A 63014-nucleotide genomic window follows, 5' to 3' on the forward strand; every position below is an offset into this window, starting at 1 on the left:
ACGTATTTAACAAGTGTTCCGAAAATGCTAGATAGCAAGGAAACTTACTTCAAAATGAAAGTCTTAGGGATAGTTGTCCGAAAAAATCCTAAGCTTATTGCACATCACCCAATTCAGCTCTAAAACTTTAATCGTGCTAATATAGTCCTAAACACTTAGTCGATTTGCCAATTTACCCATAATTTTTTTGTGTTAATTTAGTCATATATATATTTAAAATTTGGTAGTTTAATCCTTCTTAACCTATTATTCGGATATTTGAATGAAATGACTACATCGACAAATCGTTTAAAGGTTCATGATTAAATTAGAAATTTATTTCGACAAAAAAAAATCAGAAATTTATTAAAACATTTAAAATTAAATTAACACTATAAAAATGTTTCAGATTTAGAATTTTTGGACAATTTTGCCCGAGGTCCTATATTCTGAAAACCTATGTGATGATGTCATGTTTGATCGCATCTCCCGTGACAGAACAAGAGAGGGAGAGAAAGAGAGAGAGAGAGAGAGAGGGACGGGACAAAAATTGTAGAGGAGGGTCCCACTTGACCGCCCGAACCTGCGAGAGGAAAAAAAAAAAAAGAAGAAAAATCTACGCGTGGTCCAAAATAGACCGAGGACCGAAAAGAGACGAGAACCTACCTCTCTCTCGGCTCGCGAGAGAAGCACGCCGGCTCGCGATAAATTAGCGAGAAATCGACCCCCCAAAATTGTCAGTTCTTTTTTTTTCTTTTCCTTTAGGAAAGCGACAGTACGAAATGAATGGAAAGGACTGGACTTGTGCCCGCGGATATTCACTGGATTTGAATTCCCGGTTTCGCATCCGTCTTCACGTCCCACCCCCGGCCTTTCCCAATCCAATCACCGCACGAAACGATAACCGACTGGACTTATCACCTGCGCCTATCTGATAAGCCCATGCGGCTATCGAGCCATGATCGATAGGCTCGCCGGCTTATCACTGATAGGTCAGTATTGGGGGTGGGGAAGAAAGAGAGGAAAGTCCCCCCCACTGTACAACGCATCGAAGATAGCGAAACCAAGTCTCTCTCTCTCCTCTCTCTCTACCCTTTATCTCCTCTCTCTCTCTCTCTCCTCGCCTTCGCAGCCTTTCAAACCCTAGATGTCCTCGAATTCCGCGCGCTATTGATGCTCGCGAGGTCCGGAACGCCGAGATTCATGAGGTTTCCGAGGAGCTCCGCGGGGCATTTCGAGGTTCGATTCGGGGACGGGGCGTGAGATTCGTTCGGCTCGTCGGTGGGTCGGCCGTTCTCGTTCGAGTTTGAGGAGAGTTTTTTGTTTTTTTCCTTTTTGGGGGGGCGTGGGGTGTGTCTGGAGGTGGAGAAATGTCGTCGCTGAGCAGGGAATTGGTGTTCCTCATACTTCAATTCCTGGAGGAAGAGAAGTTTAAGGAGTCCGTGCACAAGTAAGTTCGGTTCGGTGCCTCGTGTTTTTATTTTTTATTTTTATGACTCTCTTTGCTCTTTTCTCGGTACGTGAACTGGTTAGATATATCAGACGTGCGCGCGTTTCTTCGTTGTTGTGCGGCTGTGTGCGTTGTGGATTGAAGAGGTTATGCTTATTTGAGCTCGTTCGTGGTGTGTGCAAGCGGCTGAAGCAGGGTCGGGGCGTTAGCTTCAGTTAATCATCGGTTTCCGTTGTTTTCTTTCGGCGATGAAAAGTATTGAGGGTGAAACGTAAGGCTCGTCTGTTGTCGTCGAGAAAGTTGAGAAGATTTAGAAGACGGAGGAAATGTTTATTTTCAAATCTTGTTCTCAGCTGGGAGTTAATTTTCTGTGCGAGTCAAGCAGTTGACTTAGATTCTGTAGTAGCGTCTGCCTTTTGGGCCTATTGTCTTAAACTTATATCAGTAAATTTAGGTTGGTAGTTTTGTCCGCAATATAAAGCGTGGTTTAATCTTTATTTGATTTTTAGAAGAAAGTGGGACATGAAATTTAGAAAGGATTTTCTTTTTTATCGTGGTTTCTTCCTTAGATTCGGAGCTGAGGGAATTTGACTAAGAGAATTCCTTAGGTCCAGTGGTTATAAACTTTGTTTGAATCAGGGTTTCCTGGCAGAGTTTACATTGGAAAGATCAAAACGATATATATATATATATATATATATATATATATATATATATATATATATTGGGTATTGTGTTTCCTTTCTTATGTTCTCTGGCTCATTGTACAATATATTTTTCTCGATAAATGAACATGTTTAATGCAGGCTTGAGAAAGAATCAGGGTTTTTTTTCAATATGAAGTACTTTGAGGAAAAAGTTCAAGCTGGAGAGTGGGAAGCGGTTGAGAAGTACTTGTCTGGATTTACCAAAGTTGATGACAACAGATACTCGATGAAGATCTTTTTTGAGATTCGGAAGCAGAAGTATCTCGAAGCTCTTGATCGGTAGGTCGTTGCAAGGATTGGTTGGTCATACTCTACTCTGCTTCTGTTCAAGAAATTATCTCACCTTTTATATTTGTTTGCTGCTCATCTGGTATTGTAGGCAGGAGAAGGCTAAGGCGGTAGAGATATTAGTAAATGACCTGAAAGTATTTTCTACATTCAATGAGGAACTCTACAAAGAGATCACCCAGCTTCTAACACTTGGCAATTTCCGGTAATTGTTCGTCTTAAATGCATAGTATATCCCATTTGATCCAAATTTTGAGTTTGAAGGAATTTGCATGAAGTGGAAGTATTAACTTAGTCTATGCTTCTCGAAAATGATTTTAGGAACTAAGGCAGCCGAAATTTAATTTTGGTTTCGTTATAGGGAGATTTACAAAGCTTTAAATCTGAATGCTGGAACCTTCACTTCTATCATTGCTTTAAGGTTTAGTGGACCTTTTCTCACTTGAATTAGATGTCATATTCAACATCAGTGCTTCTTATGGCGATGGATCTGTAGCTTATGCTGATTGAAATATGTCAACAGTGTCATTAAATTGGTATCTGAACTTCTGGGACATCATCCCTGGTTATCTTATTTGTTCATTTCTTTATATTGCACATAACAGGGAAAACGAGCAGCTGTCTAAGTATGGTGACACAAAAACAGCTCGGAACATTATGCTGATAGAGCTCAAAAAGCTTATAGAAGCAAATCCTTTGTTTCGTGATAAGCTTTCATTTCCTACTTTGAAGTCTTCAAGACTGCGGACTCTGATTAACCAAAGGTATTTTAGTGAATGCTCTGCAGGTTGTTGTATCATGTTCTCATGTTTACGTTGGACTTCTCATCATTTTACTTTTGCTCTATGGGAGAAAGTCTACTGCTCAAATTGCCCATCAAAGTGGCATTTCTCTTGAGGAGGTTTATGGGGATTCTTTTGGAAATGTATACTTGATAAACTACTTCGGTTTTGCAAACCTCTTAGGACTTGATGCTTCCACTGGTGGATGCCCTGTGCTATGAGATACTGCTCACATGGCTATTCCACTGTCTATGTGCCATGTCTTTTAACAATTTTACCATCGTTAACAGAATATAAAGATTTTCCTCCTTTCGACTCTAATCAGATGGTATAGTGTCCTGCCACAATTGCATGGATTTGTGTTATGATTCCTACTTCGAGAATGTCGTAGCTAGTGCCAGTGTTCTCCTTTCTGTCATCTGATACATAAGAGTCCTATCTACAGTTTGAACTGGCAGCACCAGCTATGCAAGAACCCAAGGCCTAACCCAGACATCAAGACTTTGTTTACTGACCACACATGTACACCTCCAAATGGTCCTCTTGCACCTGGAGGTGTAAATCTTCCAGTTTCTGCTGTTGTGAAACCTGCTGCATATCCTGCCCTTGGACCTCATGGGGTATGATGGTGATGTCTTAAATATCCATGAATTTTCCTCCCCCCTGAAGACTGTATCTGAGTGTTATGACTTTAAAACTATAACTTACGAATGTTCTTTCTTCAAATTGTGTTATAGCCTTTTCCGCCCGCAGCTGCTGTTGCTAATGCCAATGCGCTACCAGGGAGTGCCCTAGCAGGTTGGATGGCCAACGCCTCTGCTTCTTCATCTGTTCAAGCAGCCGTTGTTACTGCGTCTTCCATACCTATTCCGCCTACTCAAGGTTGGAATTTTAATGAAAGCTGGCATGAATGATAAGATTTTGCTGTTGAGATGTAGAGACCTGGCATAGGACTTGTGGTTTTAGAGACCAGAAAGTTCAATTCCTAATTGAAATTTTAGATGGGCCGATCTGTCAATATCAAGCTCGTAATGACACCATTTTTCTCCTTTTGCTAAGAAAGATTCATCTGAACCTTGGGTTGAAATGCACAATCTAAGCTTTTACTTCCCCCCCTCTTTTTGTTGTTTGTATGTGGAGATCATACTAAAAAAAGAAACTTTTTAAGATGGTTTTCTTCATAGTATCTACATGTGTTGACTCTTCATAATCATCTCAGCCGTTTCTATCATGAAACGAGCCAGAACACCTCCTACCGCCTCAGCTATGCTTGATTATCAGAATCCAGATCACGAGCAACTAATGAAAAGACTTAGACCTGCTCAGTCAGTTGAGGAGGTAAACACCAAAATCTTGGTTTGTAATATGCAACTTGCTCATTGCAGTGCTTCCTGAATTGTAATAGTGAAGTTTAAATTTGGAACTTTGACTCACAAGCCTTTTCTCATGTTGATCTTGCATGATTTAGGTTACATATCCACTACCTCGACCACAGGCTTCTTGGTCTCTGGATGACTTGCCAAAAACAGTGGCTTTCACCATGCATCAAGGATCCGCAGTTACTAGCATGGACTTTCACCCATCTCATCTTACAGTGCTTCTTGGTATAAAGGCTTCGTACACGTAACTGCTCTTTTCCGTCGTTTACCCCATAGAACCTTATGAAACTCCTTCACCCCCAACCCCAAACACATACAAACAACTGAAAAGAGAAATACCCATGAATTGGAATCTGCTACATGATGAATAGATTTCTTACTCGCAGTTGTTTTGCAGTTGGTTGTAGCAATGGTGAAATTACACTGTGGGAACTCGTATCAAGGGACAAATTGGTCTCAAAGCCCTTCAAAGTGTGGGACATGCCATCACGTTCTTTGCCATTTCAGGTTGTGTGTTATATCTGGATAGGTCCTTCAGCATTTATATGGTGAAACTATTGAGCTCTAAAGTAATTGTACTATATAGAAGCTGCAATTTCAGTTATATGAATTCTGTGCCAAGTTGGTGATGTATCCACTCAAGAATTTTTTTTCTGATGTTTTCAGTTATGAAGCAAAAAGTAGTTGAGTTGAATTATAATATTGGAGGCTTATTTCAGGCTGCTGCTGGCAAGGATTCAGTAATATCTGTTAGCAGGGTGGCATGGAGTCCAGATGGAAACTTTGTAGGTGCGTTTGCTTGGGTTGAGCGCCAAAAGTGGCATTGCAATTTACGGGGATTTGGAAAAATAACTAATTCTTTAAAATGCAGGTGCTGCATTTACCAAACAGTTGATTCATTTGTATGCTTCTCATGGAGGAAATGATCTGCGCCAGCATGCAGAGGTATAACTGATTTATTCTGCTGCTTTAATAGACGAGTCCTGCATATGAGGAGCTCATCTCTTTCTAATTGCAGATTGATGCCCATGCTGGTGCTGTTAATGATCTGGCCTTTGCTTATCCAAACAAACAATTGTGTGTAGTGACCTGTGGAGACGATAGGCTTATAAAGGTAGTGCAGTAATTTTCTCATCATTTGCTTTGATGAGATTGGACACTTTGAACACCACTAATTTATTTAAAATGAGCAGGTATGGGATTTGAATGGAAGAAGGCTATTCTACTTTGAGGGCCATGAGGCACCTGTTTATTCTGTTTGTCCTCATCACAAGGAAAGCATTCAGGTACTTAGCGTTTTCAGGGGAAAGATCCAACATTATCGATGTGACATTTAGTGGTTAACCAATAAGTATGTCCTACTTATTATATTAGAGTTACTTTTTTTTTCCTGAAAATGATAAAGTTACTAGTGAGTCTGACAAGAGAGAATAATTTTGTATGTATTACTTTTTTTTGGCATAATTTTCCCTTAAGTGCTAAATTGTTGCAAGAGAATGTGGTATCCTGTAAACAGTTAAGTCTTGATAAACCTATTCACGGTTTTACTTTGAGGTTTATTCAGTTTCGTTAGAATGATGCTGGACTATTTGCAGTCTATACAGTACTTGGATAGTTTCAATTAAACAGAAATAATAAGTGTGGCTATTTTTTTTTTTTTATAATTATATCTCACTTGAAAAGCTCCATAACAACACTTGCCTAAGAAGGAAACTAAAGTTGGTATTTCTTTTCGGTTTAAACAAGGTCAAATGTAATGGCCAGTGTGCTATCTGTCTTCTCCTTCTCCAAATTTGAGAAAGACTTATTGTGGCATTGGCATTAATTTTTAGTTTTTTCTTGAAAGTCGCAGAAGACATGGTTGAGACAGTAGACTTTAGTTGTTACATGACAGAAGCTGGTTTAGTTACCAACTTTTCTCTTTTTTGGAAAAAGAATAAGAAGAGGAAGCATCTCCATAAGGAAGGAGTAATATTCTAATTAGACTTTAGTTGTTACATGACAGAAGTTGGTTTAGTTGACAGCTTTTCTCTTTTTCGAAAAAAGAAGAAGAAGATGGAGCATCTCTATATGGAAGGAGTAATAATATATGTAATACATATAGTAGTGCATTGAACGCAAAATGAAATCTTTGATGAAATAAGTCTTTTTACAATACGTAATTCTGACTTTCCCGCCCCTGTTAGTGGTATAAGGCTTAGTATTAGTTGCTGCTGCTGCATTTGTTGTTATTACTGCTACCTTTATTGAAGAAAATGGTAAATCTAACAGAGTTGATTTTTGCGCCACCTATTGATTTTCAGTTCATATTCTCAACTGCATTTGATGGCAAAATAAAGGCCTGGCTCTATGACAATATGGGTTCTAGAGTTGATTATAATGCTCCTGGCCATTGGGGCACTACAATGCTTTACAGTGCTGATGGGACTAGGTAAGGAGGATGGAAGCTCAAACATTGGTTGCTGTTTTCTTTTGCTCCCTTCTTCTTTGTCAGTGGTCATCTTCACGATGTTTGCTGCAAATATTCTCTTAAGATATGGCATGATGACTGATGTTTGCTGCCAATCTGCTCATCACTTATTCCTTATTTTGCAATCAGATTATTTTCCTGTGGAACAAGTAAAGATGGGGAGACTTTCCTTGTGGAATGGAATGAGAGCGAGGGTGCTATAAAGAGGTCATATGCAGGATTAAGAAAGAAATCGGGGGGAGTTGCACAATTTGATACCACTCGAAACCATTTTTTGGCTGTGGGAGAAGACAGCCAAATAAAGTTTTGGGACATGGATAATGATAATATTCTGACAAGTACAGATGCAGAAGGTGGACTCCCGGTGAGTGTTACATGCTATATGGTTGGTCTTTCACGGCAAACTTTGCTTTTGATGCCAGCACTTACATGTTTTCCATGATGGAGCAGAGTTTTCCTCGGTTGAAGTTTAACAAAGAAGGAAGTCTTCTCGCTGTAAATACAGCAGATAATGGCTTGAAGATACTTGCGAACACAGTAGGTCTTAGACATTTGAAAGTTCATGAAGCCCCATCCTTTGAAGCACTAAGAAATCCAATTGAGTCTGCAGCCATCAAGGTTCTGATTGTTTTACTTTGTGCTTTTGTTGTTTGATGTACTTGGTTTAGAGATCACCTCTAATGATATTTACACGATCCTTTTTTATTTACGTCGTGCAGGTCTCTGGCTCTTCTGCTGTTGCAAATGCCAGTGCAGTAAATTGCAAAGTGGAGAGGAGCTCTCCTGTCAGACCTTCTCCGATTCTTGTATGCTGTTTACTTTAGCATGACATATTTCTTATTTGTTTCAAAAAATGGCATGACACTGAGAATCTTCAGGTGTGAGATTATTTTCTTATTTCTGATGAGCCGCACTTAGTAGAACATTAGAAAATGCGGTGGCAGACTGTCTTTCAGATCATATGAAATTGGGCTAACTTTATGTCAACAGAAACTAGTCAAACCGTTCAAGTTTCTATACCCCATGAAATCTTTGCTTACATTATGGTATACTTTGTTTGTTCGATCAGCGGAATAAGAAAGGATGAGGTGATTTTGCATATTATTGGTCCTTTGAGAAATTAACGCATTTAAATCTGTTTCTTTGTTCAAGAATGGAGTTGATCCTATGGGTAGAAGCATAGAGAAATCAAGGACAGTCGAGGAAGTGGTTGATAAGGCTAAACCTTGGCAGCTAGCGGAGATTTTGGATGCTGGTCAGTGCCGTTTAGTTACGATGCCTGAGAGCACAGATATTTCCAGCAAGGTATGTTACCTCATTGAGCAGAAATAGTTCTCTAGCGATTTGTATCCACTTCATGTCTGCCTTATTTAATGTCTAGGTTGTACGACTTATATATACAAATTCTGGAGTTGGGCTTTTAGCCTTGGGGGCAAATGGTGTCCAGAAATTATGGAAGTGGGCCCGGAATGAGCAAAACCCAAGTGGGAAGGTAATGCCTGATTCTTTTTGGATTAAAGCTTTTGATTTAATTTTTAAGAGGAACTACTAAAGTGAACAAGCACAAAAGGCCACCGCCAATGTTGTTCCCCAGCACTGGCAACCAAGCAGTGGTCTTCTTATGAATAATGATGTGTCAGGTGTCAATATTGAAGAAGCAGTACCTTGCATAGCTTTATCAAAAAACGACTCCTATGTAATGTCGGCTTGTGGTGGCAAGATCTCATTGTTTAACATGATGACTTTCAAGGTAATTTTTGTCATTTTTGGCTTTAAAACTTCCTTACTGTTTGCATCCTGAATTTTTTATACATTCTATTTTCTGCAGATGATGACCACATTCATGCCGCCCCCACCTGCATCAACTTTTCTCGCGTTCCATCCGCAGGATAACAACATCATTGCTATTGGAATGGAAGATTCTACTATCCATATTTATAATGTTAGAGTAGATGAGGTAGCTGCTGTATGGATTGGCTTTTCTTTTCTGCTGATACCATCTACTTGCCACAAGTGACATGATTTTTCTGGCTTTTATAGGTGAAGTCAAAGTTGAAGGGTCACCATAAGAGAATAACTGGTTTAGCCTTCTCCACCGATCTTAACTTCTTGGTTTCATCAGGTGCTGATGCTCAAGTAAGTGAATCAAAGAAGATTCTGTTATCCAGCTTGAGAACTAGTCTCTGGTTTCTGGTGTACTTTCTGAATTTGTTTCATCTTCTGCTTTATCCAAGTCTCCGTATTGAGATGACTAACTGCTATCTTTAGTGTCTTATTATTACTATGAGAAACATTTGCTTTTAGTAGAGACGATTGGCATGAAACCTGTGATCATTTCGAAAGTAGTGGAACTCCAATGTCTCTAGGTCTATTCTTTCTGCCATACTTCCGAGATGATATAACCCGTCCTTTTTTTCTCGAATTCACCTTTCATGTTAAAGCTGGGCAGATTTACTACTAAATTGCCTCTTCAATCCTTCCTCTGCACACTTTCCCCTATTTTCTGATCTGGGGTTGTTTTATCTTCTTCTCATGTATGAAATAGAAATAATTTCTCTCTCCTTAAAAATGAACAGCTGTTCCTGTGGAGTATTGATACTTGGGAGAAGAGGAAGTCTGTTCCAATTCAAATACCAAATGGCAAGGCACCTACTGGCGACACAAGAGTGCATTTCCACGCTGATCAAATCCGCTTGCTGGTGGTTCACGAGACCCAGTTGGCGATATATGATGCATCTAAGATGGATCGGATTCGGCAGGTGGGTATACCGTATATCAGAATTTCCTTGTCCACTTTCTATTAACATGCAGCTGCTGAGAAAGTTGAACATTTTGTAAAGCTCAAATCAAGCCTGACATTCTTGTGCATTATTTGTACAACAGTGGATCCCGCAAGACGTGCTTTCTGCGCCTATATCGTATGCAGGATACTCATGCAACAGCCAATTGATTTATGCCAGCTTTTGTGATGGTAATATTGGTGTTTTCGATGCTGATACTCTTAGATTAAGATGCCGCATCGCTCCATCAACTTACTTGCCCCAGGCAGTCTTGAACGGGTAAGGATGACCTCAAACCTCTAACATTAGTGGCATTTATTTCTTGAACAAATTCATGAGGATGGCGCGGAAAGATTTTTCCTGCGGTATCGATGTGCTTTAGTCACATGTTGTAGTCCCCGTCGCTACAAACTTTCTTAAATTACTTATTTTAACAAAGGTTTTGTTAACGGGCTTCCGAGCACTTGCCAACCATTAGCCCTTGGTGTTCTCGAGACATTGGAGTCGACTATAGTACAGTAATTATACGCACTTCATTGAAATCCCAACATGCAAGTTTTTGTCTGTATGTAAGTCAAAACACATTAAATATAGCTTAACTAGTGCTTCGGCCCGTTAAATTTTTCCTCTTAAACCAATTTGAACCGTCCATAGTTTTCTTAAGGGAACCTTAAGAGTCCATAAAACATTGGATAAAGCTCTATACTCAGTCGGGTTTTTGTCTCCGTGATTAAAAACTTCTCTACAGAAGCCAAGCTGTCTATCCTCTTGTCATTGCAACTCATCCCCAAGAGCCAAACCAATTAGCTATCGGCTTAACGGACGGATCTGTGAAAGTCCTGGAGCCGGCGGAATCGGATGGGAAGTGGGGAGCAACTCCACCGGTAGATAACGGTCTGTTGAGCAGTAGAACGGCATCTTCATCTACCACGAGCAACCACACGCCGGAGCAGATGCAAAGATGACAGGACCCTTGTAGACCCGACAGTTACCGCTTCTTGAGACTCTGTTTTTATGTGTGTAGATTACTAGGGTTTTTCGTCGTTGCCCCAACATTAGCGGGGGAATGTTACTCTCATTGACCTGACACATTGTTATCTGTATAGACACTACACATGCTTTTCTTTCTTCTTCTTTCCTAGTATTGGAGATGATATGTTCTGGGGAACAAATTTTGGATTTTGATTCTGCTTCTGTGAAAGACGTTATTGTACAAAGGTAAGATTGTATTTGATGGCATTGAAGAAAGAGGAAACCAGGAGGGAATGAACCATGTCCTGTTATTCTTTTACTAAATTCCTGTTTTTTCCGTTTCTTTTTTTATTTTTATTTTTGTGGATGCAATCTGCCAAATTAGTTAAGGGGCAGTTTGATTTTCATCTGTCAATTGATTTTTTTTATTAGCAATGACTGTTTATTTTGCGAAAATAAATAATTTAAAGAAAAATTATCTATAAATGATCGTTTATTGCTTAACATAATTAGTTAATAAAAAATGATTTCGTTATCAATAATAACTTATATTTGATTATTTTCGCAGAAAATAAAAAATATTGAAAATAATTAAATATTGTTCACCCTTTCATTTTTGTGGGTAATGATAAAAGCGATTATTTTTAAGAATAATACTTATTTCTTGCGAAATAAATGGCGTCTGAAAGAGATCAAATAGTCCTCTCTAATTGAAGTATGAATGGTGGGTAATTTCTTGTTTGGCGAATAAATTAACATCTCTAATTCATTTGGCAAATGGATTAATTTTGACATATGAACAAAACTCTAATCATGATGAAAAGAACATTGAATCACACAATATATCTTGTGATGGATTCGGAGGTTGTTTTTTCAGATTTGGTCTAGAATCGAGGTCATGACACCCATATGAATAACTTGCAGGGGTTGCGAAGAGTGCGAAAGTTGCGCGACCTTAAGTGGCGGCTGCGATCTTCGCCGAAAGGCCAACCCAAAACATAGGGAGATCGAGTCAAGCACAGTCACATTATGACAAAGGTAACAGTGGACAGAGGAGACGGCGACGACAGCTGATGGCGGTGGTCGGAGGCGTATTAAAAAAGGAGGAGGAGGAGAAAAAAAAAACCAAAAAGGAAAAATAAAGCTGTACGCAGCGGTTCGACCGGGCCGGATTGGGTCGGTTCCGCCGGGAAGATCCAAATTTTTTTTTTTTTTTTGGGACAGGGGGAAGATCGATTCATATTACATCATTTTGCTTTTCAGCTTAGGGTTTCTCTTCCCTCCCTCCCTCCCTCCCTCTCTCTCTCTATCTGTGAACTTCATCTTCTCGACAATGGCGAACCGCACGGACCCGTTGGCGAAGAGCATAAGGGGGACGAACCCCCAGAACCTGGTCGAGAAGATCGTGCGTTCGAAGATATACCAGAACACTTACTGGAAGGAACAGTGCTTCGGCCTGACGGCGGAGACGCTCGTCGACAAGGCCATGGAGCTCGACCACATCGGCGGCACGTTCGGAGGCAACCGCAAGCCCACGCCTTTCCTGTGCTTGGTCCTCAAGATGCTGCAGATCCAGCCCGAGAAGGACATCGTCGTGGAGTTCATTAAGAACGAGGATTACAAGTAGGCTCGTTAATTAATCGATGTCTTCTCATTTAGTCATCTTTTCAAGCTGATTTGTGATGAAATCGATAACTTGAGAAGAATTTGCTGAATTCGGCCTAAGTGATATTGCTTTTTAGCCGACTTTTTAGCTGGAAGGGCGTGCGTTTGATTCGGGTTTCGTCTGTAACAGTTTAGGCAGTTGCCGCCACAGTGGGTGCATGCTTAGTAAATATTACCTAAATCTGAGCAACAGAAATTTGGGAGTTCAGGTTTTACTGGAGCATTTTGGGGGGGTGAGATTTAAGCTGGGACAAAGTTAGGGGACGATCGTGGTGATGTAGCTTAACATTGTATTGGAACTTGGATTAGGATGAGAGTCTTAGATGCGCCTTTGTAGTTCTGGAGGAATTATGTTGATATGCTCATTCTTAGGGTCAGATATGAGGAAATAATGTGGTTGTAGACAAAGACTGACGCCATAAATTTGTTTTGGTATAGGTTGATCTTGTGAATTTTGTGTAGATTAGTGTGCTGGTATTGTAGGGAGAAGACTAAATGATAGGGGACAGTCCTGTGGATATTCTTTGCAAAACCAACTCGACATATATTGGAGACACGAATCCATTACAGGCGTGTAGTTCAGTCCTAGATTTGAGCGTAGTGGAGTTTCTACAAGGATTCTCTATGCATGTTCTGCTCATAGAAAACGGATGGTGTACTGTGGTGATGATTGAGAGGTGAAACCTAATTATGGCTATAAACCTGTCAGTGAAGGTTCATAATATACATTATTTGCCCACTTAAATATTCTCTGTTTTACCTTTACGGAATTCAGATTATCCCACTCTGTCTTTGCAACTTATTCTGATTATTCTTGATGCTTATTATGTTGTAGGTATGTTCGTGTACTCGGTGCCTTTTACTTGCGTCTCACAGGAACAGATATGGATGTTTATCGATACTTGGAGCCTTTGTACAATGACTATCGCAAAGTGAGGCAAAAGTTAACTGGTGGAAGTAAGAAAGTTTCCTTTATTTCAAAGCTCAAATTTTTAACTTACTCGTTTAGATGTTCAGGCTTAACAACTAGCGTGTCTTCTATAATCATCAAAACGTTGTGCTCTGTAATGCTAATGGACACGGTTTTGTGTTTTGCCCTCTTTATAATCAGACTTTTCCTTGACACATGTGGATGAGGTCATTGATGAACTCTTGACGACGGACTATTCATGTGATGTTGCATTGCCGCGCATCAAGAGAAGGTGAATTTTTTATTACTCTTGCTGGCATTGTTTGAACACTTAGTCTTCTTTGTCCTTGCCAGTTACATTTGCAGTTGCTAGTTTTTGATACTGGATGTGACAGTAGATAACCAAACAACAGTTTTATTACTTGAGTAGTAGCTTGGCCGTAGCTAGCTATTGTCTTTTGGGGCTTATTTTCTTGTCCAAAAGCATGATTAAAGCTTTTGCTTTGTGCCGTCTTAATTTTCTACTGCATTTGAACGCAGTAGTTAATTGGATTTGTGATATTTTGGTTTGTTTTATCCCTTTGGCATAAGTTTTTGAGTAGGTGGATTATTCGGTTGTGACCTCGTGAGAGTGTGCATCTCATGTTTCTACCATATAATAACTGCCATTTTGGTGTATTGAGGGTCTGCCTTAACTAATTATCCCTTCCCCTTTCTCCTTTGTTAGATGGACTCTCGAATCAGCTGGTGCTCTAGATCCCAGAAAAAGTGCTCTTGAAGATGATTTTGAGGAAGAGGAGGAGAAGGAAGAGAACGAACAACTTGTTGATGGTCTAGAAGCTGGTGCTCCCGAAAAGGTTTGCTACACTCTTGCTTCTTCAAATTTGTTCCAATCCTCCCTCATTGTTGTTGTTTTTTTTTTTTTTTTTTAATTATAATTTCGGTTTGCATGAGTGATATCCTCAGAGATCAATGTTATTGTCACTTTAACAGGACTATTATCGCGGACGAAGCCCAACAAGGGAAAGAGATAGAGATAGAAGGCGTGATAGTCACCGACACAGGTAACTGGACTGCTACTTTCCTGTTTCAAAATTTAGTTCTTCGTGATCGTCGCAGTGCTGAATATCTTGCTGATGCAATTCTGGTTCTTAAATGTTTCCTCTCCGTTTTTTCTGCTTTCAATATAGGTTGTGCGTTTGTTCATTCTTTTTCGTTTTTTGGGTGCCAAAATTGTTTTGTGCTAGTCAAAAGATGTTATTTGTGTTCCATAAAAAACTTGGGATGTTTGCAGAGGCACACCTATATTGTACCAATGATAAGGGGACATCAGATGAAGTTGGCGATGTTTAGATGCCTTTTGGCAATGATTAATTCCTAGCAGAAAAATCAGTTTAGGATTGTGATTATGCTCATTGAAGTTATAATCAATAGAATATTGACATAGTAACACGGCTTCAGAATAATTGAAGTTGCCAGGCTTCTCATTGCGAATAGCGTCAGTTGGTAAAAATTGAGCAGATTGGGAATTTCATTTTGATATCTTTAATTGCTGGAAATCGGGTGGTTTTCTCTTTGGTGCTGCAAGGACCTGGATTTTAAATATGATTGTAAGGTTGATTTTCATGGTTAATCTACAATTTCACTCATTAACTTCTCGGACTTACCATCTCTCAGGAGTGCAACTAGTGATACATTACCTTGCTTAGGTCATTGTGACGCATCATGGAAGCTGTTATGCATTAAACACTTGCACACACGTTCACTTCAGTCCAAGCATTATGCCAATATTGTGAGTCATGACAGTGTCACTCAGTGCTGTCCATCGTTCAATACAGCTTCCTACAGTAATATTCATGATCCTGCCAGGTTTCTCTGCACTGACAGTGTGCAGCTGAGAAGTATGATGGATCGGACATTTCCATTTTGAGTAATTAAATTGAAAATGTTCCATTTTTCCAGCAGCCAATGAGATAGTCTCATTTCTTATTGTTATTTAGACCATGTTGGGTGGTGGAATATTTAAGATATATTGAGTGCTTAAAACTTGTAGAACCCTTAAGTCATTTTTGATTCTCTTGAGAGGCTAAAAGTAAGGGTACACTGATGATGATTGCCCATCTGTCACAGAGATCGAGATTATGACAGGGATTACGACAGAGACTATGAGAGAGAACGAGGACGTGGAAGGGAGAGAGATAGGGACAGAGACAGGGATAGGGACAGAGACAGGGATAGAGACAGAGATAGAGAGAGAGACAGGGACCGGTATCGTGTAAGAGATGAAAGAGACTATGGTCGCGAGAGGGATCATGAAAGAGAAGGTAGAGAACGAGATAGGCGAGACAGAGACCGTGGGCGGAGAAGGAGCCAGTCAAGAAGTCGAAGTAGGAGCAGGGACCGCAAGGACCGTGATGGTGGGGAACACCGTAAGAGACATGCGCGTGGCAGCACAAGTCCTAGAAGACGTGGGCATGAAGATGGCGGTGCTCGAGAAGAGCCAAAGAGGAAGAAAGAGAAGAAGGAAAAGAAGGATGATGGGACAGACCATCCCGACCCAGAGATTGCAGAAGCAAACAGGTTGCGTGCTTCTCTGGGGTTGAAACCGTTGAAGCTGTAGGCGTGATGGTTGCAAAGGCATGTTGCTTGAGTGATTACTGACGTTGGTGCTTAGTCTGATGGAATGCACATCTCGCTATGGTGTCTTCACTGTATAGATTGAGTGGTGAGCTATCAAATGTGGCTGTGTCTTTAACCTGCATTTACTTTTGACCTTGTGCCTGTAGTCTTTACTCTTTGTCACCACACACTTAAATCTCCAGAACATTTGTTATTTTTGTAGGTTTTATGCTGGCGTCTTGAGATGTATGATACATTATCATCTTATCCTTTTCGATTGCTTGATTGGGCGCTATTGATGTGAGTTACATGACTCGAGTTTTTAGATCATTTGAGAACTGATGTAATCGATCCAGTATACTTGAGTCCGCATTCGGAGTTCAGGATCTCACAACAGTGCTGTTTGGGTCCCTTAGGATCTCACAAGACAGTGCTGTTTGTGTCCGTTGTTGGAACACGAGCGAGGTGCGATCAATGCGTTGTAAACCATTTACAACTACATCCAAAGGCGAGATTCAGCATCCATTTGTATGCACACATTTCGGTCGACATATAGTTAAGACCCTCTGGCAAAAAGCAGAATTTGGACATGATTTAAGGTTTTCTACTTACTTTAAAAGGCATTTGATGGAAGCATGCTTTCCGGCCATAAATTTACAAGCAACTGAAGATGGCAAGTCGGCGAAAAAGAGGGTGAATTTTTCTCTTTGATCATGGAACTACTCTGGTAACAAAATGCCATTGTTGTCATACTGGAGAGTACCAGAACAGTTCAGTGGCTTGCACCTCCTTCCCATCAGAATTCTCTTCTTGCACAGCTCCACTTCCCCACCTTCCTCCTCTTCATCTGTGAGGCCGACGTCGGCTTCTTCGTGTCGCTCTTCTTCTTTGATAGGGTTGCTCACTTTGTAGCACACGGTCTTCACCTTCATCTTCTGTTGTGCGCCCTGCAATTTCATCAACACCCAAGCTGCAGCTCTAGCCCTTACGGTGGATCGAGGAATAGCGCCGGTACACCTCTTTTCAGCACCGATGTTGACACTGTTACCGTTGCTCTTCCCGACCTCGATGTCGAGAAGTTTCACGCTAGGATTCTTCTTGAAGATGGCGGACAGACGAAGCATCACCCTCCGATGCCGCTTACTCAGCACTATCTGTCCATATGGACCAGCTCTCTCTCCACGTCTCTCGCTGCTTTCCCTGCATTCGGAATCTGTGACATCTTTCAAGGATAGTGGCAATGACCGAGCCGATCCTTCCAAGCACCCGGCGCCGCCTCTGCCGGCGCCGTAGATCAACTCCCCCAAGTCCGGCCCAGTCCTTTCCAAACCGTCTTCCTTCTCATCTTCCGCAACGGCTTCGATGCAACCGCGAGCATCAACGTGCGCGCTCTTGCTTCCGCGGGCGCTAGAATAACACGTCAGTCGCAGTATCGACCCGCTGAACACACCGGAGATCACGGAACAGGCTTTCCTCAGCCAGTTCTCGCCTCGATCAGCACCGTCTTCCACTCCGGGACGAGCTAGTCCCCGCATGGCCTTCGCCACCATTTCGGGGAAAGCTAATACTGTAGTGTCACTACACTAACTAGGATTTCTCACTCTTCGCACTGAACTGAGCCCATCAGGTTTCATTCCAAGTGTCGACAGTTTGAGGGAAAAATGGATTTGCAGTTACAGAGAGAAATTAGTAACTGTTGCAAACGTGATTTGAGGAAGGCACTACCTTGGTGGGATCGTGCATTCTGCTTCTTTTTCTTCGCGCCTTGCACACGAATTCTAAGATTTTTTTTTGAACTGACTCAAATGCAAAATAGGGAAAGTAAAAGGACTAGATGTGAAAAGGAAAGGAGAGTGAGAGAAAACAAAAGGGATTAATTGCGGATTTAGTCCTCTAAGTTTTAGCGTTTGTGCGATTTAGGTTTTTAACTTTAGGTTTTTAACTTTTTCGTTTCGTTCGGTCGAATCCTCTAAAGATTCTTATGGATTCGCGCAATTTGGCCCTCTGAATTTTATTCCTCGGATCAATTTCTTCAGCAAAGGAAAATAATTCTTGAGTTGACAGAACCAGTTACGGTGGGGAAACAAAGCACTTGATCGCATAAATCAAGAGAGCTAGACGATTTGGTTGCACGTAAGGTAAACTAAAGCACTGAATTGTAATATCTCAAAAAGTTATAAGACCCGATCGCCGATGATTAAATTGCACAAATGCTAACACTTGAAGGACTAAATCAGGGGTACGTTGCCGACAAGCCGGTAAGCCCCTAAAAGAAGATGGCATTTCTAAACTTGCAAGTGCAGTGGCTGGATATTTTTTTTTTTTATTTAGTTGTAACCAACTCTTTTTTGTCTCTGCCTCTTGTTAAATTGCCCGCGGACATCCTTATATATATTCATGAAACTTCCTTGGCAGTCGATTGCAGCATCAAAAACCACGCTGGTTCGGTGCCCCTCGTTATTGACATATGAAGAAAGATAATAAGGGAAGATTATCCAAAAAGTTTTAAACTACTTTTAAATTTTGTCAACTGAGTCTTGAACCTTTTTCACGTTTTACAAATTAAAATTTTTTGGCCAATTTTGGCAGAAAATCGTTGACGTAGATGCTGACCGTCCTACGTGGCACGATTGGCGTTGAGGTGGATAATTTTTAATAATTCTAATAATTCTAAATTTTATTTTATTTCTTTCTTTTTTTTCACATCTCTGGCCGGCAAAGGCGAGGGTGCTAGCCCTCGCCCGCCACAATTGGTAACAAAAAAAAGAAAAGAAAAGGAAAGAATACAGAATAATCTTTTTACAAATTATTAAAACATTATTAAAAATAATTTACGTGAGTGTCCACCGTGCCTCATAGGGTGGTCGTCGTTCATGTGAACGATTTTCAATTAAAATTGATCGGATGAGCTTAATTGATAAAAAGTGAAAATGTTTAAAATTGAATTGATAAAAATGCAACGTGTTTAAGATCTTTTTGGATAATTTTTCCTTTTGAAGGCTCAGAATAAAAGCATCCCTTTTTTTTTTTTGGGTCTTGTGGGTTGGTTGGTGGGGGCTCGTGGGATGGCGGAACCAATTGCGCCGCAGCTTAAAAGTACTTGAAATTAACTACTTTTTATTAAAAAAAAAATCCAGATTTACACGTTGCAAAGTAGTTTCTCAGAAAGAGATACTTTTTTTTATTTGTCCAAAAAAATGCGAGGAGGTGATAAATGCAGGGAAAATTATAAAAAAAATCACAAATCTTTACATTTTTATTAATTCAATCATAAAGATTTTAATTGTGTCAAGTGAGTTTTAAACATTTTCACGTTACGTCGGTTGAGTCCACCCGATAGATTTTGGTTTGAAAATTGTTGACGTGGATATTAACGGTTCTACGTGGCACTGTTGATGCTAACATGAATAATTTTTTAAATATGTTTAAAATCTATTTAGTTATCTTTCGTTTTTCCTTCTTTTCTTTGCCAAAAAAAAAAAAACAAGGAAAAGAGAAGAAGAAGAAGGAAAATAGAAAAAAAAAATTAACAAAAAGTTCGAAAACTATTAAAATATTATTAAAAAGGATTTATGTCAAGACCGGTCATGCTACGTATGACAATTGGCGTTCACGTTAGCAATTTTCAATCAAAATTGGCCGGATGAATTCAGTTGACAAAACGTAAAAAAGACTTGTAAGACTCAATTGACACAATTAAAAGGTTTGTGATTAAATTTATAAAAAAATAATAGGTTTATAACTTTTGACTAATTTTATAATAAAAGCATCCTGTGGTGATACTTCATGTGTTTGTCTTATGAAGAACGAATGTTTTCAAAAATCGTTTTCTTCTAAAAACGATTACTCATGTCGCTTATAAAAACAAATGAACGAAAAATATTTTCATTATTCAAGAAAATATTCAAACATGAATTATGTTTGATAATAAAAAATATTTTTATTAACTAATTATTTCAAGCGATACAATCGATCGTTTCAGAAATATATTTTCAAAATCATATATTTTTGACAAAATAAACGAGTATTTCCTCGACAGCTTGTCATTGCTCATGCAAACCTTAATTTTTGTCTTTCAAATCCTAACAATGGTAAAACTGTCGAAAATACTTAAAACAAAAAAAAAAACTCAAATTCTCCTACTATAAGCGGGCGTCGAGCGATTGGTTCTAGTTTACGTGATTTGAAAGTCGAATGTCAAACGCATAAGAGCAGGAAAATAGTAAAAAAAAGCTATTTACCGTGATGAATTTCTAACGGCCCCCTTCACCAAGTTACCTTAATTATTACATAATCGAAATTACCTTTTTGACCCTTTCATAGAACTACAAAGGTCAGTAATGTAATTTCGAAAATCCTAAAACGACTCCTCCTCCTACAAGTCGCTCACTTTCGTTTTTTTTATCTTGCCATCTTTCGGTTCTAAACCCTAACTTCGCTATATCCCACCTCATCTCTATTTGAGACTCTTTCCCTCACTCATCACGCAGCCGCTCGGCCCCCCGACTCTCCTTCCCGGCGCGGCGGCTTTGTCGGTGGACGGCGACTGGGGCAAATCGACGACCTCGACCGACTGTAAGACAAGCGCCCGCTAGCTCGATCCTCTATGAGTTCGCCGCATGTATTTTCCGGAGTTTAATTTGTCTCTTTTTGATGACGAGTTTTGGTGTAGATTGACTTGGGTTCTTGGCGTTCGAGGAAGGGTTTGTCGTAGTAGATTTGGTGATTGTTGGATCTTAGGCGAGAGTTGAGAATCCTTTAGTTTCAGATTCGCGATACGCAGTTTTAGAACTCGGCAATCATCACTATAGCTGGTAAATCTTCGTCTTATGGTTGATGGAGATGCATTCGTTCGCGTAAAACATCGCCTAGAAACAGCACTTTCGAATACTTTGGAGTTTCACCGGCTTATAGCACCAAAATAAGTTCTTAAACAAGTCAATTTTGCAATTCCATGCACATGTCGACTACCTGTTACCATTCGGTTTTACTCTGCTACGCTTGTTGTTGCTTTAGAGGGAAAGAAGTGATACAATGATTGTGTTCTGGTTCAGATTTTGTGTTGGGTCATTCGTGCATGGATATTGTTAGTCGATGTTGCTGAACATATCACTATACTTTGGTACGTGCATTTAAGGTTCTAGTTGGTGGGCAGTTTTGTTTGTGGGATGGATATGGGAGTCTGAACTTTTGCTTGTGCTTTATTTAGTTGCGGCAGTGTACTGGTTATTGGTTGATGGGCTGATGAAATTGCTTACTAGGGAATATGGAGTCTTAGGTGTTTGATTTTATGAAAAGGCAGGTTTTTCTTAAATTTCTTATCTCTATCTTCTATATTTTTTCCTGGTTATTATGGTTTTTTTCTTGTTCCTTGCAAACCGAAAACAAGTTTATTGAATCAATTGTGTGTAATATGGGTGGTACCCAGCTTAAGCTGCTGCCAATTATGTGACTCCGTATGTTATGCTTGTGGCATCAACATTTTATGTTACCTCTTCTCTTAACAGGCTGAAAGAAGAGCTGGAACATGTCGACTTTTGTGAAACCGGAGAATGCGTTGAAACGAGCTGAAGGTAATTTTGAGTTTCCTCTCTGCCAAACATATGTCCTAGTTTGCTTGGAAAAACTTCATGAATCTCATGCCTAGTATACTTTTTTTGCCCTTTGAAGCTCATTTGAGAGAATAGTTAGTTATCATATTCGTTACAGTCCTTTTATGCAACATGGCGTTTTGCTGACAAAGTTTGTTATTGTGTGGATGCAGAGCTGATAAATGTTGGGCAGAAGCAAGATGCTCTGCAAGCACTTCACGATCTTATTACCTCGAAGAGATCCCGAGCATGGCAAAAGACACTCGAGAGGATTATGTTCAAGTACATTGAGCTATGTGTCGATATGCGGAGGGGGAGGTTTGCCAAGGATGGCCTGATTCAGTATCGCATCGTGTGTCAACAAGTGAATGTCACCTCTTTGGAGGAGGTGATCAAGCACTTCATGCATCTCTCAACAGAGAAAGCAGAGCAGGCGCGGAGCCAGGCACAAGCCTTGGAAGAAGCGTTGGATGTTGATGATCTTGAGGCAGATAAGAGACCAGAGGATTTAATGTTGAGTTATGTCAGTGGAGAGAAGGGAAAGGATAGGTCTGACAGGGAGCTAGTTACCCCTTGGTTCAAGTTTCTATGGGAAACATATAGGACGGTGCTTGAAATATTGCGAAATAACTCAAAGTTGGAGGCTCTTTATGCGGTAATTTTTTTGGGGCACTTGTCAAAGCATGTTGTTAACTATGTGTATTCTTAGAAAGGCAGTTTGAAGTTGTCAATCCATGTAGCTCTCTCTAGCAATTTATGGTTGTGATAGATAGTGTTCTCTATTTACGCTGAAGTTCTAATACTGTAGGCCTCATTGACTTGTTTTAGAATTTTTAATTTGAATGTCCTCATAGTTGCATTTTATAGGACACCAGGTGGATGATGCATGAATATTGCCAGCTCATGTCTCTCCAGTCAGATTATGCATTAAAATGTAGACCATGAGACAACTTCTTGATGATCCTCATAGATGAATTTGGTTTTTTTCTTGTTTGTACATTGGTAATGTCAGCTATTATAGGAGCAGGATGATAAAAGAGAACTGTCTATGGTAATATAGAGGGGAATTTTGTGGCTGAATTCAAGTATGATGTACCTGCATTATCATGACAGTCAGCTTTCTAGCAGAATTCTGCATTTTATAACGTGGATCTTGTGTCATGGACAGATGACTGCCCACCGAGCATTTCAATTTTGCAAGCAGTATAAACGTACAACAGAGTTTCGGAGATTGTGCGAGATAATCCGAAATCATCTTGCAAATCTCAACAAGTACAGAGATCAAAGGGACCGACCTGATCTGTCAGCTCCAGAGAGCCTGCAACTTTACTTGGATACCAGATTTGAGCAATTAAAGATTGCCACTGAACTTGAACTGTGGCAGGTCTCTGTATAGTTTTGTCAACTTGGTATGGTTTCTGTTCTTTTTAGTAGTGCAATTGTTGTCCTCATAGAGTTTCATTCTTTCCTGCAGGAAGCTTTCCGCTCAGTTGAGGATATTCATGGATTGATGTGCATGGTTAAGAAAACACCCAAGGCATCCTTGATGGTTGTTTACTATGCAAAATTAACCGAAATCTTCTGGATTTCATCTAGCCATCTCTATCATGCTTATGCATGGTTGAAGCTTTTTAATCTTCAGAAAAGCTTTAACAAAAACCTAAGTCAGAAGGACTTGCAACTGATTGCATCATCGGTTGTCTTGGCTGCACTTTCTGTTGCCCCATATGAGCGTACTCGTCATGCATCGCATATGGAGCTTGAAAATGAGAAGGAACGCAATTTGAGGATGGCTGATCTTATTGGATTCAATGTTGATCCTAAACTTGAGAATAGAGAGATGGTAACTATACTGTAGTACCCCTCAATAGTGATTAATCTTTGTTTTGGGCTCTTTTAATATTCTTCTTGTTTTTTCAGCTTTCACGGTCATCTCTTCTGTCTGAACTGGTAAGACCGGTAGTATCTTTTCGTATCTACTTCTTAATAGTTTGAGTGGATATGCACTCTTGCTGTTATTTCACACCAAAATTCACAACTTTGCACTCATGGGAGCCACAACTTTTTAATCCATATAAATCTAAGCGGTGCAGAAGTTCTCTTATCCCATGCTTCCATTATTCTGTCTAAGTCCCATTGCTTTTGGTGCCTTTATTTTACCGAACTGCAGGTTGCGAAGGGTGTGCTCAACTTTGCTACTCCTGAAGTGAAAGATCTTTACCATCTTTTGGAGCATGAGTTTTTTCCTCTGGATCTTGCAATGAAGGTGCAGCCCTTGTTAGTTAAAATTTCCAAACTCGGGGGTAAGCTTGCTTCAGCATCTTCTGTGCCAGAAGTGCAGTTGGCCCAATATGTTCCTGCCCTTGAAAGAATTGCCACCCTGAGGTTGCTTAAGCAGGTGCTTTAAAGTGCCCAAGATTATTTATTTACTCTCATCATGTGTACTATAAACAAATATATTTATGTCACTCATGTGGAAAATGTAGAAGAATTCAATTTGTTCTTTCTTTCTTATTTCAGATGTCCCAGGTGTATCAAACTATGAAAATTGAGAAGCTATCGCATATGATTCCTTTTTTTGATTTCTTGGTTGTGGAGAAGATTTCAGTGGACGCGGTCAAGCATAGCTTTATTTCTTTGAAAGTTGATCATGCCAAAGGTGTCATTTTGTTTGGCAGTCAGGTTAGTTATTGCCTCCCTCCTTGTTCTGGTGCGATTATTTACATGGTCTGCCAGGATGTAGACTTAGTTTTTCAGATAATGTCTGTCAGTCTGCATTTGGTATAGAAGAGTTTGATGTGGTGGAGGTTCTTATGTTGGAAAGCAAATCATGTTGCTTGGTAGTTCAGTTGACTTTTGTGTTGCCTACTAAAAAAAAGTAAAAAGTTCCAGTGTCATCTTATCTTGAAGTTGATTGTTTTAATGGGTCTGCCACCCATCCTGATGTAGGAAAGTGGATCTTAAGGAACAATTTGGTAAATGTGGGAGACTCGTCTTGTTATGTGATATTAGCCAATCTTGAGACCTTTGTTGTGAGTTTTATGGTTTCCTTCTTAATGTCATGGCATATAGGTGGCTGTGAGGATGGATGAAAACCGTCAAGCCTCTAGAAAGTTCATTTTTCCTTTACTTTTCTAGAGGAGCTTGAGCCACCGATCTTCTGATAGGGAGGTTAACAAAACTAATTTGCATGTGCTATCTGTAGTTGTATTCTGAATTTCACGGAAGAGTGGCATAAAATATTTGTCAATGATAGTGCACGGCTTGTTCACCTTTGTGATTTTTGTAGTATAAGTTTATAGTAATCTTTGCGTCCCTTCTGATAGCACTGTTGTCAAATTTGTACTTAATTTACCTGCATCATTCTTTATCTTTAAGTTTACTCGAGCTTTCGGATCATTTGAACTGTAAGTGGTGTACAGTTGTATTTTGCTTGTGGCTGTGGTGATGGAATGTGTTAGCCTACATCTATATTTGAGACATTTGTCTTGTTGATTGTGGGGTTGCTACCTTACTATTCTTGCATCATTTCTTTCAGGGTCTTGAATCAGATGCCTTGCAAAATCACTTGGCATTGCTTGCTGAGAACTTGAATAAAGCAATGGCTATGATACATGCTCCTGTCAAGAAAGGGTCAAAGTTAGGTGAAATGTTGCCAGGTTTAGCGGAGACTATAGACAAGGAACACAAGAGACTTCTCGCTCGTAAATCAATTATTGAGAAACGTAAAGAAGAACATGAACGGCAGTTGCTGGAAATGGTAACCTGCTTATTCTGGGACTTGATTCTGTTGCTTCAATGCCTGAATGCTTGCATACTCTACTCCATTGCTGTGATTCATTCTCTTTTGATTTTCTTTTTTCTCAAGGAACGTGAGGAGGAGTCAAGGAGGCTAAAGCTGCAGAAGATAACTGAGGAGGCAGAGCAGAAGAGGCTCGCATCTGAGTTTGAGCAGAGAAAGAACCAAAGGATCCTCAAGGAAATAGAAGAAAGGGAACTTGAAGAAGCGCAGGCCTTGCTTCAGGAAGCTGAAAAACGCAGTAAAAAGAAGGGAAAGAAACCGATTCTGGAAGGAGTACGTTCAAGATGCCTTTCATGTCTTGTTTCTATGAGTGGGGAAATATCTTCTGATGCTTTTCGTGCAATTTTTCAGGAAAAAGTGACGAAAGAAACGTTGATGGAGCTTGCGAGGAGTGAGCAACTTAGGGAGAGGCAGGAAATGGAGAAGAAATTACAAAAACTAGCAAAGACAATGGATTACTTAGAAAGAGCAAAGAGAGAGGAGGCAGCTCCATTGATTGAAGCTGCATTTCAGCAGCGGTTGATTGAAGAGAAGGACCTTCATGAACACGAGCAGCAGGTTTGTTTTTGACTTGTGCAAAAGCTAACTTTACATGTACACAAGGTGGTATTATGTTAACAGAGAAATGCACACTGTGAACTTTACATGTACATAAGGTGGTATTATGTTAACAGAGAAATGGACACTGTGAGGCTTCTTCTGATTAAGTAGGTTGGCCTAGTATGGAATATAAGAATTTGACATAATATAGTAGCATCCATTCTGAAACTGTTAGCCAGAAGCGACGAAGGGGGGGCTGGGGAAGGCGGACGACTACAGATGGGTTCTGTGGTCTGATTATCGTTTTTTTATGGTAATTTTCAGCAAGAAATTGAGCTAAGCAGGCAGCGGCATGATGGGGATCTCAGAGAGAAGAATAGGCTTGCCCGTATGGTGGACAACCAGGTCAGAACCCCTCTTTGATTTTGGAGCTGTATGTGAAGTGTTTGTGTGGGGTATTCTTTTTTCTTCTTTATTGTGAGCATTATGAAGGCAGTGTTAGGTTTTAGTTATTTATGGAAGGATTGACATTTAGCGAACCTTCTCTTGTGTTAGCTTTGACCTGTTTTTTGTTTATGGTGGGTTTTGTTGATCTGTAACTTTATCGGATTGATCTTGATGCTTGCGCAATCCCTTATTTAGGTGATATTCCAAGAAAGAGTCATGAGCCGCCGTCAGGCAGAATTTGACCGGCTAAGGGCTCAGAGTGAGGAGCAAGTAAGGCTGGAACTCCAGGCCCGGAAACAGCAGAGAGAAGCAAAGAGGAAGAAGCTTTTCTTTTTGAGAGAAGAGGAGAAACAGCGTCAAAGGTTACTTGAAGAGGAAGAAGCTCGCAGGCGTGAAGGTACTTTAATCTAAATAATTAATGTCTCTGAGTCCCATTCCCCCTTCTCTCTTCCCAAAGCTCCTCTAGTGGAGAGTTATAGTATAGTGCTTAGGGAGGCAACATTTGTGGCCTTGTTCACAATGGATCTTTGAATTTTCATTACTATTACATGTTAGATTTATGGATTCGTTATGATTGTGCTGTTGACATCCTCATGACTGAGCATCTAAACTTGCAGAGGCCGAGAGGCACCGCAGAGAGGAAGCTGAAAGAAAAGCTAAATTGGATGAGATTGTTGAGAAACAGAGGCAAAGAGAGAGGGAACTGGAAGAGAAAGAAAAGCAATGGAAAGAAACTATCTTGGGCCCCTCCAGGCCAATGGAGCCTCCCCCTGCTTCTATTCCTGTTGAGCCTGTTGCGGCTGCCGCCACCGCCCCTGCTGCTGCCGCTGCTGCGAACCCTGGAAGGTATGTGCCCAAGTTCCTCAGAGGGAGGACTGAAGGCTCTGGAGCCGCACCTCCACCAGAACCCGAGCGCTGGGGTAGTAGAGGTAGACAGGACGACCGCTACTCCCAGCCTAGTGACAGATGGCGCAATGATGACCGTAGGTCCACCTGGTCGTCATCCAGGCCATCGCGCGGTGGAGAACGCTGAAAGTAGCAGTTGCTGTTCAATCCAGTTCTCTCGTACCGTTCATCTTCTCAGGAGTGAAGCTTTCAACCCCCCATGTGGCTGGCTAGGAGATGGTTTTGCCATAATTTTGAGCAATGATTGTTAAGTTATTGTTTCTCCTGTTTACTATATTAGTAAAAATAATTTTGTCTTCTATTTAGAACGCGGCCTGTTGCTCGTACATTCATCCGCTAGGGCATTGGTGCCAATGAATTTAACTTGTGGATATTTTTCATGTGTGAGTTTTGTGTTAAGAAGACTTTTTGGCGGAATGTTGAAGATCTATTCTGTTCCCTCACATGTGCGCCTTCTTTATCCTGATTATCTTTTACATTATGCATATCCGTGGGTCGCGGCGGAGGTTTTCTTGGCTGAGAAGTTAGCTCGTGAGTTGCCTGATGAGTCGGCAACCCCGGTAGCGGAATCACAACATTTTTATTTAGCGAGCATCCAGCCCTTAGGGCGACAAACTTTGCTTTAGAGATCCTTCATGACAATAATCGGTCACATTTCTGGATTCTTATCTTAAAGGCTTAAATGTTTCTCCGAGAAGTTAGTTGTATCGACGCTATATAAAGTAGTGGACAATGTTAAGCATCGGAACGAGGCTCAGCCTATGCGACCGACCATGGCGGTTCTAATGTCTACACAAGAAAATCAACGAGGGAGATTATTGCATAATTCTCAAGCTTCAATTGCAACCTAGCTACATACTTGCATCCTTTCAAAGTACTGAGGGCCATGATTTTGCTCACATTGAAACAACATGCCTATCCTGTTAGATGAATGATTTGGGTTTAATCTTGCATACAATAATTCCATATTTGAGCATTCTATACTGATTTTAGCTTTTTCTTTTTTTCTTTTTTGGTGTAAAGACTGATTTTAGCCTACGTTTGTCTTGTTTCATAAAATCAACCCGGCATAGAAACTCACATTCGATTTGATCAACAAAATGAAGGAGAAAAAAAAAAAAGAGTGACCGTCTGGGTGGCTGACTAAACAGTGCTTTAAAATTCCAAAATTACCTTTTGCTTTTAGCATTTAAATATTTTCCCTTTATTTGCTATTAAGCATTTTCAATACTTAAAAATGTTGATACATTCAAAGGCATGCAACATCCTTTTGAATAAGGAAAAACGACATAAATTATCTCTAAACTTTTGCCCAACGTGCAATATCGTTCTTGAACTTTTAATTTGTGTAATGTAGAAGGCCCCGAACTGCAGCCCAATGTGCGTTGTCGTCCCTGAACTTTTCGTTTATTTAATTAGGCCCTTCAACTTTTGTTAAGTGTTAAAGCAAGTCCCTAAACTATAGGAAAATACCCGATGTCTTCTTTTCGTTAATTTAAGTTAAGAGATAATACTGAACATACTTATATAGTTCGAAGACTAAATTGAACATGTACTAAAAGTTCAGAAACCGCATTGAATAAATTGAAATTTCATGGATGACATTATACGTTAGGCTAAAGTTCAGGGATGAAATTGAACAAATAAAAAATTTGAGGGATGATATTGCATGTCGAGTCAAAATTTAAGATCCAATAGCATAATTTTGACCTTCCGGTGGATATGGGCCAGCTCCGCACACTGATTGGCGGGTCATATATCCGAACCCATGTTGAACGGGCTGCTCCGATTCAACCGGCCATTTCTTAAACCCTGCTTGAACCCTTCTATCTGCTTCTCTACTCTTCGCTGGTGAAGAGCCTCTGCTCGGGAAAGTGCGAAATGAATTCACTCGCTGCGAGATTCGCCAAGATTCTCAGAGTCTCCACGTCTCAAGGTTTGGTTTTTTTTATGTGATTAAGTAACAAGACCTCCATTGATTGTTCCTTTTCTCGAGTAATTTGATGTCTTGATACATGCGAATGTGAGTTTGAGGTTTGCGGGTGAGATTTCGGGAATATTAACTGAAATGTTGTTGTTCGACAGTTGGATCATAGCACTTCGTGTGTTTTTGTTTTCGGTTCTGGTTTTGGTTTTTGTGTGTTTTCAGTGACAGAGGAAATCAGTCGATGCGGTTGATTATTTAGAGTAGCTGTGAGCTGTAGAAAATGATGGGTTTCTTCTCAGCGGTGTTCCGTGGAGCATCTTATGTGCGGGAGAGCTTACGGTCAATGTAGCTTCGTTCATGCATTGCCGTGTGAAATATTGATAATTATGGCTTGCGTGGAGTAGTAAGCCGACGGGCGTCAATTTTCTCAGTGTTTGCAGAGTTGGGTGTGCACAGAGCGTCGAGGTGGTGGTACTCGACCGGGGTTTTGGATAGTGAGAAGGATGAGGAGAAGAAGGACGATGATCTGGAGATTGAGGATGATGACATTCTAGTTGAAAAGAATGAGTTACAGCCGCATGGCGTGGATCCAAGAAGAGGTTGGGGTTTTCGCGGGGTGCATAAGGTAAGTAAATGTCTCTTCCGTGAGGAAATATATGAACAGAGCAATATTTGTAATATGATTGAGCAGGGAAGCCATAAATTCTGCATTGGCTTACATTTGCATATGGAACTTATTGAAGTGTTCTAGCCGGAGTTTTATATTGTTCAACAGTCATAGTTGGTTCTCTGAGGAGGTAAATTTCTCAGTAACAGTTAGATTTATATCATTGAACCTTTATGATTTATGTTCTATTGTACACCTCAAGAAGTCAAACCATAATATGTGGTCGACAACTGTGTTTTGATGTTCCCCAAAGATGTTATTCAGATGTCTGGTTTACAATGACTGCTGGAGGCTTGATGAGTCTTACGGGATGTGACTTAATTTTAAGTTGGTGGGGTACATTGCAGGCAATTATATGTGGAAAAGTAGGGCAAGCCCCCATCCAGAAGATTTTGAGGAATGGTCGTAATGTAACTATATTTACAGTCGGAACAGGGGGCATGTTTGACCAAAGGACTGTAGGAGAGAGAGACTTGCCAAAACCTGTTCAGTGGCATCGGATTGCTGTGCATAATGGATCTCTTGGAGCCTATGCAGTACAACAACTTGCTAAAAAGTATGTCCACATCTGCTGAAACACACACACACCCCCCTCTCTCTCGCCTCCTCTCTCTCTCTCTGTCTCTCTCTGTCTCTCTGACATTAAAGTACATTTCATGTAGCTCGGCAGTTTATGTTGAGGGTGACATCGAGACTAGGTTATACAATGACAGTATCAATGGCGAAGTTAAGAGTATTCCAGAGATATGTGTCCGGTTTGATGGTATGCTATCTCCTGCGATCTCCTATCTTGCTGGAACTTGTGCTTTGCACCATGGTTTAGTAGGTATTTTTAGTGAGTGCATTGGGAGATTTATATAATGGTAGAAGATGATTTGAGTGAGTAGCTGTTAATTGTACCGCAGAGTTAGGATCACCTTGAAATTCTGCATTATTCTTCCACCATGTGGATGCTTACAATGGACGACTACTTTGATTCTATATGCCATAATTCGCTTTATAGTTGCAGTTGTGGAAGATCTTAAATCATTTTCATGGTGCATGTAGATGGCATCTCATAAATGTGCCTGGAATGAATGTTTTGGGTTAGATGAGGACTGTGGAAGTCCCTGTTTCTAGTTCGTTATAGCAGTATTTGCATATCTATTTGGATAGCATCAAACCATGTCTAGGATGCAATATTTATCCGGAAATTCTAACTAGCAGCTCAGAATGGTAAAACCGGTAATAGTCTGTTCGGCATGTCTCTTAATTTTAAAATTAGCTGACACCATAAGTTTCCAAAATAATCATATATTAACAACAAATCCCAGTCATGATATATATTTTTATTGAAATGTAAGATTGAACAGTTCAAACATCAGTTTTAGGCGAAGGCTGATCACTCATGATATTTCTTTTTATTGAAATTTAATTGAACAACTCGAACATTTATTTTAGGCGGAGGCTGATCTGATCTTATATCTCAGTTCATCTCATTTCTCCAGTACCACTCATTTCTCAACCTGAAAAAGATGTTCATGCATAGGTTTCATTGTTGTTGTATTTAAATCTGTTTATGCATTGCTCGCAATGATGTAAAGTGGACAAGATTCTGTTATTACAGTCAGCATCAAAGCAACATTCTTTATGTTGGTGCTACTGCATGATTGTAAGTTGTGAATTTCTGTGGTTGAGATTTCACAGATGATGCGTGGCTTTTTATTTTGCTGCTTATGTCTTTTCCAAACTTCTGTAGGTAAGATTCGCCTGATAAAAGCAGGAGAAAGTACCAGCAAAATTTCTTTGGACGATTTTAGTGAGTTCTTTTCAAATCGTGGTTTTGATGACCGTACTTGATTTTGTATTCTATTTCCTTTTGTTATTAAATTTGAATCTGGGTGCAAGGAGAGAAGAACCTTCCTCCAATTTCGCAGTTGTAGGTTGCTTTTTGTTTCTTTCTTAATATTTCCTTCATTTTATTGCAAAAGAATAATTACTAATATGCCATCACTGTGCTATTTTTCCTGGCAGGGGAATTATTTTGACACAATTGGCGCTGCTGTCAAAACCTCATTCTCTGAGACACAAGGCAGCCGAATCTTTATGACCCTTGTAAGAAGGATGTCTTGCTGTTAACTGGCTGGATAAATTATTCACTGTTTTAATGTTCTATCACAGATCTCTCTCTCTCTCTCTCTCTCTCTCTCTCTCTCAATCAATATTAGGTGGGATTACATTCAAGTGCACTGGTGATATTACCAATTTATTTCTATGTAATTATTGAGTACATGTGACATCAGAAGCTCCATCAATTTTTTGGTTTGCGAAATATTTGTCGCACTGTTTTTCTTGTTAATCATGCTTGCAGGTCATCAGCTTTACTACCCAAGTCAAAACCTGGATAATTTTAGTTTCGAAACTACAGAAAGTAGCGTAGTTATCTGAAAAAAACCATAACTTTGGATTTCTATGCAAAGTCTTGTTGTCAGTGAACGGTATATTTGAGTTTGCTTCTCTTTCTCCATAAGTTTTTGCTGAAAAATGATAGGGTCTGTTATGTGGCTAGTTATCTTTTCTCTTTTGACATTGGTGAGCTTCTTTTTTATCTGCTTTGTTTGGAGTTGATCTTTGAGAGGACTTCTACAATGTTTCCTACAGCTTCATACTTCGATAGGACTCTTGGACATAGCACAGTCACAAGTAGGTTTTACAATAACTCGACAGATAGCATCTAGCTTCCTGATTCTATGTGCTTTAAGCGCATTAAGAAAGATTAATCTAGGAATCATGGCAACATCTTAACCTTAATGGCCACCTAAAAGATTTATTTAAAGCTTCTCACCATCTTTTTTAAATCTTTGTTCTTGCCAGAAATTGTCATAACCTGTTTAGTTTATTGAATGGAAACTGCTCTAGGAAATGGGAGCCCTCAAAAGGCAAATGACCCCATTAAAAAACTTCCAAACAAGGAAAGTGGGACTGGTGGCCCTCCTATTTTATGATTTAGTGCTCTGACATCTGTCATCTTTGGGATATTGATTAACCTGATAAAGAGCACTAATTCTTGAAAATTGAAAAACCCATGCATTATTGTAAAGAGCTTGCCTCGTCTACTTCCTTGGAGCACTTGATTACGTTAACGTTGGACATGTCATAACCCCTGTCCTTCGATAAACCAAACCCCCATTTTCATAGCATTCTCAGATTTTTAGATACATACACATATTGTCTGGACTACAGGAATAACTTATGCCCTAAGGTGAATAATCTGGAAGTTGATGGTTACTGGATGGTGAGTACAGTCCAACTGAAGTTGCGTTGACCGTGATATTCAATCTGAGAGCAAAATAGTGCGGACGTGAAAAGTTACTTCCATTAAGATGAATTTCTGTATTCGATGTCCTCCCTCTGTATTCTAGTTCTTTTTCTCTTCATTCATGTTAATTACAGTGGGATTTTTGTTTCTTAATTAGTGCCGACCAACCGATTGATTTTGTCATTGGTGTTCTCAGATTACATAATGGCAATTATAACAGGACAACTAGAAGGATTTAGTATTCAGCTGGAGTTTCTATTTGTTAACTGTTAGTACCTATAAATGACTGGTTACCCTGCATTATTCGGGGAAGTAGCCAACACCCGACAGGTGTCGTATCATAGTTCTAGTGATAATTGTACCAGCTAAAACTGCACTATGGGGTGGGATTTTTGTGGCCTACCAAAATGTTTTTGGTCATGCTCCACAATCCCTTGCACTCTCTTACTAGAGAGATGCTATATATAGAGTGCCTTGGCTCTGAGCTTTCCATGTTCTAAACACTTGTCTTTCACTCCCTCCAGCTTTTGATTGAAGATGGAGCTTGTAATATTTCTCATGCTCATTTCAGTGACCCAAGTGTCATCACTTGGTGCTTGTCCTAAATGTGGGAGCATGGAGGTTCCATACCCACTTAGCACAGACGACAGATGTGGGGACCCTAGGTACAAGGTGTACTGTAAGAATGGAGGTCTAGAGTTTCTGTCAGCTGGAGGAGTTTACTATGAGGTCCTCAGCATTGACTCTAGTGCTTATAAGCTTGTCATAAGTCCACCCATGATACAGAAGAATACTTGTTATTCGTCTGACCTTAGTGTAGGGGGCTTGAGTCTGGATGAGAACTTGCCATTTAACATATCCACTCACAACACAGTGTTGCTGCTGAATTGCTCGAGCGACATTCTACTTTCGCCATTGAATTGTTCTTCAAACAGCTTTTGTAGGGCTTACGAGAACAATGTGGTGGAAGGAAGCACGTGTAAAAACACTCTTTGCTGTCATTACTTGAAAGATTCGGCCATGACCTCACATAGAATTAGGATTAGGGTTGGAGGGTGCACTGCTTACACTTCCGTAGTGAATATTAAGCCCGACGATCCAGCCGGTTCATGGAATTATGGTATTGAGCTGCAATGGGTCTGTCCAAGTTGAGGTTTTCTATCGAGGTGCAGACCAATTAGAAGTCTGTGTAGCTGTTGCTTCTTTGCCATTAATAATGCGGTGTCGTATCTCCTCCACAGCATGTCAAATTGGACATTGAAAGATGGTCGCATGTTCTGTCGTGTCTTGTTATCAGTCGTGTGCCGTATCTTCTATAAATGTCCATGCTTAGTTAGGTCCTGAGTATGACCTTCTAATTGAGTAAGTGAAGCTGGAGATGGTTGACGATGCTCAGAATAATGATGTTTTCTTGGTCTTCTCTGCATAAATGTCAATTTGGCTTTGTTTGCTGTAGCCATGGATGCTTCATGGTTACTTCTCAAGTCAATAAACTTGAATCTTCTTATGCCTCTCTCTCTCTCTCTCTCTCTCTCTCTCTCTCTCTCTCATGGTTTTGATACATGCCACTCTGCACATTGGAGCTGTATTTAGGGTTGCTCGGTAACTCGAGTGTGCAGAAATACGTTTCTTTACGACCAAAGCCGATATGCGTGTGCGAGAGAGGGAAACTTTTAGATGGTAAATTAGCCACGGAAATGCAGTCACGGTGTCCCTTAGATAGTGTTCGGCTAATGATGGTTCTCTTGCGCCCCAAGTCAATATTAACTAATAAATCAGCTCAGGAAATTTGCAATGATTTTGATGGACGTTTATATAGAGAACGCAAAGAGTTGATAAGTTCCAACTTTTTACTCATCACTTGTAAAGTTTGAAACTCAGTTTTAAAAACTAACATTAACCTACACGTCGTATTGCAATTCACATTGGACAGTGTGTTATTGTTGAAAATCCTAAACTGGTGCCGTCATCATACATTTTATTATCGCATTAATTTCCGTTTCTCAAAATAATCTGCCAAATGTTGGCATTTCATCTAATCAAATTGCATATGTATAAATACACGTGGAAGAATGGCACACGTTTTAATGTGATTTTGGATAAAATGCTCACTAAGGGGTGATTTGAATTATGAATACCGATTTGAGATTTTTTTACGAAATAAAAATTATTTAAAAAATTATGTGTCATGGAATAACGGTTTGAGATTGTTGACGGTATTATCCGCAAAAACTAACGTAAACCCAGCTGACACTGAACAGCATGATTTGACGGCCGTATCATCCGATCTCATTTAAACTCTGTACTAGATCAATTTTAACGCGTGAGAAACAGGATACGCAATGTATTTTGTTCAACCATTATGGTTTAAGGTTCAATTCGACCTGACAGAGAAGAATCTTACGCCCAAATAATCATTTAGCTGGATTCTTTGTGTACTTGAAAGCGAAACGTCGCTCGAGTAACTTCGTTTTTACTAGCTTTTTGTTTCATTCTCTTCGGACTTTTCTTCCCAGTGGAAAGGCAACAATTATATGCCCGCATAAGGTAACCACATTAAAAGGCACAGATCTACAAAATGATGCAGATCTTATCGATTTTGTTATTTCGAAGTCTGAACATTTAGTAAGGCCGTAGAACTGAGTCAAAAAGAGACATTTTCACCATCTTTACATAAATTCCAGAAAGGAAGTGAAAACAAGAAGAGAAAAGGCGAAGTGTAGGAACATATCGGCAGGACTCGATACAGCTGAAATAAATGGGTGCCACATTATGAACAACAGTCAGTCACTATGCTAAAAAACACCAAACTGCAAAATGGGCAAGTTCAAGTGACAACAATATCGTAGAAAAGGCGCACAATTTAACCTTCATGGCTCCAATTAAGTAACATTAACATAAAGACCTGGATTGCCAGAAACCATAAAGAGAAACGAGGGGCAGAATGACGGCAAACTAATGACAGCGAGACTTTGTACTATAACAAGAAAACCCAATCAAAAGTCTTACTATTCAAGCTTCACTTCTTTACACACGAACTCGAGATGTTAGCAAGCAAACTATCACGACCATACTTAACAAATTCGACGCGTCATCTTAGTTAGTCAGTCCAACAGCTGAGCACAAACTGAAAATCAAACATGGACACTTGCAATCTCAGAAAACACCTGCTCTTCGATCTCAACTCTCACACGTTTACAATAATCACCACCGAAACGGGAAAACCAGGCGCTGCTCACACTGCCAGGGAAAAAAATCATGACTATTTACTATACCAGACAATTTGCTATGAGGCCACCAAAGATCTGCTTGGCTTTTTTCCTTCCATGGCATCTTTCTTTTTCCGACAAATTGTGCAGAGGAATGGCCCTTCAGATGACTTTGATGCGGTGGAGAAAAAGGGTCCAGAATTTGCCATCAAGTTGTCAGCAGAAGGCTGATCAGCTTGGCAAACTGCACATTTAAAGGTCCCGGGGTTTTGGTTTGAAGGAAAATCCTTACCTAGCCTGCAAGTAAAAATTACAGAACGTTTACAGAAGAATTGAGACTACCCATCCTTCAACTTGTCCCCGCAAGGCACCTATCTAACTTTGCCATACATATTATTTTTCAGGACCTATTATGCGCACAGGAAACCTCTTATTGGCATGAACATCTATGCAATCTATGACATTGAACAGGCTCATGGAAGTAGTCAAAATGACATCCTTTCACTGCTCCTCATGCTCATGTAGAAATCACCAATATGTGCAACATTATCTTTACATGACACGGACACTAGCAAAAATCATTAGAAAGTCCAATGAAATAATCTAAAATAGCTATTGACGGTTCTTTCAATATTTTGCCTACTAATTTGCCAATTAGTGATTTGATAGACGAGGAACTAACCCTGATAACAAGACATTGCTAAAGCAACCTTTCTCGTTGAATGTTTGAAAGATTTCATTTAGTTTCAGGGCAAGGGTAGCTTCATGAGTTGACATACTTCCCATATTCATCTCCAAAACAGCACATTTCTTTTCCCGAGGAAAACTTCCCCTTTGCAAGGAAGATTAAGTACATCAAATATATGTTAAAAGGATTACCTCTCCGCCAGCATTGCAGAACCCTCTTCAAACAACTCCTCCACAGCCCCAACAGCAGAAAGCTTACTGGTAGCTTTATTCGCACTCCGGGACTTCTTACCTGACAAAAATGAACTCAGAAAAGTTTGCTTCTTTTTAGGTATAGGAGGTATCACGGGGATGTCGGATGGGATAATATCAACAACCAGGCAGGTTGTATCATCTTTCAGGCCTCTTGACCGAAGTGCCTCCTGAACGATAACACAAGCAATTAGATAACAAACATGGAGAAAAGTCATAAACATTCCACATATTTTAGAGATCACATACAGAATACCTTAACAACTAACTTTGCAGCTAGTTCTGCTGGTAAACCTCGACAGGACTTGGCAGCAACATCAGAAGATAAAGCATCCCAGATACCATCAGAAGCAATTATGAGTCTTCCTCCAGCATTTGAAAGCTACATAACCAGAAATGCGGTTTTTCAACTTCATCATGCTTAAAATTCCAAAAAGGACAAGGCAATTCGACCAGATCAACTCACCTTTACTTGCTTAACATGAGGTATTGGCACAATAAATTCGCCTACATCTGTGTCACCTATCGACCTTGAAAGGCATAGTCCACCAGGCCAACAACGCAGCGGGCCAACCTGCAAATCATGATATAGCAGTTAAGGACAAGGATTCCCTTTTGTTTGGGTTTGATGGATCAAAGCGCAAACAGTCTTGTACCTCATTTCCACCAAACACATTCAGTCTTCCCACTTCACCTCCACTTGCAGTGACTCGTTCCCTCTCTTCAGCATTCTCTTCAAGCCGATGATCAACAGTCAAGAGAGAAACCACACCTCCCTGTGTGTCCAATATGCATCTAGAATCTCCCACCGATGCAACAGTAATTGTCCATCCATCAATCACCACAAATGTTACTGTTGTCCCAGAAGTTTCACCTGTCACGCAATGGAAGTATTAAGGTAAGAACAAATGGATAGCCTTTCAATAAAAAGGACAAGATGGTAGTAACATGCCTCTCTGCTGAAATTCGATGTCAGTCTTGACAAAACCTGCAACAAGGGCCCGTGGAAGTGCTTGAAGCCAGTCATCTCGACTAACTCCTTGAGGGATAGCACTCAAAACATTAGTCAATAGGTTCTCCTTTGCAAAGATTGCAGCCGATATGCCATTATGTCCGTCAAGTATCTGCGCCGAAAAATAATACAAATTTGCTGCAGATGCCATGAAATAGAAAAATGCAGAATGGAGGTATGCTATTCTTGAGAATTTTACACAAAGATAAGGAATAAACTAATCACAGAGAAAAGAAGAATTTCATTCCTGGAAACTATTTAATGTGACGTGTACACTTCACTGAGCCATATAAACAAACCAGAGCTTAGTCATATAACTATTTGGCATTTTCAATTCATGAGCTTCCTGCACTGTGCAAAAGACAACTTCCTGATTTTCCTTAAGATAAGTATATAGGAGCTACTAAAGGAACACGAAAGGGTTAACTGATACAGATACAAATCCTTTAATGAAAAAAATCACGAAGAGTACCGCAAACACAGAAAATGAGGTTGACGGGTCCCCAGCAATCCTCTCACAGTCAGGTTTTGCCAGAAAGTAGTCCTCCCCTTTTTTCGCCAAAGCGGCCTGTCCATATTTCACAATAGGCTTCTCAACTTTCCCACCCCGAAGCTCACGACCAATCAGAGTCGCAAGTGGGACAAGAGGAGGTTTCATCCTTGATATTTCAGCCTGACTCATGTTCTACAGTTTGGCATTTGGCAGAAACCAATGGTGATACCTGAAAATCCAGAACAATTATTTCAATAAAGAGCACTCTCCATATAAGTCTCTCAACAAGCCAACTAATTGTGATGATTGTCACAAATATATCAAGCCGCTTCTGTCTTGCACTGAAGCAAGAGCAAAAGCTAAAGGGACAAAGTAAATAGATGAAAATCCATCTCCCACAGTCCACACCATAATCTAGTGTAATTAGATCAGAGTAAATCCACATATTTGCAGAAGAAAAACCGACATAACAAACAGAAAGATAACGTCATAACTAAAGTAAAAAATGCCAAAGGGTTTGCCACTTTAAGCTGCAATTAGCTTGGTTTTCAAGAGTCCTGACTGTCTAAACACGATTTCACAAATATACACCAGTAAAGGACTAAATCAATGCACGATATTGACAAATACGAAATTCCTCTACTGATATTTTCAGCTCCACCAGGCATTAAAGCACTTCTGATTAGGAACGACGCGGATCGAGACAAAACAGATGCACATGCCATACCTAAGCGCCTATAAAGTAGCTCACTTTGGAAAACCCTAATGCATCAGACAAAAATAACTCGAACCAGAAACAGTCACAACTCTTAATGCCCTTCAATCTTCACCATACGAGAGACACTATGTTTGATAGAAATCGACTGATAAAAAAAAATACCAAAATGTGCTTCAACTGAGGTGAAAAAACGCATCAAATTCAAAACGTAACAGCAGCGAGAGCACAGCAATCGGACAATGCAACAAAATTCGATCCTACCCACAAGCCAATCTGCGGGCCGATCTCTTCCCAAAGCGCCTAAAATAACTCGAGACCAGTCTCGGGCCGAGTGGACAAGCACAAGCTACTGACGAAATCACAAGCCCAAAAAGCAAAAAAGTCGCAGACACTCGCGAGTCGAAAGACGAGAAAAGGGAACTCCGAATTCCTCTCCGGCGGAACTCACATTGCGAAACCGACAGCATTAGTGGGTCGAGCCGCGAGAATCCGTCGCCGAAAGCCGGAACGTCAGCTCGAACTTCTCTCCATCTGCACATCCGCTCGTACGGACTCCATCGGACGGCCGAATCGAGAAGCGCCTCACAATCACCGGCGAGCACTGGAGAAGGGGGAAATGCGGGCGACAGCGAGAGCCGAGAGGAATTCTCTGCGATTTGATTGGGAGGAAAATCTAAGCGAGGGAGATAGTGAGAGAGAGAGAGAGGGAGGGGCAGGAAGGGGCAAAGCGCCAAGCGGGGTCGATTTCGTGCGGAGGATTTGTGATAATGACGTTCATGTCCTGATCATAGTTGTAACCAGCTAGAGCAGATGGATATGAAATTACTTCAATACCCTCGATCGTCAAAGGTTTTTGCCTTCGCTGCCTTTTAACCGTGATGGAAACTGGGCGAGAAGAAGCGCGACCATCTCGAAAGAAACTCCTTTCGGAGCGTCAAGATCACGAAAGAACAAAATTTCAAATGTTAATTAATAAGTTTGTGGAGTGTTTATTTATTAAGATAAATTTGTTTATTTAATCGCAATTATCAAGTAATTTAAAACAAATTAAGGACATGTTCGGTAACAATTCTATTTTCGTGAATAGATTTTAAGCATAATTTATTTTTTCTAATTCCATTTCTCGAAATAACTTATGAGCAAATCCATCAATCAATTTTTAATCATGCTGCGAAACAGGACAGACCCATCAAATTTTAAAAAAAAATAATTAATCAAGAAATCACTCGGATTACCCCCCTCGGAAATTTCTGTGCCCTGACTAGAATTGTCATTTTAAGGCAGTTGACTTTTAATGAACCTGAATTGTAGTCCACCACCAGAAGGGAAATGGGAACATTTTTTTTTTGTTTTTGTTTTTTTTGGTAATTCCACGTATGTTTTACAAGGAATTATTAAGAAGCAAGAGAGTGATGAGTGAGATGCGGGGCTGGCAACAAGAAATCATTAGGTGGGTTTTAGAATAAACTGAAAGAAAATAAAAATTGAGTAGGTGGGTGGGTTAGCATAAAGCAAAGCTCAGTTGTCAAACCTAGAATGAGCACAAGCCACCTAAATATTTATTCAGATTATTTTAATTTAAGGAGAAATTGCATGGAACTCGTCAACCGGTGCGGTACCACCTGAATCATCATATAATAAGTCCGGACATGGTTAGCTACGAATGGGACTCATACTTGTTCGAAAATCATAGAAAAAATTACAATTGGGACTTCGCCAGCATAAATGTCTTTGGTTGATTGTGAGAATGACGATATTGTTAATGTGTTACAAATTCTTAAAAGAGTAAACGCCACAATAATTTTTAATTAAATTATTATTTATTTTTATGTGGCAAAAAAACAAGTCGATAGCATGAGAGTCGCCCAATCAATTCTCTTACAATTATAATATAAGCTTAAGGAAAAAGGAATTCTTAAAAAAGAAGAAGAAGAAGAAGATAAAAGCAGAAAAAATGTCCATTTGATTTTAACAAGGCTTTCGTGAATAATTAATGCCTCGTTGCCGAAAGAGGGATTTTCAGCTGAGCAAAAGAGTCGGAAAGCCGAGCAGGTGGCGACAAACAACCCGAAGCGATTAGGGACGGAGAGTTCGGAGGGACAATGGCGGGGCCAACCAAGTTACCCAAATCAATGTTTGAGTTGACAGTAGGGACAAATCGAAATCGTCCTCTTGGGTCGGATAGTCGTTCGATTCGATGCATTTCGTGGTGATCATCAGTACTTTCCCAAGAAAATTACGTCACGGCGTGTCGTGTTATGTATTGAGATAACAAGGGTTAATCATACGTCAACTCGATTAATCTCGTGCGTTTTATTTCTAATCCTTGTAAAGCTTTCAAAATCGTTAAGAACAGCTCATCCATCGAGACTTTCGTTAAAGAGTTAAAAAAATTCGAAAAGATTGTCATTGTTTGTCGGTTGCCGCAAGCGAAGCGCGTAGGGTTGCTAACCATATGACTAAAAGAATGTCAGGTTGATGAGCGATTTACCCGATAACAAATTACCTAAGTTTTCAAAAGGAAAATTCGAATATTTTTTTATGGGGATGATGACACAAATGATCCTTAAAATTTGACCAAATATGCAATGTGATCTTTAAGCTTTAATTTCTCTAATGTAGTCCCTAAACTAAAGCCTATCTTGCAATGCGGTCCCTACACGTTTAATCCGTTCAATATGGTCCCTAGACTTTTTGTGCATTTTCACAACTTAGTTTTTGAATTATATGAAAATGTTAAAGTTCACAGATCATATTACATATTGGATTAAAATTAAGAGACAATTTATGTCCCCTTTTTTTATTCCTTTTTTATGGAGGGTATCAATGACCATACGTATATAATATATTGCATAAAGTTAAACAGAGTGAGTGAGTTTGGTGGGGCAAAATGACCAATCAATGATGGGTCGAAAAAGTCGTGTGGGCATTTTCGCGAGGCCAAGCATCATGCCCTCGCGCCGTTGAAAGAGACGCTCCACATTTGTTTTAAAGGCTACGTGTGGATCCACATCCTACAATCCTTGCGCTGATAGCGCAGAACCCACGACCATCAGCTGACGTGGCCACGTGCCTGCTGGACCCCACGCAGGATTCTCGCGTGGAAAGACGACGTGGAACGATGCATGTTGCCATCGGCATCCGTGGACTTCGGCAAACTCCAAAATGCACGCGGTCATGTAGCGTACCCTTACATGCAGATATATGTTTCGTGACCCCGGGGCGAGGTCCATGGATCGGACACGAACGACCTTTCGAGGAATGACGTGGCTCGGCCCGACCCGAACACCCACGAACGGACGAGAAGCGGGCCGCTCATGGGTGATCGGAGCTTTACAGAACTGGATGTCCGACCATTAGGAACGGATCCGAGAACTTTTTATGCGCTATTCAAAATTGTGAGTTCGAAGAAATAGAATAACAAAGACAAACTTTAGTGAGCGATTCTCCCACCATTTTCCCCACCTCTATTTCCACTTCTTACGAGTCAACAAACTTAGTGAAAGAGGACAAACATATGAACAAATTGGAATCGACGAGGTGACCACATAAACAAATCACCACCAGCACCAAACCATCGACACTTCTATTATTAACACAGCCTTTCTCTCTCTCTCTCTCTCTCTCTCTCTGCGTGTGTGTAATACATTTTAGTACACAAAGAATCAAAAAGAAGAAGAAAAGAACCAAAACTCAGTACATTTCACTTCCTATACCACCTTGTTGGTACACATTTACTTTGCATAACCATTTCTCCGTCTTCCATCGGTTGTCATGGACTGCCGAGCTTTGTGCGGTGTCGTACTGACTCCGTGGGGCAGTTTCCTCGACGGCGAAGGAACCAACGTGGGGATCAAACTCCTGATGAGAAAGATCACAATTACTTCCGCAACGAGTATGTCCCCGAATCTTAAGAGGAGATTCTAAGACTCTTATGGACAATCTAATATATATGATGCGTATTACTTCCCCTAGGATCCTCTTCGAAGTGCAATCTATTCAGGAATATGCGACGCACGATCATCAGTAATCTTTTCCTCAATCTAGCAGAAGAGATATTAATCCAGTGTCAAGGCAAATTACCTTGTCTCCGGGCTCTTTCCTGACTTGGGCTGAGGTTTCTTGACCCTTGAAGCCAAACCATTCTTGGCAACTTTAGAAGCGCTATATTGCCAGAGCAAATCCGGTTCAGAAGAGTCACTTGTTGCAGCCTCCAGGTCATCGGAGTCGTTATCGTTACATCGATCCCTCCGCACATCACAATCTTGGTTGTTCTTAATTTTGTTTGGTGGAAGCTTGTTTTGGGATACAATTGACGGATCTGAGGAGTGTCTCTGATAAAACATGTGAGGCAAGTCCCCATTTTCGGCCTCCCAGGTAACTGGTGGATGTTCCTCTCTACTTAGGGCGTCGTGCTTTTTCACCATTACCTTATCAACCCACTCACCTGCAACTAATTCTTTCTCGTCATCGTTTCCATTTAGTCCAGGATTGGTAACTGGCGGCCAGGGAGGTGAGTTTGCTAGCATATCCTGAAGATCTAAGCTCCGTCTTTTCAGCTTGGATGTCAATTTGTTCTGTATCTGCACATCAAACCGTCATTAGATGATTCTATGGAATGATGGATGTGACAATTTCTAATACAGCCAAACCGCGAAATTTATGTGTATGGGACCAGCAGAGAAGATTACAAATTCTACTTGTCCATCCACAAATGGCTGTGAATAAAATGTTGTGTTATCAGCCGGATAAGACGAAGAGAGAATGGAAGTCTCATTATCGAAGAAGAATTCAAGGTTATTTTGACAAGAAGAACCCACCAGGAGACTCCACGTCCTATTTGTCCCTTTTCTGTATGATCCTCTATTACCAGTTCTCTTCCATATCATATGATTTTAAGTAATAAATATTCATTCAATCTTTCCTGTCATTCCTGATATAGAGGATAAAATTTAAGTCTTTCCGCTCCAAGGGATGTAGTCAAATGGAACTCTGAAATAACTATTGCCGGTAAAACACTTTTCACTACACTTCAAATTCATGAAATTATATTAAGGACTTGTATGTTATGAGGCGATATACATGCCTATCTACAGTTTCTGAGCCATAGCTACACTACTTCCTGATGTCGTGGCATATTACATAGGAGCATGTAGAGAGAGAACACGATTATTACTGGTTCCAGAGTCAATAGGGAAAAGTAAAGTTGGATGTATATGCTGACAGAGGAAGTTAAGAAACTGTTTGTATTTGTCTATATTCTTGATCCAAATGTCCATACCTCTATGTTTCCTACGTCCTCCATGGGTTGTCTATGACTAATTGCCACATGTCCTGGACCCTCCCAACTAAGTTGCATGGAAAGTCCCGATTGTACTTCAAATCTTTCTGGACTGCTTGACCGGGAACGATGAAGCTGCTGTCTTCCTCCCTCCTTCTTAGCAAGAGCAGCCTTAAGACCAGCTATCTGCATCCAAAGACATTGGACATTAGATTCATTTTCCTAATAATCAAGCCTACAACTCTCAATGAGAACTTTTGAGATTCATTTTGCACAAGAAGGAAAGGTAGTGATAGAAGCAAAGGGCAAAGTAAATATCAAAGGCCAGTTGCAAGCTTAATTTTTAAGGGAGTAGACAAGATCTTTCTTCAGTTAATCTATCAAGTAACACTTGAAGCCTGCTTGAGAAAAAAAATACCTGCTCTTTCAGCTCTTTCACATCTGCACTATCTTTATTAACTCGAGCAGCACCAAGTTCAATAGTAGACACCCTTTCAGCAAATTTAAGTGTACTGATACTTTCTCCTAAAGCATCAGGCTCAGGACTTATGTGCACAAACATGAGCGTCTTGGCTTGCCCTCCTGGTAACATGAGGTCCAACAACTTGATTAGAATGTTAAAAGACGAAGAACGTCTTCATCGTCGAAGAAGCAGAGTTACTCTTACCAAGTGAATCTTGGAGCAATTGTGTCAGCTTACTGTTCCTGTAAGGAACATGCGAGCTCTTCTGAGCAAGTGCAGAAATCACATCTCCTAATGCAGAAAGAGATTTGTTAATGTGTTGTGCCTCCTTCAGTCTATCCCCTGTCACCTCAGATTTGTCCACTCTTTCGCTTCCTGCCAGATCAACCAGATGCATGCAACCACGAAGAATGGTTCCAGATGTTAGCACTTTTCCTTGGACGTGAACAGTCACGCAGCTGTCAAATATTAGCAGATACAAGTTAGCCCCCACAACGTTAGAACACACTCAAAATCTGGAATTATCAAACTGTACAAAGAAATAGAGGATTCGATTTGTCTTCACTTGAATGGTGCCAAGCAACGTAACATTGTACACTATATTTTCAGCGAATTTACACTTTCTTAACAATATCCTGGAGGTTGTGACGGAAAAATTCAAGGAAAATGTCATATACCTATGTGAACGGCTGCTGCGGTCATTGAGGGCAGTTGCACCAACTGCACGATTAGAATGACCGAGGTTCATCAAGTTCAGGACGTCTGATGACGACGACACAGGCACGAGGTTTGCATCAGGTACATTTATTCCATTTTGACTGCTGTTACGTATTTCTACTCTTTTGTTCTGACCATCAGTCACAAGGAGATCCCTGACTTGCTCATTATAAATCTCAATCATCTGAACAGATACCTCATATAAAATGGAAGCCTTTCTCTGCTCAGAGAGAAGGAATAGATCACTCAAAGCTCTGAAGTTTACACCCTTGCCTTCCTCAGTGAGCTCTTTCGGTCCAGTCTGGAGAGAGAGAAAAAAAATTGATTATGCGTGTGTTTTGTCAAAATTGGGTATTACTGAGCCTAAAATGAAAATGTTTGTTTCATATGAAAAAAAAAAAATAGATGAATCTCTTACCATGGTATATGTTTTTCCAGATCCAGTTTGGCCATAAGCAAATATGCAGACATTGTAACCATCAAGAACAGACCGAATAAGGGGCTGAGTGTCTGAGAATACTTCCTCTGCAAAGAAGCCAACAAACTTGAGTGAAAACACTAGCAAAGAAACACAGAATACCCTTGAAAAAATTGTGTGCACCGATTAACCTTGGGTTGCTGAAGGACCAAATACTTTGTTGAATGTAAATGACTTCCTTGCCTCCTTCCCATATTTAGAGAAGGTATTCATTGTAATATTTCCTTCCTCTATGCGGTCCACAACGCTTAGACGATTTGCTTGCCCAGCAAAAAATGGTCTCACGCGACAATATACCCTTATATTTCCTACTCAAACACACAAGGAACCGTTAAACTGTTGATAGAAAGTCAACGCATGAGACATCAAGTACTTTTATCCCAAGTTGATGATGAAACCCTAGGAACAATACCTTTCAAGTCTTGCACCTGATTGTACAACCTGCGATTTTCCTCTAGAACTTTTTGGTATCCAGAAGCAGCATGAGCTAGATTATGTAGGTGTTTACCTATTCATGAGGTCATCAGCAAGAAAGATTAGAAAATTCGGTAAAAGCACTGGAAACAAGTGTGAACTCAGTTAGTTTACCAAGATTGGCAAGCTCCTCCATATACGTCATTTGTAGAGATTGCATTCCTGCTTTTGCTGTACATAGAGTATGCTTTAGCTCCTGCAAAATAGCAATAGGGTACCATAAAATAACCTCTCGTAAGCATTTAAAGTTTTCTTAATTACATGATTGCACTGCAGATACCTGAATATCTTTCTTTTGCTGGTCAACTAGCAGCCGTTTTTTCGAGAGTTGACCTTCTGATGCCTCATCATCAGTCAACTTTTGACTATACTGTTCCTCTGATGGAATGTGTGCTGCGATTTGGTCTTCAATCTAATTGATACATCAATCCCAAACATTGTTTGATGAAAAAAGAATCATTCAAATGTATGCATGCTCATGATGCAACTTCAACTGTTGCAAAACTGTAAATTACAATGTCAAATCAATGAGAATACCTTTGTGTCCTCGGATCCACTTGTAGAAAGAGACTGGTCACAGCAGGATATTTCCACATCTCTTGATTCAGTTTTCATCTGAGTAGACGAGACATAAAATATATATGTATCTGTAGAGAAATTCGACTAATAAATACAGAAACAGGGCACCAGCACCATTGGTTCCTTAAAGGCAAAGAACAGGGAGCCCACGTTTGCTCAGTGGTGGAAAAAAGAGCCCATGTTTGACTTGGATTTTTGACAGGTGCACAAGCAGTTATCACTGTGTAACTCTACCATTTCCGGTAGAACACATTCAAAAAATGGAAAAGAACTCTATCCGAATCAATTATCTGTGCTTGTTGATGTAGTACATTGCAGAGAAATAATAGCTGCTTACCAGTTCATTTTGACTTGCTAAACGACGTTCAAACTCCTCCATGACTTTACTCAATAAAGATTCCACAACCTGTTAAAAGAAGAAAAATTGAGATTTTTGCTTAATTTGCTCTTGCATGGGGGATGATGATAGGAACACTAAAGTGGAGCCTCACAAAAAAGATAAAAAGGAGTGACAGACAGTTTGAAAACTGAGCTGTCCTATTATGGCTGCAAGCTGAATTTATAAAAAGTATCATGTCTGCATCAGTTATTTCATGTAAGGGCTCTTACAATTGGAATGTCTTCTTGTTTCCTATCTGAAAGAACTTGCCGTACTAACATATTCAGAGAACGTGATGATACCTGCAAATTAGAGCACAGAAAATGTTGACTGCCTATTCCTAGCTTTACGACAAGTGCAAACAAGATTAATGAGAACAGGGAAGCTCACTAACTGCAGCATTGAGGTCCTGACATATATCACCATGTTCACTTAACAAACCATCTAGAGACTTCTCGCTAGCGGAGGAGGTCCTCGAAAAGGAATTCATGAATGGCTCTGAATTCTTGCGTATGAATTGTTTAGTAGAAGTAGTGGGCTTAGCTCCAGCAAGTTTCCATGATCCAACTCCACCTCCTTGCTTCCATTCACTATAAGCTTTTAGTGCCAGGACGCAGTTCACAATCCGAGCCGATTTTCCTCCCTGAATGAATTTTAAGTAGAGTGAAAAGAGAAGTCTTCATTCAAACCCAATTATTCAGAAATCAAGCCAATCCATCACGCATTTGTTATTGAATGAAAGAAACCAAATCACTTGCCAGGCCACTGGAGCTTCAGCTAAAAGATAGGTAAGAATGGGAATCACTCTCCAATGACACCTACCTGTTCCAAGTCAGAGTTTTCAAAGGTCGGAAGCCCCATTTCCTCCACAATTACGAGAAAATTCCTCACATTCTCAAAATACTGATAAGCTGAAAGTGCTGCTCCATCGGGAATGATAACAGAATCAGATGGGGCTTCAACTACCTAATAGTCAGAAGGGTACTACACAAGGTCATGAAACCTGAAATGGTTGCTCATGTGACTGCACGTATAGTAGAAAGAAAATGGAGCATACTTTTGGTATAGCCCCGGGTTGTATTTTGTTAAGAACATTGCAAAGGATTATTCCGCTTCGCAATCCAAGCCTAAACTCTTCTTCAGAAGGGTGAGCAGGCAGATCTTTGCCACCAACCACTCCAACAGTCTTTCTCAACCATCCAGCCGCTTCATACCTTCTCAAGGCTGTGCAGCAAGGTCAGAATGTCAAATTCAACATTTTGCAAGTTTCATCTTTAACAAAAAAAAAAAACTCAAAATCTATGCAACTGAAAAATTGTCCCGCTTGCACTCGAACTCGATTAAGGGAAACTTGTCTCGTACAATAAAGACAAAGCGCCTGAGCAGGGAAAAATAATCAAGGAGTACATGCAACACATAAAGAATCTCCATCAACATGAGGAAAAGATCAAGGTATTTTCTTGCTTTGCCCATGAGAGTTCAAGATCGATCGTTCATCTTACGAACGCCCAAATAAAAAATCCCGCTAAAATTATGGAATTCTGAATGTCTGAGCGACCATCTATGTAAGCTGGAAATGATTGAATCGTAAAAGATCGCTTAACCGGCAATGCAACCTCCAGGAGCGCAAAAGAGGGAGACAAAGAAATATGCACCCGTCTCCCGATCAAACCAAAACAAGAAACAATGGTCGAAAGATCCGTACAAGCTTCCTCCGCTTTCCGCGAAGCCAAGTTGCGATCGCTCAATCGAGTCTTGTGCTGCTGAAGGACGTCCTCCACCACAGACTCCACGGAGAACGTCACCGCTTGCTCCGTCGACATTTCTCCACCGTCGAAAAGCGAGGAGGACAATGCAGCGCGAATACTTTATATCCTATAGGTACGGGATGTATCTCGAATCCGAGACCAGCTCCTGAGCTTCGCGGGAACGAACACAGACGTAGGAAAGAAACGGGGGGGCGAGGCGAATGATCGTGCAAGAATTACGATCGGAGTTTTCCAAATCCTCGGAGGAGGAGGAGAGGGAGAGGAAATGTTCAAAAAGAGAGGGTCTGGAATCGAAAACAGGAGAGGGTGGGGGGGATGAGGCGCGATGGGAAGTGGAAAAGGAAGGAGAAAAGAGAGGGAGAGAAAATGGGCGTTGATTTTCTCGGGACTTCCCTCTCACTTTCCCTCTCTTTCTCTCTGCTTTTTCTCGCTCGCTTTCTCTCTCTCTCTCTCTTTCTAAATATTGCCTGTCGAAGGAAAAAGGCACCGCACCAAACCTGGTTCCGAGCCTCTCGGGACAGGAAGCTTTGATTGTTTATATATATATATATATATATATATATGGGGGAGAGAGAGCGTGGGGGCAAAATGGTAATTTAACCTTTTCTATTTTTTTTTTGCTTTTCTTGTTTTGAATATTTTCCATAAATAATATGGCTATAAGATGACGTTTGATCGTCCGGATTTCGAGTCATGATAGAACATGATAAGAAATTCGAGAATTTTGCCATATCCTATCTTCTATTTGGTAAACTACGAATTTGAAGTCGAATAAGCATATACAAGACGCGATCGAGATAGACTCTATTTTACGAAAACATCAAGGTGCTTCAGAAATTATTCGGTGGTGAGTTATGATGAGTGAGTTATTGATGAACATAGCTTTGTGCCATATGAATTCGGATACAATATCGACGAAGCAAACCTCATAGAATCATGGTTTTGATTTCAAGTCGAATCCTTTGAGAATGACCTGCTGGTCTTGTTCGTTGTCTTATCAAGTGAGTCGACAAGTATTGAACAATCCAATTCTTCGGCATCTTTTTCCAAGTTAAAGATTCACTCATGCGGATCGCCCAATAGAGCTACCTTGAAAGTAGACGATCAAACTCGAGTTCTTCGTAACATGTCGAGAACTCTTTCGAATGTTGGAAAGGTTTAGGCAGTTAAAGAATAAGGGATGTAATCTCATATCACGCTAATCAATCAATAAAAGAATAAGGTCGTTGAGATAATTGGCTTTACGGGCGAAGACCCCAACCTAGCGTTAGAGGAGAAACAGCCACATTTAACGGTCGCCACCGTTGGAAAAGCGGCCCCTAGCCGGAGAAGCAGCATGGCACGATTGATATGCGGCATGGCACAGCAAAGAGGCGACCCAATACAGATGAGAAGCGATGGTTGTAGGAAAAACATAGTTTTCCTCATGTTTGTTCTTTTAAAAAATCCTATCCCGATCTATCTCACCCCCTTCCCTAAGATATTTTTATTCGAGCTATATCTCCTTTGTATCTTCCTTTATCCTATCATGGATAGTTACCTAACATAAGATAACATTTTTTATCTCGGCTTATATCCTAATGGCCAAACGCAGCCTAAAAGCGGGATAAGGTTATTACAAGTGTCCTAACTTTCGTACAACGTCCATCAAAATGTCATAACTTTTTTTTTTCGATCACTTGAGTATCATATAACTTCTCCATCAATCACTTGAGTATAATAACTTAAAAACATATGTTCACGACAATTGCCACGCCATGTCGAACTTTCGACACGTGGGTGAACGTTTTTAAAAAGTTATGACACTCTAGTGAGCGTTATACGAAACATATGGCACTTGTGGTGTCTTTTTCCCTTACAAAAGCAGTTTCAAAAGTCAAAAGTTACTTGTCTAGATTTAAATCTCCCACCAAGTACTCCTAAAATTATATTTTCTTTCACTGTGAATGGTTTGTTATTGACCGATCATATTTAGTAAATCATATGTGTGAAAATCTGAAAACCTAATTCGCGGAAAATATGTTCACTCAGACGGTCGCACCCTTAAAATTAAAAACCCTTTGCGGATGCACGTTGTGATGAACTGTTCAAATGTGAAGGTGAAGTCTCCTGTTTCTCTTCTCTTATTGCAATCTGGTGACTACAATTAGCAAATGATCTGAAAGTTATGATTTCATATCCTAGGGATTCAGCAAATGAAGCTGCCACAAAATAATCCCAATTTGAAGGCCATGGTGGATCAACAACCTAGCATTTCCAAAATCCAAAGCAAGTTGTCCGTCATTCATGAGCGCCCCCCCTAACATTATCTTATCACCGCACTTCAATAATGGTCCTGAGTTTCGAAACTGACTGTAATTATCTAGCTTTGCTAAACGTCTTGTTCTTGTTATCTCATATTAGACATAATCGATATCCTAAACAACTCGTACCGATCTCGTTATCTCATCAATTAAGTTACGGAAATGTAAAGAGTCGCGCAAACTTTCTATATAAAAGAGCCCAATGTTTATTAAAATGGCCTGGACATTTCATCTAATGGAAATTAGAGGGTGGATTGGATTTGATTATTCCTTGCAAGCCTAACCCTTTGCTTAGAATAGAAGGGTTAACATGTGATCATGATTAGTGAGGACTCCCATCCAAGAGTCCGAGAAGAATAAGGAAAGAACTCTGAATCCTCCAGCATTGGGCACTTGACAATGTTACGTGACCCACAATTTACCTTAAAAAATCAACCTGAAACTGAGGTTTTCTTTTTCTTTTTCTTTTTCTTTTTCTTTTTCTTTTTCTGACCAAACAAAACTGAGGTTTTCTTTTTCTTTTTTTTGGGGGGGCAAGGTAGTTTTTCTGTAATTAGGAAATGTGTCGTTTTCTGTTACCAATACCTGGTTACTATATGTTAACCACCCATTCATTTGGGTAGGACGTAATTGGAGTGAATAGGATTGCAAGCTTTATGAGAATATATACATATATATACATATATATATGTAAATGTGTGTATACATATTGATGTACAAATTGATGAGCACATGATATACGCACCATCGCTCATGATTTAGCCCATTACAATGGAACTTCGTTTAAGGAGAAAGCAAGTGCTCAAGGGATCTTGGGTGCCAAATAATTTAAGTCAAAAAGTATTAAGTTGGGTTCAACTTCAAAGCAATTCGACCAAATCAGTCAGCCATAAAGATTCTATTAACGTAAAGTGCATGACGCCCACCTATAATTTAAAGGGTACGGAGAGACCGTTTTGGAAAACGAAACAACTTCAAAAGGCCCTCGTCGCATCGCATACTTTACTAGCCCTCGCGATGACGAGATGTACAGAGATCCCGAGTCTCAATTGCATAAACGCGGGTGATACCCTCAGACATATTCGCACGAAAGTAGCTTACGCAATTCCTTCACTGGAATTTTTGCACGTGCAGATAAGCGCCGATCTCGTTTCTTTCCTAAATTCGAAGATATTACGGCGCCGCATGACGGTATTGTTATATTTATGATTTGTCTTTACGCTGTCGAGTTCCCTTTATACGCACATTCCCGATTGCGTACGTCCTAACCTCAACGAATCCATAGATAATTACATAAGGTGGGTATATATGTTATTTATCCGATAGGCGTCATTAAATATAATTCTTATATTTCGTTGCTCATCGAGCTTCATCGATAGTGTTTTTTTTTTTTAATGTATTTGAATTTCCTTGGATTGCTTATGCAGCAATTTTCCGCATTTTCTTCTCTAACTAACTCAAGCCCTAATTTCGTTAATCCTACGCGTTACGTAAAGCAAATACAGAGAGGAGCTCCGTTTATTTTTTTATTCAAACGGCGGTTCCCTCCAGCAGATATTTGAATATATGGTTCGGATACGAACCTGAGACAGGTTCGGTGGGGGAATGCACGTACATTGGTTTACTCTGAAGGCGCACGCGTGTATTATATGTGACGCCGGAAAAAACAGTTAATAGTTAAAAGTGGGGCCCATAAGTGGAGGGTCCAGACCCGGGCCCACATTTTCCCGCCAGGCTGGCAATTGAAAGTCCGCCGGCCCAAGCCCAACCTCACACGGGGTGGGCTCCACTGGCCCACCGGATGGCCCGCCATAACGTGTAAAATAGAAGGGAAAGGAAGGGAGGCAAAGCGAGCCGAAAAAAAATAAAATAAAAATTTAAAAAAATCTTTTGCCATCGAATTTGGACCTTTTTTAATCCTATTGTTGAAGAAAATCCTCAGAGGTACTGATGCCTTGATTTTATCTTTGTTTTTTAGCTACGTATGTCAATTAATAGACGAAAAGTTAGTGAGATTCGCAACGAAATATTAAAATTTTTTTTTATTGATATTTAATAGAGAAATGTTCTATTTTGAAATTTGAAATCCGACACCTCTTTCCGACTTCACTATTCCAAAATCTAAAAAAAAAAAAAATAGTTAAATGCACGACCTCATCGGATAACTGATCATCGCGGGGTCTAAATTTGAAGTAGTACAATTATAGCACTTTTGTAAATAGAAAGATATTTCACAAGAGTCTTGTCCAGAGAGCCATGCCTAAGAGTTTTGGGACAAAGGCATGTGTGGTACCAACCCAAACTCCCAAAGTAGTTATTTCTCTTCCAATTTTTTTGGGGTTGCTTTGGTGCAAGATGGGAATCATTTCCAAACCGGGTAAGCGAATTGTCTAAAGTGGCAGGACCCCTTTTCTCGGATTTGGAGTGTTATGGTCTACATTATGAGGAGCACAACTTTATCGTGATTAAGCGATACTCTCTAAAATCCCAATAATTTTCCCTTTTTCCGCAGATGGATAAAGATAGGAGGCTTTATATTAAAGTTAAAGTCTTGTTAGGTGAGGATTAGGACTTGTATAAAGGACGAGGAGGGAGGGAGGGAGGGAGGGAGGGGACTTGAGGCTTGTATCTTCAACAAGTGGCTTGATGGCAAGAAGAGCGCAAGCCAGGTCACATGATGATATCATTTCAGAATTGGTCCAAAACCCTATCTATACTAAATCTTTCATTAACATAATGCATGGAAAAGACCCTGAGAGAGAGAGAGAGAGAGAGAGAGAGAGAGAGAGTCAATGTGCTGGCCTTGCTGCTTTCAATCCAATTCCTCTCCTTTTTCTGGGGGATGAATCTATAATTGAAAAAAAGAAAAAGAAAAAAAAGAGAGAGAAAGTTCAGATCTAATTGCTGTTATCATAAAATGTTGGTGTAGGTTCTGCTCAGTGGATATGCAAAAGTCATGATGTGCTCGCGGAATGCTGGAATTCAATAATGGCCTTTTTTGCTAGACCTTATGTGATGCTTCATTAGCCAGCATAAGTGTCTGAACATTCAAGAAGATTATGATTAAGTGCACAGATCAGTGTGGATAAAGAGGAGGCTAATGCGTTTTTGAGAGACATCATTGTGTACTTGTGGTTGAATTGAAAAGGCTTCATCTTGGACGCATCAATGTATACTTGGATTAATTAAAAAAGTTTCATTTTGGACCACATTGTATATGGATGGCACTTCCTTTTCTTGACATCACAATCTCTAATGTCTTACAAAGTACAAAGGCCCCTGTGTCTCTTTAGGATGTGATGAGGCCAGACACCTAAGAAGAAGACGACAAAGACAAATCAACGGTTAAGATGGAGAAAAAATTTCGGGTTAGACAAATAATCTCGATAAAGTGACGTGAAGCCAATTAAGCACCCTAATCTTAGGGAGCTAAATCAAAAGGTCTAAGAAAACCTTTTCGTTTTGCTTTGATTAGCAATCAAATCATGGAATTAAGGTCCAAGCTACTTTTTAACTTTGCACACCAAACTCCACACCGAGAAAAAGGGAAATCACCAAATTTAGGGATGTGAGAGAGGCCCTGAACATGATCACAACTTAGGCCTAAAGTGCTAATTGCACTTATGCTAAATTAATAATAATATTAAAAAAAATTAGCAGAGATGGTCCCATGGTATGGGTATGGGAAAGGGGCTAAATCACTTCTCCATGCAAAGAATAAGTTTTGTAGGCACATGACTTGTAATAAGCACTTGAAAGTCACTGAATTCAGACAGCTCAACTGATCTCTTGCTGGTCTTTTGGTCAGAGAAAAACGACATGACGAGCTGCTTCTAGAGAAAAAAAAGAAAAAGAAAAAGTGTGTTCCAAGGCTCAAAAAGAGGACAATTATGAGTATGGACTCGTGCACATTGAACCCACATTAGTGCTTCGGTAGAGGATAAAGTTACTGTGGGATTGAAGAACAGAAAACAAGGGAGAAAGGAATTGTCTAAGATAAGACTTACAATCTTAAATTATGGTATTGAATATAGTTGAAGGGTTCAACACCAAAACCTTAGAGAAAGGCATTTTACAGATTGCGCAATGATGAAGAAGTAAGATGGGCAGAGAGCCAAGTGATTTTTCTTTCTAGTACTCCTTGGGATCATCATAGACCAGAAAGGAAAGAGGAAAGAAAGGTCCGATGGCCACGGCGATCTCAATCCCTCGGTCGAATTCTTAATGACGGGTCTCGATCTCGGGGGTGATAAGTCGATGATCTCAATTTAGTCTTGAATCAAAGAAACCGGATCCTATAGATAAAAATAAATCCGTTCTCTTGATCATAAACATCTAGGTTGAATTAAATAATTATGACGAGTACTAAACTAAAGGCGCATATTATTGGTTATTTCCTTATGAAATTTATAACAAACTGTGTTAGCATCACATTATAAAACATGGTCGGATATATATTTAATGTTTTTGATCCAAATTGTAATTTATTCTTTATACTTTGAGTCCAAATTTACGCAAAATATAAGCAAATGGAGGAACAGAAGAGTGGCCCCTTTTCTTTTCTCTCTCTCTTTCATGGAATTATTGTCTCCCAATTATGGGAGAAAAGAGAAGGAGCCCTTCAACCAAAGTATCTCTATTCGTAAGAGTCCTAGGCCCCGATTCATGTCCTCTCGGTCCAAACTCTAAAACCGCTCCCGCGGGTCGGTGCAGTCTAGCCCGACCCGACCTTGGCCCCGATGAGGGCCCTACAAATAATTGGAGGATGGCAATGGCGGGATCCGGGCCCGATCCATGCCCCATCGGCCCATGACTCGTGGGCACGGAGCCAAGGTGTCCCGACCTAGCGCACCCGTCGACCATCTGTAGTACCACGTAGGTCGGTAACGAACGGTCCCGCGGCAGTTGTCAGACTAGCGAATGGATCGGAGTAGGAAGTTCGAATTATGGGCCTCCAAAATTCTCCTAACTGGGCGGGCCCATGAGGAAGTTGGGGAAGAGCCCGATGAGGCCCAAAATGGTTAAAAGAGCCGAGGAGAGTCGCATGCCTTTGAAGGGGTTTTGGTTGGTTTGGTTGGGGTTGGTTGGTCTGGTTGGTTCGCGCACTGACCAAACATGGGTTGGTTGTCGTCGACTTCAACCTCGACAGCTGTTCGTGTCTTGTTGGCCGTGACGAGCTCGACAACTAAGTGCATGATCTTCTAACATGGTAGAGAATAAAGAAAAGAAAAAAACTTATGTTGTTGGACGCACGTGGCCACGTAGCTCCTAGGCTTTGCTATTTTCACGAAGATAAATGAATCACGTGCCATCGAGGCTTGGCAACTGAACTAGATTAGGCCATTAAAGGGACTGCCAGCAGCCCAAAACAAGTTTGATAGAGGAAAAAAAGATGTTTGTTGTATTAGGGTAGTATTTTTTTGGGTTGAAATATCAAGAGTACCGAAAAAGTCATAAACATATTGCATTTGAGATCGATTTAGTTTTAAAGCTCTCAATTGAACCAATTTAATCATAAACATTTTGCATTGCTACCAATTTAGTCAATCGGGTTAATTTTGGCCAAAAATAGCTAACTTGAATGCCGATTATCGCCGACCATTTTACATGGCACGATCAGCACTAACGTGGATAAAAATTATTTAAATATTTTCTCTTGAATTAGTACAAATGCAACAAGTATAGGAATTTTTTGGTGGCAATGACATCAAGGCTTGGCAACAAGATTACATTCGGCTGAGAATTCTGTTGAAGTTTGTTTGTAAAACAAATAAAAGTGCCATTTTCCAATCTCATATAAGATGGAAGGAAGAGTACAAGTCACTTTATTGGTTAAAAAGCTACTATAGCCTTTCAAATAAATAAATGGGCAAGTGGACTAGACCTCACTATATTAGCGTGTGGGTGCTCGATTATTAGGCGCACTTGCACGCTTGAGTAGTTGCGGGTAATAATCGGCACTAATCAACAATCATATTCTCTTTTTTTATTTTTTAAATTAAATTCAATAAAAATAATCGTAATATCATGGCGAACCAGTATGTCTGTTCACTTAAGAGTTAATATTATTTTTTAAGTATTGATTTCAATTTTTAATTAATTAATTATGTCCAATAGTTACGACTCTTTAGATTTTGAAGAATTGCGTCCGTTCAAGTTAACGGTTTTCGACCCTCGAAAAAGTTGCGATCTTTCGGACATAACGGTTTCAGACAATGCATAGTTGTGTCTGAATAAACTGTTTTTAGACACGAAGAGTTGTATGAGAATTAACTGTTTTTTAGACGCCAAAAGATTTGTTCTTTTCTCATTATATATTCAACTATTTTGTTCATTTTCAACACTTCACTTCTTCGATTTTTTAACTTTCGTTTCTTTCAAAAAGAGATACAACCTTATTGTGACATCCTGAATTTTCCCCACATTAGAAAAATTAGAAAATGAAAGAATACCTCTTGATTTGTTCCTTAAGACATTTAGAAACTTTTAGAGGAAGCTAAATAGTTATTAATAAAGAAGAAATCTTAAAACTTTTTGAAGAAGCTAATTTTTGGCTTGCCAAGGAAACTATCTCGTAGCTTCTCGAGAAAGTAATTCCAAAACTTCTCGAGAAAGCTATCCGGTAACTTCTCGAGGGAGCTATTTTGGAGCTTCTCGAGAAAGTTATCCGGTAACTTCTCCAAGAAGCTTTTACTTGATTTATTTAAGAAGTTTTCGGGGAAATTTCGAAAACATAACACAATAATATTTGTTGAAGTAAAACACAAGTCAATGAAGAACATATAAGTTAACTGCAAGTCAGTTCGCTAACGGATAAGGATCGATGTCGCTTTCAAGTAATTAATGCTAGGACAAGATTAATGTCACCTTCAATTACAAAGTCAAATGAGTTCACACTATAGAATTTATAAAAGCTAGATGTAATAAATGTAGTTCACATTAGAAATTGGGGGAACAAGTTAGAAAAAGTCGAAACTCGGGAAATTAGTTGAAAAAGTCAAAACTCGGGGAACAAATTGGAAAAAGTCAAAACTTGGGGAAAAAGTAAAAAAACAATAATAATAAATAGAAACTTGGGGAATAAGTCGTAAAACTATTATAAATAGGGGAGGGGTCTTCTCAAAGTTCCAACCATCTCCTCTTTCTCTCATTTTCTCTTCTTACCGCCGACTCTTTATCTTTCCCACATCTCATGCCACCAACGCTGCCTCAAGCCATCGCCGCATTGCCTCACGCCGCCGCCTCTTCCCTCCTGTCTTGTTTTATTCATCGTAGAATAAAATAGTCCGGATACAGGTAAATGAGATTACTAGATCTAACGTGGTAACGTCTGTTTGTTACTTAAACGAAGTTTTGCATTAGATTGACATGACTTGTGTGCATTTTGTGTGCAATACGAGTGTTATTGCATTAGCATGATTTGCATCGAACCACAACAATATTTTTTTGCATTAAAATGATTTGATGCATGCGCCCGCAAGAATGTATTTGTGCAAATCATCCGAGGAATGACGTATGGCCCGGATAGGCAATTTTATAGCCTAGATAGGCAATTATGGCTCGGATAGGGAAACGTTCCCTTAAAGTCTCAAGGGTTCGTATTGTGAGTATATTGAGCCGTCGTTCCCGTGAAGGTAATTATGTGAGACGTTCACCTTTTGATGACGTTAAACCCACAAATGAGTGCTCCCGGGATACGTTTTACTAAATATGGCCCGGATAGGAAAATATTTATGGCCCGGATAGGCACAAATTGGCGAGCAAGAAATAGCAGTTTGATGTGAATTGCGTGAATTGATGTGCTCATGGCATATGAACAAAAGTAATGTGGTGGATTCCACGCATTTGATGATTCAAAATGAAGATTCATGCTCATATTTACAATGGATCACACGATAGCTTTGTTGAGTATAAAACTCACATTCCTATTCTAGACTTAGTAATTTCATTTATTGGGCTGCTCGCTTATTCCTTTATTTTTCAGGAAATTGATGGAACCACCTTGAGCTCCTCTATTCGGCAAGTCTGCTCATATGCATATTACCCGAGCGATGTTGTCGATGTGAAGTCTTGAAGATGTGGGTTATAGTAACCGAGAGAGGTGGAGTGTGAGAATGAGTATTTAATCGCCTTCACATTTTATTTATAAAAAATAAATGGGAGGCTATATGATGATGTAGGATATATTGATGCATATATAAAATTATGTGTGTTTATATATAAAGGTTGCTATGTCCGCTAGTTCAATACGCTCACCGTTAAAAAAAAAAGGTTGGCGAAAAATAAAAATAAAAACGATTAAGAAAAATTATAAACGGGTTGATAAGGAGAAAGGTCTTGGGGTCGTTACACTTATTTTCTTATTGTTTCCCTATATAGTTCTTGGAGAAATATTAGAATTGCTACCTAATATTCCCGCTTTAGATTCTGTTATATCATGGAGAATCTTTGCCGACAACCACTAACAATATTGTGGAGGCAAATAATTAAAAAAAAAATGTTATCACGCCTCAAAGTCTGATTCCGTTGTTCATCTCATTCGCTAAATTTCCAATAACTTTTAGCGGCCCCAAAAAAATTTGATCGAGAAAAAAAATGTTGTTGTAATGAGATAATTCCAAGTGTCATCATGATTTGTAACATGCGAGCGCGAAATTATATGACGAGGTCGATCAAATTCGACGGCTGGAACGGAAATGGCGCGGGCATGTGGGAGTTTGTTTGTGCGGCTTCTCACTTGATGACCATATTGAGACACAGCCGTCAGCCTTTGATGTATGACCACGTGCGAAGTCAAAGCTCGGACAAGGCGGCAATGTCGACGACGACGACGATTCTGAGAATCTGTCTCAATGTGGACTCCATTGGGCCGACTTGCTGCAGGCAAACTCCGTTTCTTTAAGTACGTCGACGTATCTTGACGAGCCGAGCGTATCCGAAATACGTCTTTATTTCAAATCGTGTCGCATTTCAGAATTTTAACCCTCCGAAACTTTCGTCATGCGTGTTCTAGGAATGATATTTATAGGGTTAACAAGACAAAAAAATTTCAAATTATGCTCATTGTGACACAAATATCCAAAAAGGAGAATTGTGTCGCTAAAAATCCTAGACATGCATTTTATGTTTTGTTTGCGTCATAAAAAATTCCGAACTTATATAAGTTTGGTAAATATAGTAAAGACAGAACTGGAATAGAGGGTATATATTTTTAGGGTTTCTTGTGACACAAAAAAAAAGTCACGGGTACTTTTTTTTTTTTACCGTGCACATAATTTGAGATTTTTGAGAGGTATTTTTGCTTTTACTGAAGTATAGATTTTACTAGAATTTAATGGAAAATAAAAAGAAAATAATAACGGCAAAAGGTACAGCGCACCTCATTAAATCCCATTGTCATGTTGCAGTGGCACCGCTTTCATTCGCCGACCAGCGGATCTGACGTGGCGACTCTCTTTGTTCACGTGGGACGCTAACAAGTCCCACCATCCATCACTTGCTGACGCGGCATTCGTCCACGTCACTGCCAGCCTGATTGCCACTTGTCTCTTTCTCTTTTCAAATTATTTCGGCGGTAATTTTCACCGGAGAAAGCGAAAAATGAAAAAAGAAATGACAAAACCTTTGTACCACGCCAGCTTTCTTTATCTGTTTTTACCTATTTTGATGGCCTTCTTAATCTTTACATATATTATATCGACGTACGAACGCCAAATCTTCGATTAGGTAGTTTTTAAATTACAAGAATATCAGACTTGATATCACGATCACTTTTATTTAAAAGTTCGCTTTTGATCTACGATATCACTGTATAAGATCAATTTTGTTAATCGATTTTAGCGAGTCTAGTGCTGCTCTTTTACGTTATACTCTTTCGGCTAACTAATTACAGTAATGAATGATATACATTTTTCTTAATAACTGCCCACAGCAAAGCAAGAATATGAATAATGTGAAATTGAACCTGGATTTTCCTCCATAAATGGAAAAAAAAATAAGAATTTTTGCATTAGTTATTTTCCATCTATGGAAATGGGAAGAGTGAAAAAAGAAGAAGAAGCTGACCTGGCAACTGCTGCTGAGGGAAATAAATCAAATAAAATCGTCCACAACAACGTGCTGAAAAAGTAAAAGTTCGTTTGTTTCTTAGTCGGCACATTTACACACATATACACCAAAGACATAAGGTGCATGAAAAAAGATAAATTAAAAACTTTTTTACGACCATTTTGGCTATCAAGAGAGAGACCTTGTATTTACATTCCCTTCTTACGCTTTTTATGTCTTCCAGCATACACTTAATTTCACGCGATTAAGGAAAAAAATCTACGGATTTCATGAGATTTTACTAGATTCATGCATAACATATGCACAGATTTATTTAGAGAGAAATAAAAGTTATGATTTTGTTTTTTAACGCGGTATTGAAATAAGGAAGATCTACACCTCGAACGGCCCAATACAATATCGACGCATTATTTAATAAAGTATTTTAAATAAATTTTATTGATGAACCCAGCATATAGATCATTCTTAATCTTAACTCTGGATAGTGACACAAATGATCCATGAAATTTGACCCAATGTGCAATGTGATCCGTGAACTTTTAACTTGACCCATATGATACTTGAATTTTAGCCCAAGTGTGCAATGTGATATCTGAATTTTGAAAAACTTATAAAAAAAGTCCTAAACTTATTGCGATTGTACCAATTCGGTTCATTTGGCCATTTGGTCTTGACGTAGTGCCACCAACGATGACATGATAATTTTTTAATAAATTTTTTTATGGTTTGGGCTTGCAGCCCTGTTGGCCCAAACCCTATCAATAATGAAAAGTAAAAAAAAAAGTTAGGAAAAAAAGTTATTAACAAAAAAAAATACAAAATTGAAAATTATTAAAATACTATTAAAAAATTGCCATATCGGCGCCTGGAGGGGCCACATTAACGTCGGTCGATCAAATGGGTTGAATTGATATAATTGCAAAAGATTTAGAACTAAATTGGCACAATAACAA

General features: G+C 39.8%; 7 protein-coding genes across 15 annotated transcripts; 5 read left to right on the forward strand and 2 right to left on the reverse strand.

Moving 5' to 3' along the window:
• The first annotated feature begins 1009 nt into the window (after nt 1–1009).
• LOC115752773 (topless-related protein 3-like) lies at nt 1010–11086 on the forward strand. The gene is made up of 25 exons (XM_030691126.2): nt 1010–1429; nt 2236–2415; nt 2516–2629; nt 3030–3188; nt 3652–3826; nt 3944–4088; nt 4426–4544; nt 4675–4810; nt 4983–5092; nt 5305–5374; nt 5457–5530; nt 5604–5699; nt 5779–5871; nt 6889–7016; nt 7185–7419; nt 7506–7673; nt 7775–7861; nt 8208–8360; nt 8437–8547; nt 8626–8805; nt 8884–9012; nt 9096–9191; nt 9632–9814; nt 9939–10114; nt 10584–11086. The coding sequence occupies exons 1-25, from the start codon at nt 1350–1352 to the stop codon at nt 10798–10800; spliced, it is 3414 nt and encodes a 1137-aa protein (XP_030546986.1). The 5' UTR covers nt 1010–1349; the 3' UTR covers nt 10801–11086.
• A 971-nt stretch (nt 11087–12057) lies between these two features.
• On the forward strand, nt 12058–16314 carry LOC115752854 (pre-mRNA-splicing factor 38). 2 transcript variants are annotated; one of them, XR_007199485.1, is made up of 7 exons: nt 12058–12430; nt 13308–13429; nt 13584–13674; nt 14110–14239; nt 14376–14446; nt 15513–16107; nt 16225–16314. XR_007199485.1 is itself a non-coding variant. In XM_030691243.2 (7 exons), exons 1-6 carry the CDS (start codon nt 12141–12143, stop codon nt 16000–16002), a joined length of 1194 nt encoding a protein of 397 aa, XP_030547103.1. In that variant the 5' UTR covers nt 12058–12140; the 3' UTR covers nt 16003–16004; nt 16135–16230. The 2 variants fall into 2 exon arrangements, 1 of the variants encoding a protein (XP_030547103.1); XM_030691243.2 differs by having other exon boundaries at nt 15513–16004; nt 16135–16230.
• A 4085-nt stretch (nt 16315–20399) lies between these two features.
• LOC115752789 (eukaryotic translation initiation factor 3 subunit A) lies at nt 20400–27747 on the forward strand. The gene is made up of 14 exons (XM_030691152.2): nt 20400–20576; nt 21509–21574; nt 21766–22247; nt 22761–22976; nt 23067–23435; nt 23513–23542; nt 23763–23990; nt 24113–24274; nt 25131–25352; nt 25461–25667; nt 25746–25952; nt 26259–26339; nt 26577–26778; nt 26999–27747. Exons 2-14 carry the CDS (start codon nt 21529–21531, stop codon nt 27412–27414), a joined length of 2868 nt encoding a protein of 955 aa, XP_030547012.1. The 5' UTR covers nt 20400–20576; nt 21509–21528; the 3' UTR covers nt 27415–27747.
• A 1331-nt stretch (nt 27748–29078) lies between these two features.
• LOC115752857 (single-stranded DNA-binding protein, mitochondrial) lies at nt 29079–34688 on the forward strand. Of its 6 annotated transcripts, XR_007196716.1 has the most exons (8): nt 29079–29223; nt 29655–29839; nt 30229–30437; nt 30544–30644; nt 31620–31679; nt 31895–31975; nt 32089–32105; nt 32151–32356. XR_007196716.1 is itself a non-coding variant. In XM_030691246.2 (6 exons), the coding sequence occupies exons 1-6, from the start codon at nt 29169–29171 to the stop codon at nt 31906–31908; spliced, it is 645 nt and encodes a 214-aa protein (XP_030547106.1). In that variant the 5' UTR covers nt 29079–29168; the 3' UTR covers nt 31909–32356. The 6 variants fall into 6 exon arrangements, 2 of the variants coding, with proteins under 2 accessions (XP_030547106.1, XP_030547107.1); XR_007196717.1 differs by lacking the exons at nt 32089–32105; nt 32151–32356 and adding an exon at nt 34115–34688; XR_004016804.2 differs by having other exon boundaries at nt 31620–31700; nt 32089–32356.
• LOC115752782 (wall-associated receptor kinase-like 20) lies at nt 33717–34331 on the forward strand. The gene has a single exon (XM_030691136.2). The coding sequence runs from the start codon at nt 33717–33719 to the stop codon at nt 34329–34331; it is 615 nt and encodes a 204-aa protein (XP_030546996.1).
• A 757-nt stretch (nt 34689–35445) lies between the features above and the next one.
• Nucleotides 35446–40272, reverse strand: LOC115752781 (probable protein phosphatase 2C 5). Of its 2 annotated transcripts, none has more exons than XM_048280044.1 (8): nt 39999–40272; nt 38812–39061; nt 38280–38451; nt 37984–38201; nt 37794–37901; nt 37584–37709; nt 37268–37497; nt 35446–35691 (listed from the first exon to the last, which is right to left on the reverse strand). In XM_048280044.1, the coding sequence occupies exons 2-8, from the start codon at nt 39019–39021 to the stop codon at nt 35598–35600; spliced, it is 1158 nt and encodes a 385-aa protein (XP_048136001.1). In that variant the 5' UTR covers nt 39022–39061; nt 39999–40272; the 3' UTR covers nt 35446–35597. The 2 variants fall into 2 exon arrangements, with proteins under 2 accessions (XP_048136001.1, XP_030546995.1); XM_030691135.2 differs by lacking the exon at nt 35446–35691 and adding an exon at nt 36161–36685 and having other exon boundaries at nt 39999–40269.
• A 2726-nt stretch (nt 40273–42998) lies between these two features.
• Nucleotides 42999–50132, reverse strand: LOC115752780 (kinesin-like protein KIN-14I). 2 transcript variants are annotated; one of them, XM_030691133.2, is made up of 18 exons: nt 49627–50131; nt 48979–49145; nt 48744–48887; nt 48316–48564; nt 48152–48223; nt 47880–47948; nt 47501–47578; nt 47244–47375; nt 47078–47159; nt 46902–46997; nt 46621–46797; nt 46430–46536; nt 45972–46312; nt 45499–45752; nt 45250–45413; nt 44832–45017; nt 43634–44133; nt 42999–43411 (listed from the first exon to the last, which is right to left on the reverse strand). In XM_030691133.2, exons 1-18 carry the CDS (start codon nt 49742–49744, stop codon nt 43285–43287), a joined length of 3063 nt encoding a protein of 1020 aa, XP_030546993.1. In that variant the 5' UTR covers nt 49745–50131; the 3' UTR covers nt 42999–43284. The 2 variants fall into 2 exon arrangements, with proteins under 2 accessions (XP_030546993.1, XP_030546994.1); XM_030691134.2 differs by lacking the exon at nt 42999–43411 and having other exon boundaries at nt 43630–44133; nt 49627–50132.
• Between the last annotated feature and the right edge of the window lie 12882 nt (nt 50133–63014).

Source organism: Rhodamnia argentea, chromosome 1 (genome assembly GCF_020921035.1).
Source record: "Rhodamnia argentea isolate NSW1041297 chromosome 1, ASM2092103v1, whole genome shotgun sequence".
Lineage (NCBI taxonomy): Eukaryota > Viridiplantae > Streptophyta > Magnoliopsida > Myrtales > Myrtaceae > Rhodamnia > Rhodamnia argentea.

Excerpts from the sequence above, each read along its gene's own strand:
- LOC115752780 (XM_030691133.2), bottom strand. The coding sequence starts at position 49,744 with ATGTCGACGGAGCAAGCGGTGACGTTCTCCGTGGAGTCTGTGGTGGAG. Across the intron at positions 47,579-47,879 it reads TAGCAAGTCAAAATGAACTG|ATGAAAACTGAATCAAGAGA; the intron begins GTAAGCAGCTAT and ends TCGTCTACTCAG. Across the intron at positions 44,134-44,831 it reads AGGACGTAGGAAACATAGAG|ATACAGAACAAATTGACATC; the intron begins GTATGGACATTT and ends TTTGATGTGCAG.
- LOC115752773 (XM_030691126.2), top strand. The coding sequence starts at position 1,350 with ATGTCGTCGCTGAGCAGGGAATTGGTGTTCCTCATACTTCAATTCCTG. Across the intron at positions 1,430-2,235 it reads TTTAAGGAGTCCGTGCACAA|GCTTGAGAAAGAATCAGGGT; the intron begins GTAAGTTCGGTT and ends TGTTTAATGCAG. Across the intron at positions 5,700-5,778 it reads GAGACGATAGGCTTATAAAG|GTATGGGATTTGAATGGAAG; the intron begins GTAGTGCAGTAA and ends TAAAATGAGCAG.
- LOC115752789 (XM_030691152.2), top strand. The coding sequence starts at position 21,529 with ATGTCGACTTTTGTGAAACCGGAGAATGCGTTGAAACGAGCTGAAG. Across the intron at positions 21,575-21,765 it reads TGCGTTGAAACGAGCTGAAG|AGCTGATAAATGTTGGGCAG; the intron begins GTAATTTTGAGT and ends GTGTGGATGCAG. Across the intron at positions 23,543-23,762 it reads CATCTCTTCTGTCTGAACTG|GTTGCGAAGGGTGTGCTCAA; the intron begins GTAAGACCGGTA and ends ACCGAACTGCAG.
- LOC115752782 (XM_030691136.2), top strand. The coding sequence starts at position 33,717 with ATGGAGCTTGTAATATTTCTCATGCTCATTTCAGTGACCCAAGTGTCA.
- LOC115752854 (XM_030691243.2), top strand. The coding sequence starts at position 12,141 with ATGGCGAACCGCACGGACCCGTTGGCGAAGAGCATAAGGGGGACGAAC. Across the intron at positions 13,675-14,109 it reads TTGCCGCGCATCAAGAGAAG|ATGGACTCTCGAATCAGCTG; the intron begins GTGAATTTTTTA and ends CTCCTTTGTTAG. Across the intron at positions 14,240-14,375 it reads AAGCTGGTGCTCCCGAAAAG|GACTATTATCGCGGACGAAG; the intron begins GTTTGCTACACT and ends TCACTTTAACAG.
- LOC115752857 (XM_030691246.2), top strand. The coding sequence starts at position 29,169 with ATGAATTCACTCGCTGCGAGATTCGCCAAGATTCTCAGAGTCTCCACG. Across the intron at positions 29,224-29,654 it reads CAGAGTCTCCACGTCTCAAG|AGTTGGGTGTGCACAGAGCG; the intron begins GTTTGGTTTTTT and ends CAGTGTTTGCAG. Across the intron at positions 30,438-30,543 it reads GTACAACAACTTGCTAAAAA|CTCGGCAGTTTATGTTGAGG; the intron begins GTATGTCCACAT and ends CATTTCATGTAG.
- LOC115752781 (XM_030691135.2), bottom strand. The coding sequence starts at position 39,021 with ATGAGTCAGGCTGAAATATCAAGGATGAAACCTCCTCTTGTCCCACTT. Across the intron at positions 37,710-37,793 it reads CTCATGTTAAGCAAGTAAAG|CTTTCAAATGCTGGAGGAAG; the intron begins GTGAGTTGATCT and ends CTGGTTATGTAG. Across the intron at positions 36,686-37,267 it reads TCTGCAATGCTGGCGGAGAG|GCTAGGTAAGGATTTTCCTT; the intron begins GTAATCCTTTTA and ends TTTTACTTGCAG.